We start from the raw sequence: 72,089 nt of genomic DNA, 5'->3' as shown, positions 1-72,089 counted from the left end.
AGCAACTTTGAATGTAAAAGATGTGTAGAAAACTTAAATGTCAGCGAGCGTAAAGGAAAGAAGTCTCGTTACCATGATTAAAAAACAATTAATAAAATTAATTTGAATTAAAATTATAAATTACCAAATTAAAGTCGACAAAAGAAAAAAGAAAAAAAAATCAAACATGAAGAATGGTTAATTAATGTTCGATATACATATATAGTACCTAGCTCTGTAGCTCATAAGTATTTATATTGCGATATGGGATTATTTTTGGGCAGACACATTGAATATTTATATATAATATGTTGTCCAATTATTTTCGTGTGATCCATTTAAGTATTTTGTTATTATATGCAAAATTTCCAAGCATAGAAACCCAACACACCTGAGCTCATCTGTCTCTGCCCAAAAAAGACCCTGATCTCATCCGCTCATTTTTGTTTATTTTTCTGTGTTGATTTAAATTTCTCTGTTAATGATATTTAGAACATTATCTTAAAAGTGAAATTGTAGTATTATTATGTCCCCTACTTTGTGTCCCTAACATTTCACAGTATACGTGTGAGCAAACTGTAAACATACACCGACAGCTATGTACACATGGTGAAAATCAAGTGGATTGTGAGGGGCCCAAAGGTATTAAAAAGTAGCCGAGGGAAAGCAATGGAATGGACAACGTAGCGCTATGTCATTTTCTTGGCTGAAGGTTTTTAATGGCTTGTTTTATTATAGATAACAAAATTAAAAAAAAAAAAAAACAATTACTCTATCCTCGCTATAAGATGCTTTTTGGACATCAATCACACCGATCAATATAAATAATTAATTTTATTAATTTTTTAAAAAAGTGTTACTAATATTTCATTTTAAATTATATGATATTTAAATTTTGAGTAAAGGAACTAAATAATGTAATTATTTAATTGAATTTTAAAAAAAATATTACATAACTTTCTAACATATATTTTCATCTAAAAATAAGTGTTGTTTTAAGTTATTTTATAAAAAAAATAATAAATAAATAAAATAGAATAATAATTTTACAAAATTAATCTTATTAAATAAATAAAAGAGAGTAATATTAATATTGGATTCAAAACTAAAATAATATTTATCATGACTACATTCATGAAAAGGAGTAATTTATGTTATATTGAAAGGTTAAATACAATACTTATTTTCGGATAATTTTTCTCATTTTGGGAGGAAGAGAGTGTCATTTATCTCTCTAATGACTCATTTACTTTTCATATACTTGCACTGGGTATTGATTAAATGTAATCTTAAAAGAAAAGTATTTTAAATATTAATTTTGTAAAATTACATATATTTTAGAACAAATATTACTCTAAAACACCATATAATTTGGAATGGCAAGATTATTAATTATACCCTTATTAATAATGATTAAGTTGTTATAGGTGATGTAAGAATATTAAAGTACAAAAATATTATGCAAAATTATTGATAAAAACACAAATACTTAAAATATTTAATAAACAAACAAAAAGATTAAATATTTCATAAAAATTCTAAAATATTTTATAAAAAAATTATTAATTCTTATAAATTACGTCTTATAATAAGCATTAAAGGAAGTAATACATTTTATTTACATGCAATTATTTTTATTTTGCTTAATTTTATGTTTTATGTGTGTAGGGTGTATATCAAAAAACCTGCTGGGTCGACTTAGTGGTGAAGTTAGGATAGATGCATGAAATTTTAGGTTTAATTCTTATTGTGTTATTGTATATCAAATAAAGGATGTGCATCAAAAGTTGGATTTTTTTTCTTATTAATTATGAGACAAAGAAATATAAATTTAAATCATACAATCAAGAGAATTTGTTTTTTATTATCAGAGTGAGAAATATAAAATTAAATCATATGTTCGATTAAGATAAAAAGTTGTTGACAGTGAACAAATCACATGCATTTTCTTTTAATCTTAATAATCCAAATATAATTTAATTATCTATATTTACAATCCATTTCTCACTCTAAAAAATTCTCATTTGATATGCATTCGCTCTCTCTATATATGCACGTTAAAAATACATTGCTAATATCAAAGAGATAATAGTGTAGTGTCCGGCCACTAGCTTTTTTTTTTAGAATCGTCCACTTCTACCGTTAAAGAAAATTTCCTGGGTTATGTGTGGCGTGAATCATACGAAAAAGGTTAGAGAATACTTGCAATTAAAATAAATAAATCTTTTAGTTTAGTTGCAAGTCTAGATATTGCTAGGTAGGGTATAATTTCATAGCAGATCGAGTTGTTATATAATACAAAAATTAGTGTAGAATTTGTTACGGAATGGTGACATTTTTTTTCTCAAAATAAATTATCTTCATAATCAAGAATTATGAGATTAATATTTGAGACATAAAGATCATCAAAATAAATTTTATCTCCCTCAACAAGATTTTTTCCATAACCAAAAAGTCATGTAAATTAAATTTTGTTACGAAAAGGCGTCATTGTTGAGAATTACATCAAGAAATTAAAACTAATTCGTACTTACTCTTTAATAATTTTCTTTCATGATGATTAATTAATTTTCGTTAAGCTCATCTTATATCATTTTAAAAATAAAAATTTAATTAGTTTAAGTAATAATTTAAAGTTTTAATATAAGTTGCTTTTAATTTATTTATAAAAATTAACTTAATAAATATTTAATATTTTCAAAATATAATTATAAAATAAATGAAATATAAATTAACGGAACACTTCGAATAAATTTTTGCCTGAATAATTGGCTATATATTGGATAAATTATTTTGGGAGAAAATTATTCATTAATTTTTATTAACAATTTGAAAGTTCTTTTCTAAAAGAAGAAGAATCACTTCAATAAAACTTGTTTTAAAAAAAATCATTTCTATAAATAATTGGTTTTTGAATAAGCATTCAATCAGCTTGGATACACATAAGGCGCATTTAGATAAATAATTTAATTAAGTATTTATTCAATACTCTTTTTTATTAAATGAGAGATTATTTATAAATGAGAAGTTATTTGATGGTCTTAAATTATCGCCCTGACTTATGGATTTGATTAATCTTTACATAATACACAATACATAATTAAGTATTATTAATTTTTTTTTAAAATTAAAAATTTAAATAGTGTCACATAAAGATTGATGGAAACTATGTGAATAGATATAATAATTTAGGATCGCTTGATATTTTCCCTTCATAAACTTACTGAAATAAATTAAAAGAAACTTATTTTTAGTAAAGTTTATTCTAATAAGTTAAGTAGAGAAAATCGAAAAGTTTCATAAGCCATTTTCACATAATACTACTAATTACAGGCTGACTTGCATTAGGCCAACCTCTTACTATTTAGCTTGAATAGACATAACCTTACACGATTGACAACCCTAAAATAGACCATCAAACGAGAATCGTCCACAAAATTTCATACATTATATTATAAATTAATTATTTAATTAATACAAAATTTCATGTGCAACGGATTAAATATATTTTTAGTTTATGTAATTTAATATATTTTTATTTTCTTGTTCGTATAAAAAAATCATTTTAATTTTTAAAAAAAATATATATATATATATATATTATTTTTTATCTTTTTTTAGATAGAATTTTAAACAATAAAAAAATATTATTTGAAATATTTTAAGAAAAAACAAAACAAACAAAAGATTAAAAGAAAAATAATTACAAAATAAAAAGTTTAAAAAATTAAATAATAAAAAAATATATTTAAATCTTTATTTATTTGATGTGAAATTATGACACGTCATTATTTCTACAAGTACAAAAAGTTCTCCTTTTTTTATTAGAGAGAGAAAGTTCTCCTTTTTGTTATAGCTTCAACCCACTCACTATAAGTAGATAACTTCATTCTCTCAAATTTGTCAAATAAGGGATATTCTTTAATCAGAATGATGGATAAAATCCACCATTGTTGTTCTTTTCTTAATAGGGGAATGAGAACACAAGAATTGGTGGTAACCTTTTTAGTATTGGGATGTGCACTGACGTGGGTCTCCATGTCTGATGGACTTGTTGGTGGTCATCAAGAGCATGCTCACAATGAATGCAATCTTACAAGATATCCCAATCTATGTGCTGAAACCTTGATGGAATTGGGTTTAGGGAATCAAAATGTTGACAACAATATTGAGGCTCTTGTTAACAAAACCATATTTGAAACCAGCTTGCCAAGTTCATATTTTGCTGAATTCAAGACTGGGGAAGCTCAACCAGCTCATTCAGTTGTTGCAGGTAACCAATAGTATCTCTTTAAACATTTTCATTTGAGAATAATTTAATATTATAGCGCATTTTTTATTTATGGTAATATAAAAATTATATTAAATTAAACTTATTTTTGCTATCATGCATGTTCATTCAGGACCATGATTTTAAATTGCTGTTCATAGTTAATGTAAAAAAAAACTATAATCTCAATAGCATTGCTATCATAATTGCGATCACATCAATAACATTTTCCTGCAATTATCCACAATGTCAAAGATTGCAATGAATTGAAACTCCAACCACAATTACAATTTAGAGCCATGATGATTTGGACATTCATGAAAACAGAATACCGTATTCTCCATAGCATAGCATGAGTTATTGAGGAAATATTGTTTCTATTTACAACAGAATTCAACCCAAATTTCTACCTTAGAACTGTCCCTTAACCCAAGTGGCAGCTAGGGAATTGTTGGAACTACATATATTTTCATGTAAGTCAATATTGTTAAATGGTAACTAATTACAATGTGTTGTGTTAATTTTGATCCTTCCATCATACACAGACTATTGTGAAGAGCTAATGAGCATGTCACTGAAAAGGCTAGACCAATCCCTGAGAGCACTGAAATCCCCTAAAAGAAACACCAATGACATCCAAACATGGCTAAGTGCTTCTCTAACTTTCCAACAATCTTGCAAAGACCATGTTCATGCACACACCTCAACACTCTCTACAGATGATCACCTTATGGAAAGGATGTCCAACAAAATGGACTATCTCTCACAATTGGGAAGCAACTCATTAGCCCTTGTTAACCAAATGAGCACAACAACAAGCCACAATATTGGTGATAATAATAATGAAAAGGAACATGAATTTCCCATTTGGGTATCATCCAAAGGACGAAAACTGCTTCAAGGAGCAACCATAAAGGCAAATGCAATAGTTGCGCAAGATGGTTCAGGAAACTACAAAACAGTTTCTGAAGCCATCGAGGCAGCTTCAGGAACAACAAGGTTTGTGATTTATGTTAAGGAAGGGGTTTATAAGGAGAAGATTAACACCAACAAGGATGGTATCACCTTGATTGGAGATGGAAAATACTCTACTCTTATTGTTGGAGATGACAGTGTTGCCAAGGGTGCTATCTTACCTGACTCCGCCACATTTAGTTAGTTCTCTTTTCTTCAACTTCATGCACTTTTTCAACGCATTGCATTGCGCATCAGAAGCTTGAAGTTGCAATTTGTGATTGTAACTTCAGTTGTTGCAATCTATAATTGCATATTTGTTGTCTGATTTGACATGCTTTGACTTGCAAATCACATTCTCAATTAGCTTACTTTTTTAATAAAAAAATTACATGCTACTAAAATCACTAATCAAAATTACAGTTTGACTTGGTCTACAGTTAATTAAAAACAGATTCATCATGTTAATAATAAGTTTTGTAAATAATTCATTTTGAAAAAAATGTGTGCAAAAGTGACTCATATGAGTCAATCAGCCCATATATACACACACATATAAAGAGTTTGTAAATATAAAACCTCTAGGACCCAAACTAAACCATGACTGCTGTAACCTTTTAGATAAACTTTTTTTCCTGAACATGTAAGATAAAAAAAGATTAAATTAAATTTTTCTAAATTTTTATAAAAATTCATTTTCTTATTGAATCCTTCTCCAAAATTTAAGGTTAATATAAGTTTATTTTCGTTTATGAAGAAGTTTAAAAATATTTTATCTTTTTCTTTCTATAATTTCTTATGAAAAAATTTAATTAACTACATATATAAACATTGATTTTCATCATACAAAGATACATATTGGTTATTTGTTGGTCCTCAGTTTAAAACATAGATTGAATTGATCCTTTAAACATATATAAATACTCTCTTAGTGTGCGTCTATATATATAAAATTGTGTAAAGGGTAGTTAACCTATGCAAGTAATTTTGATACTAAGTTTTAGTTGTAAATTTTCCTCCAATTATTTACTATAAATGCTCTAAAACAACATAAAGAATTTTATATACAGAATAACCCGACAATACTCGTTAAAGAATTTAGAAAAATAAAAGATTTATTTCATACACACATAATGTTTCATATGCTACGAACTTAAGAGAAAAAATATTTAAGTTTAATCTTTTTTTCATATTCTTATCATGAGTCCAAGAAGTTCTGGTTGACGTTCACTTAACGTAAAGTGCCTAGAAAAAAAAAAAAAAAAAAGGTATACAAGTCATAATAGAATGATTAGTGACATGCATCGACAGGGGGGTCTAGAAAATTTAGGGCTATCAACATTTGATTGAGCTGAATTCATTGCGATGATGCTAAGTGCCGAAACGTTGATAGCTACTGCTCGATCAATCAAATAACTAAGATATTATCACAATACAGTTTTAAGTATAAGTCTTGCTTGCGTTTAAGTCAATGACTCACATGAATAGACTTTTTCAGCGATATGCATGAACATTTGGTTCATATAATTAAAACAAATTCATAAGATGAACAGCATGGATAAAAGAAGTCAATTATTTTACAGGGAAAGAAATCTACCATTAAAAAAGGAGGTAATAATGTTAACCACGAAATGAAAGGCATTATACTTTAAATTTTCTTTTCTCATCACTGTCAGTTTCAACCCTTGAGCGCTGGGAGGAGACAAAATAACTCTAGTAATAATTGATATACATAATTTAAATTCTCTTTCAAAGATATATATTAAAAGATTTTAATATATTTCTACTTACTTTTTATTTAACAACTCTTTTTTTTCACAAAATATTAAAAATATACGCAGGAGAATGAAATCTTAAATAAATACAATTTTTTTACATAATAGGTATACTTTTTTTTAACACACTTTATTATATAATTTAAATTTATTATTAAAAATTACAATTTTATAAGTTGTTTTCATTTCTTATTAAAAGAAATTAACTCATGATTTTATAAATTTCTTGTAATTTTATAATTTTTAATAAATTAATTTTACTTAATAGCAATAAAGAAAATAATATATATATATATATATATATATATATATATATATATATATATATATATATATATATATAATAGTGTGTTACTTATTGATCAAACATTAGTCTTGATTTAATTAGTTTACACATCAATATTCAAGGCTCAAACCAATATATAACATTACTGAAATCTAACTTCTTTTTTCAATTTACTTTTACTATTTTTTTTCTCTCTTTCAACCATCCACCTATACACCCAAAAAATAGGGTATACCTTTTGGTTATTTCTATGTTTCATAACCCTTCCCCCATGTCATATTCACTATTGCTGATAACCGAGTAACACCAACTTTGCTTCCTTTCCCAGCAATCACAGGCGATGGCTTCATTGCGCGAGACATCGGCTTCCACAACAATGCGGGCCCCGAGGGCCAGCAGGCCGTAGCCCTAAACATAGCCTCCGACCGCTCCGTCTTTTACAGATGCAGTATAGCAGGCTACCAGGACACCCTCTACGCCCACGTCCTCCGCCAGTTCTACCGAGAATGTGATATCTATGGCACAATCGACTTCATCTTTGGAAACGCTGCCGCGGTCTTCCAGCGCTGCAGCCTCGTCCTCCGCCGCCCCCACGGCCACGCCAGCTACAACGCCGTCCTGGCCAACGGCCGAACCGACCCGGGCCAGAACACCGGCTTCTCCGTCCACAAGTGCACTATATCGCCGAGCTCCGAACTCTCCTCGGTGAAGGGCTCTTATCTTTCTTTTCTTGGGAGGCCCTGGAAGGAGTATTCTAGGGCTGTGGTGATGGAGAGCAGCATAGACGACGCCGTTGCTGCTAGTGGCTGGATCGAGTGGCCTGGGTATGGAGGGTCTGTGTTGAGGACTTTGTATTTTGCCGAGTATGGGAATGAAGGTGCCGGCGCTGGAACTAGCAAGAGGGTGCATTGGCCTGGGTTTCGTGTTCTTGAGGCTGAAGAAGCTCTTAAGTTCACTGTTGCTGGTTTTATCGGTGGAAACTCGTGGATTCCCTCCACTGGAGTTGCTTTCATTTCGGGGCTTAATTAATTGAGTGTGTAGCTATATTAGGAAAATAAATAAAGTATTAAAGAATTTGTTTTTATTAGTAGTTGTATTATTATTTTTTATCATTAATAGTTGCATTTATGTAAACAGAAATAAAGTACAAGCTAGAAAGTAATATACTTGTCTCCAATAAAGGGTTGTACTTGTCGTATACTTCCTCCATTTTAAATTGATTGATATTTTAGCATTTAAATAAAAGATCAAGAATGCTTTCTTACTATTTGCATTTTTTTTCTGTGAAAAAAAAGAAGTAGTTCCATTTTTTTATCATTAATAGTTGTGTTAAAAGAAATAAAGAACAGGAAAGTAGCGTTTGTCTCCAATAAAAGATTATATTTGTCACATACTTTTTCCATTACAAAATGATCGATGATTTAAGTTTTAACGTTGAAAAAATAATTATATATTAATTGCTGTTTTTCAGTTTTTAATAAGATATTAAAATATTTTTTCAAATATATCCTGTAATAAATATTGTTATTTTAAAGACTTAATAATGCATTTATTAAATTTAAGATAGAGAGTAAATATATTTTAATAAATTAAATTAGTCTCTAATGAATACTATTATCTTAAAATACTTATTTTTTTAACCTGTTAGTGTTTTTTTTTTTTTGAGTTTTTAATCTGTTGTATGAAAAACTTAAATATCAGCCATTTTAGAATGGAAGGAGTGGCATTTAATTTAGTTGAAAGGATGTGTATGCATTCCTGAATAAGCACGTGTGTTAATAATATACGGGTAAATCACTGTTCTTAAGAATTAGAGATATAAGAGAGTTTATAATATTATTTAACCAATTGGACTAGACTTTCTTAGTATTGTTTTTTTTAAGTATTAAGCTTTGTTATATTAATGTTTAAAATTGAGGAAAATTTTAAGTAAGTTTTTAAAATTTTCAGTTATTTATTAAATGTCTCTGAATTTAATTATTTTCTGTTAATATGATTTCTAAAAATATATATGTTGATATTATCCATTAAATATACTCTTATTTATTTTATAAAAAAATATTTTAATTCTAAAGATTAATTAATATGTTAATGTTATATATTTTTAAGAAACAAAAATGACAATTTACTCGTTATTATATATATTCTGTAAATTCTTGAAGAAACAAATTGGTACATATGTGTATAAATAATTAAATTTCATAAGGATAGAACTTAACTCTTTACATAATTCATAGAATCAACATGAATCCTTTCATTAGTGGCTCATATTTTCTTTCAATTATTGGGTTAGTTTGTTTAAGTTTTTTTTAAAATAAGTATTTTTTGAATAAAATAAATAGTTTTATGATTTTCTGATGTGTTTGTCTAAATTATTTTTATTTAACTTAACATTTTTCTATTTTTTTTAAAAAAATTCAGTCTGTTTTTTATATAAGCGTTTATATAAAAATTATTTATTTAAAAATTATTATTTTTTAATTTAAATAAACTGATCCCTTAGAAGTAATTCACTGTGACTCTCATAATAACTAACAAATTATATTCTGGTGGAGCTAATTAGTTGACTTTTGCTATTCCATTAAATCTAATAAAAGTGATGCAATAAGTGCAAATGTTCATGAAAAAAAGATAATTAAAGTGCTACCATATTTAGTTACCTAAAATTTAATTCTTGCTCTTGTTGTTATGTTGACTTTTGGCATTTACGGAATAGTCACACTTATTAGCTGCTAGTAAGCTTTTCGTAGGAAGTTTGAAGAAGTCTTTTACTTGCAAGTTACAATAAAATTAAAATATACAAGTATAATGTATGTACATAATTTTATATGAAGTGATTGTATATAGAAAAATCATAAAAAAAAAGAGTTCGAATTGTTAATTTTTATAATTTTTTTGCCTGACTAGCACAATTGATATTCTTATGATATTTTAAATTTTTAATTTGCACAATTTCTGAAAATATATTTCCTCTTATAGATTGTGTGGTTGGGTTGGGACTAAACAACCGTCTGAAAAAACTGGGATACACATAATTGGACCAATTGTAGGGTTTTGGTAGGTAGCCCATGAATTTTGATCATATATGATGGACATTGATTTTTTACACTATTATTATTGCATCATGCACATCTCATTGTATTTCAAAAAGTAATTTTACATTCTAGAATGAATTTTTTATAATACAATTGGAGTTACATAATGCAATAATAGGAGTATAGGAAACAATAGCTTATATGATGGTATCTTTTTTTCTTGTGTCTGGAAATAGGATGACATCTCTAATGACAAACATGGAACTATTAACCCTATGTATGTCATCATTGACATAAGAAAGCCATTATTTTAAGGATTTTGGTTTTCGGCTACAACTTGTGAACGGTTGTAAAACAATTGTCTACAAGCATGATAGGCAACAATAATTGAATCTTTGATAATTAACTTCTCAATATACTTATATACACTTTTATTATTCCTCTTTAATTATCATATGTGAGACTATATACCTATCAAGTGGATCTAGCTCAATTTAAACAGAATGTATGAATGTTCTAAACTCTCTAGTGTTGCCTTTAATTACTACGGATAAAAATATGGAAGACTATCTACTTTTCCAATCACTACAAGAAAATTAACTTTTAGCTAATAACATAATCTGTTACTATAATTAAGTCAATAATTCGAAGTAAAAACATAATAGACATTTACCTATGGACACTTTCTCCATTAGCTTTGTGGGATCGCATTGTGACTATTATTGATCTGTATGTATGTAAAGACTAATATTATAAGAAAGAGAGTTGAATTATGATTTTAGAAAATTTAAAACTTTTTTCCTTTTAAAAACAAAGCCCTCATCCGATGGTTCTTTGTTAAAAACAAATAAATGATTTTTCTGAAAAATCTATTAGATGAAGTAAATGTTTTTAGAAACACAAGATATCTAAACAAATTCACATCTTTTGCCCAAGTTTAAAACTTTAAGGAAGACAAAAAGATTAGGCACAAGAAGTTTTATATTGGTCTATCTCTTCAACTGAAATTATGTCGTTTAATTCTTGGTAAACTGTCAAATTCAACTAATTAACTTCACATAAGTTATAACTATTGTTCATTGTCACTTCTTTCTCTTACACAATTAAGCTCTACACCAAGCTTGATAAAATCCACTACTATTTGTTCTATCAAGTCACTGTTGGCTCTAACAAATTAAAGGATTTGTTGATAAAAATTGTTCACTTACTAAGCTATGAACATCTTACTGACAAATATACAATTGACTCTTTAGTCTTTTCTCTCAATATGTTCAAGGTATTTTGAGGGCTTTTTAAACTTTACAACAATAGGCAAAAAGCTTTTTACATAAAGGATGAAAGAATAAGAGCACGTAAAATTCATATCCTTTTTCAAAGCTTTTGGTATTCGTAGTCTTCACCTTCAAATGTATGTTGTCTCTCAACGGTTGAATTCTTCACTTGATCTTTATTTGATGAAAGTGGCCATTTGGAAGCATTTAATGCATGTCCCTTCTTCATACAAAAAGTTCATTCTTATAGGTTATTGTGTTGAGTACTTCAACAAAAAGTAATTTCACATTTGTTAAAGCAGGTCTCACATCAAAGCACATCTTTTGACAATGATCAACACTTTCAAATCTTGAACTTCATTTATTTTTTATAGGACTCCGTTAGATCTTAAGAGAATGTTTTTGCAAATAAAATATCAGATATAGAGAAATAAATGATCTTCTTAAATGCTTCTCGTAAATGTCTTATCAGATTATAACTTATGTTTATTGTCGTATGGAGTATCGGATGCACAATACTAGGATATGATCAAATGATGGATTTGACGTTATTTTTACTATTTGTATTTATTTATATCTAATTAAAGTAATTAGAAGTCATAATTCGTCTTAAGTGATAATTTAACTTTTGACTTAACAATGTATAAGTTTTACTTATTGACGTACATTTATCTATGATTGTAATTGTATGACATTATAAGTAATATCTACAATTTGTTATAAGTGTAAGTAAAAGTCATTAATTTATATTTATAGTCAGACAATTATAGGTAAAAGTCATTAACTTGTACTTACAATATCCAATGGTAGGTAAAGGTATATGATAATAAAAATTATTAAATTAAATATATTTTATTTTCTTATTTTTAATTTGAAAAAAATTATAATATAATTAAAGGAAAGATTATTGAACAACTTAAAGACAATTCATATATATGAAACTTAACAATCTTGACATTTTAAACCAAGTCAGGTAAATTCATAATATATTCACGCACATGCATTCTACAAGAATGGTTGGTATACAACTGAAAAACTGATAATAAAGAGCTGTATCTTTCAAGCTGATAATAATAAAGCATTAAAAAGAAAGGGAAAAATGACAAATAAAAATTGTAATTGGAAATGAAAACAAAGAAAAACAATAGTGTGCATCCACTATAAAAAGGAAAAAAAATTACACGTAATTATGGAGGGATTTTGTCTTCTAAACCAGAAGCAATGCCAATACTGATAGATGATGCAGAAACACCTTGATACTGCATAGAATTAGGAATACATACATAAGCCAAATGAAGTCTAACATGTTTGATAAAATAACCATACCAGAAACTTCAAATGATTGATGACTTGTATATAAGGCCGAATAATCATATGTAAACACATACTTTTGTAGCTTGGCTCGTTAACTTAACTTGAATAATTGAACATATTAGATCAATTGCTTTCTTCTTATATGATGAACTACAATCACATGCACTGGATACTCATAACGTGGAATAAGAAATGAAGCATGAGGTCTACATATGATTTTAAAGTTGAGTTTTGATTATATATATATATATATATATATATATATATATATATATATATATATATATATATATATATATATCCTATGTACCCTAGCTGCCAGGTATAAAATTTTTGAAACGAAACCAAGTTGATGTTGCAAAAAATTTTGCCACCTCATATCAATACCTATTTAGCTAATTAAAAATGTTTAGAACTACATATAATATAATACAAGTGTGACAACTCAATAAAATATATGGTTGTGTTTTAATGCTAAAGAATACGTAAAACTAATTCACAAGAATTTAACACGTAGCATAAACTCAGAATTTGTGTCCCTTGCTCTTTATTTATATACAAACACACAAAAAAAAAAAAATTACTGCACAAACACAAGAATTTTATGAATCTAAAATTACACTTTTCTTGTGCTCACATGGAACAAGAATTACATAATTAACCCTATACGCAAATTCCAAACACACTCCGATCCCCAAAAACAAAAGCTATACTGAATAATGATGAAACAATTACAAGGGTAGTGCAGGAATAGGAGTTGGCCACCAAGGAATCACAATTGGGATCACAGGATAAAAAAGCAAGGAGAGACCACCGTATTTGGAAACCTTAAACCTACGAGTTAGCAAATTGCAACAAATGATGTTATCGCCAAACTTCAAAAACACGGTGTCCCTAACATATGGATGAAAAGCAAGAATCCTACTACACCCTTTCACATTTTCGCTCTCATTAGCCTTCAACTCTTCAAAGCCTGGCCCAACAACCTCAGGGAGACAAAACTCATGCACCAATTCCCACGTTGTTGTTGTTGTTGTTGTTTCTTCTCCTTTCCCACAATGTTTCAATTCCCAAACTCTCCCACTATACGCTTCAAAGGCACTAGAGGGTGAAATAGGAAACTCAGATAATTGCAATGTTCCACAAGAAACCCCAAGGCACCCTCTATACGCTTCACCAAAGCCACGGGGAAGTTCAATCACCGAAGCCACACGCTCATTTTCATAAGGGTCGTAAACAAGAACCCTCCCTCCACCCATGAAGTACAACTTCCCCTCGTGTTCAACGCTCGACGCCGTGAGAAAGAACCCACACGCAAACCCTTTGGGACACGACACGAGGAAGTTCTTCCATTTTCCTGTCTCGGAGTAAAAAACCTCAACGTCGAATGCAGACCTCGTGTCGCTGAACGCGGGAATGCGAACAACCCTAAACCTTCGCTGAGAAGCAGAAAATATAGATACCTTTGCGTTTTTCGTCTTATCAGTTTCAAGATGGTAATAAGGGTCGCACGTGAAACCCACGAGAACCCCAGCGTGATCACAAAGAGTTAAAGCACAAGGGAGTTCCAATGAATCCTTTGTGAGTGGGTTACGTATGTGGTATATGCATCTGTGACGTGGACGAGGGTTTCCATACACTAGTAAACCATTGGAACATGCAAAAACAAATTTTAAGACCGAACGTAATTGAGGTACGATGTTGGTGGGTTCGAAATTCGGGCCTAGGAAAGATAGAGATAGGTGGTTTTCGAGAGGCCCAAGTTGGAGAGAGGGTGAATTTGGTGTTATGACTAAGGCATTGTATGGTTTTAGAATGAAGCTGGGTTGATCAAGGTCTTCTCCTAAGGCTTGCGTTTTTTGGAAGAGGGTGTGTTGGTGAGTGAGGAATAAGGAATGGAAATTGGGGTTGGAAATGAGGGTGAGCCATCGCTTTGAGACGCTCTTGCATGTGAAGAGGGATTTGCATGGGAGCTTGCAGAAGATTTCGGTGAGGGAATCATCAAAGAGGTTGTTGATGGTGGTGTTGGATATGGAGGCATGGTAATTAGGTGATGATGGGGATATGGTAGCAGCCATGGATTGATATCGAGGGAAGAGAATGGGTTGAGCTGTATTAAATGATATGAGGATTTAATTGGTTCATATTTTGAGACTTTGAAATTTTGCTAATTTTGTTACTGATTTGTAAGGGGTAATTATTTATGGGTGGTGATTTGTGGGGGAAATGATGGTTTTGAAAAAAAAAAGGTGTTTTTTTTAGAAGTGTAGTTATTGGATTTACCTAATTATTAGGGTGAAATGATGGCTTTAAAAAGGTTTGTGTGGAGTTCAGAAATATGCACGTTGTCTTGGATACTTGTATTTGATCTCAGTTACGAGATTTATGTGTGTAGAAAAATAATTAGTAATACTTATAAGAGAAATATTACATTTATTTTTCATAACTTGAAATATCAAATTAATATTTTTCTTCTCAATGTAAAAATTAAAGGTGTTTATGATCTGATCAATTTCTTTAACTCATTCTAGTACAATTCTTTTTAACAAATATAAAATTTAAAATATAAACTATATTTTTTTAACGAAGTCATCAAATTATTCCAACATGACCTTTATCATATATTCTCTTAAGGGACAAGTATAAATGTCCAACTTTTTTCTTCTCTAACTTTTTTTTTGGGTAATTGTATTTACTTCCATCACCTTTTATCCCCCAAGGATGGCTGTGTATGATACAAGACGACCAGCTTGTAGCGTTACCTTAGCTACAACCAAATTGAGAGAGTTTTTTTAACGAAGTCATCAAATTATTCCAACAAGACGGCTGTGTAAAGATGAGTAAATCATAGTGTTGTCTTTTAGAATGTTTTTCCTTACTTTATCTCATAATTATTTTTTAGAATATGTATTATTCTTGTTATGTAAAATTTGATTAAGTTATGAAAATTAAATTTTGATGGAATCGCTTGAAAACAAATGAAGAAAATCCTTCAAAAACAAGCAAAATAGATTTTTTTTTTTTTTAAACTTGATTGTGCAATTGAAGGAACTTATTTTGATTGAAATTGTCCATTTCGATAATTTCATTCACGCGTGCGAGATTGAAAACTACTGAAGAGCAAATTACTTTTTGAAAAATCAAAGTACCAGTTAGCACGATTGTAGAGAAGTTATGCGAAGAAAGTTACCAATATTAGATCAGTGTATATAAGAATATCTTTGTATACATATCGAAATCACGTAATTCGACCATTAGTATTGTAAATCTATAAATAAAACTAATGACTGCCAATTTCCAGGGTTGATACATAATCATTTAATTCCTCAAAATACCGACACACCTACCATCGAAATTGACAAAAGTTCAGCCGGTTATCATATATGTATTTAATTCCCCAACTTTTATGAATTCATGTTTGTCTATTTTACACTACACATTTCTAACCCATTGACTTTTTTCAATCTCCATTTTTCTCAAAATTTTACTTTTCCAATCCCTATTTCTTATTATTATCAAAATTACTTGCAGACCAATTATTAAATCGAAAATACTTTTATCAAAAGTTATTCTATTATCTGTGAATTACAACCTTATTATAATTCAAATGGACATATTTATCAAAATTATTATCGTAATTTGCATTAAATATTAAACAATTCTCTATTAAATTGAAAACTAAGAACTTGCTTGTTTGACTAAAAAGAACTCATAATCGAAAATGAATTTTATTTCTCACTTTTAAACATTTATTTATTAAAAGAATCATTTAGTGAAAATTCCTTTACTATCTTGAAAATATTTTCCTTTAGAGGAATAGATACAATTTTTACGATTAACAAATTGGCATGCTTGATGGGACTTGTTTGCCAAAAATTTGATCTTAAGAACAAGTCTTAATGAGAATTGTATGTTGTTAAGAAGTGGTAGAATGACAAGCAATAGTCAAAGAAACCGATGTAATAACAACAATACTAACAATAACCTTACAAACACTTCTACCAATAATTGTGGCAGCAATGAACAAAATCAAACCAATTTACCCTATGAGTGAATAATGAAATGGTTGTGGGTACTAGTCATACAAACAATGACCCTACAAATGTAAATGGTGAAGATGTAATGTGCTCACAAGTTCAAACAAGCATTATCAAAACTTTGTTGCCACAAAATAGTATAATCTCAACTACAAACACCCCACCATTTTCTACCACAAAACCATGGGGTATGCCATCAGTGTCTAATGAGATGAACCTATCACAATCGAATCTGCCTATGCCTCAAAGTCAAAACTCAACTCCACATATTGTGGTTAGTAGACAAACTAACAAGCATTTATAACTTGGGGAAATAATCATTCCCATGATGCTGATCACTTAAGAAATATAAGAGTTCCTATCGAGAATAGGATAACAAGAGAAAGTAGCATGATCTCTATAGGTGTTTCTAATGAAACATTAGCATGTCTTTAGACAACAAATAGACCATAGTAATCATGAAATGGTTAACACTCTAACAAATCACATGGCTACGTTTTTAAATCCTATGTTGAGAACTACCAACGAAAGTTATCAACAAATGAATGGTATCTTAGCTCGAATAGAAGATGTGTGACACTCACTACCTCGATATACATATTTATATAATAAAATACATGGAAATGCGAAATTACATAAAATAAATTTTATGTTCTAAGCATAAAAGAGTTCGTGTGGGTAAAAGATTCATGTCCACATTAATCATCAAATTTATCAAATAAGGGTATGAAAACATCTTCGGCCCAAAATAAGGTCGTCCAATTTTTTTTTTTACAAAAGAAAAATAAGTTAAACGGTGGAACAACATAAGCTAACATGTTCAGAACATTATGCAAATAATACAGAAACTCATGCCCCAATCTCACATACTATTAGAACATTATGAACCGATTCCTCCAGCAGGAGATTCCTTATAGAAATTCACCTAGCCATTTGCTACCAAGAACAAGGTTCGAGATCATCACAGGATCCAAACACAAACAACACATGAGGAGTGAGTCATCACATTCCTCGACGAATAAATGAAAACACACAAGTATGATATAATTATGACAATAATATAATTATAACAATAATATAGGTATAATGAGACTCAACTTTGGCATAGTTCGCATCATTTAAACACTCATCATGTAACATCACTTGTCCTAGTTTTTAATCACAAATCACATTCCATGCCTTCACGATTAATCACATATTCAAGACAACAAATTTCAAATACGTACAGTACCACATCTCACACCTACATAATTCATTACCCACCATCACGTAACAAGTCACAATGATCATTACACATGCGTTATGCAACATATACACTAAGACTCAATCCTATATGCAATGTGGTATCATGTTAGTGAAAAACCTCGTAGGGAACCTAGGAGTAAATAACAAGACAGGTCACACACTCGTAAGTCAGATCACTTTCACTAGGTAAAATCATAGGGAGACCGTCACACTATTTTGTGAGAATGCTTTAACCATGTGAGATCAACACATGCTTAAAAGAGCACTCAAATCGGGTGTATTTACCCCCAAGGCCTAGACTTTGAAGAGTTTGTCAGGGTCTCTTTCTCCTGATTCAAGTATAACCCAAAAAACATTTTAATACACAGACTCTATCTATGAATTATACAAAACACACAACTCCTCAATTGTTCTCAAAATAATTTTAACTCGTTGCGCCTTAAAGTAATTCAACTTGTTGGGTTCCCACAGTGAATCCCATCACAATACTTACCGCGCATTAATTCGTCGCCCTTAAAGGGTCTTACAATCATGTGATTTTACGATTCATAACTCAACTAAATGTATACAAAATCTCAATACACATATGATCTCACAATTCAACACATACTCAACTTGTGACTTACACACAAATAATCACACTTTCATAATCCCAAGACATCATGTTATCACGCCTCATTCATCATATACATATCACACAAAAATAATATTAATATGTTATGTTCATATGATTAATCATCTCATTAAAACAGACATTTAACATCATATATATGCCACTAGAGTTTGAATTATGCAATACACACAACTACTCAATTATTTTCAAAATTTTTTTAACTCGTCGTGCCTCAAAGTGATTCAACTTGTCAGATTTTCATAATGAATCTCATCACAATACTCGTCGCACATTAACTCGTCACCCTTAAAAGGTCTTACAATTGTGTGATTATACAGTTCATAGCTCACAACTCAATGCGTACAAAATCTCAATACACATGTATCTTACAATTCAACACACACTCAATTTATCACATACACCCAATCTCAATCACAATGTTATAATCCCAATGCAACATGTTATCACACCTCATAAATCATATAAACATCACACAATATTAATATTTACATGGCACAAAACATGTATATATTAAATTGAACTATATTATTTTCAATTAAAAAGAGTTAATAAATAATTAAACTAAAAATGCATTGTGTGTGTGTGTGTGTGCACTATAACCATCAACATGTAATAAGTTAATGAGACCAAAACATGACAACCCAAGTTATGCCTATAGGGGTTCTCCCTTATAGAATTCATGATTCACAACTGGTCAAACAATTGTTCTTTCGACAACCAAGCCATACAAAATATTTAGAAAAATTAATCAAGTATCAAATAATATAGTTGAAAACCAATGAAGATGTGTTAAAGGTGTTAATAGAATCCAACTACTGGAAATGTCTTTGTCCAATGAAAATTTTAGCTATTTTTAACAATCCAATAATCCAACTATTGGAAGAAGACATTTTTTTTTTTGCATAACACCTTCCAAACTATGATTAGTTTTGTCATTTTCATGTTGAATTATTATTGTTTGCACATTCCGTTATTTTAGTTTTATTATGTTCCTTTTATTATGTTTCAATTTCATTTTACTATTTTCAATTGCTATTGATAGTACTTTTCGTTAGTTGAGAATTTTAATTTCTTCATAGAATATAACTAACATGTGATAACTGTATATTCATTGTGTTCTTTATAATACATATTTAAAAAAAAAAATCAAAAGATCAAAAGTCTTGAATAAATTAATTATTATCAATCCAAACATATTATTATCAACATTTAAAAATTAAATAATATAAGCAAAAAAAATTATATTTAAGAACAACATCATTTTTTTTAAAATTAAATATTATTTTAAAAAATTTATATTTAATAAAATAATACTATGAAAATATTTAATTTTTTTATGACTGCAAAAATAATATTTAAAAAAATAATATTTTAAAATAATTAAAATATTAACTAAAAAATTTAAAACTTATTTTTAAAGATACTATAATTTAAAAAGAAAATTATCATTGAGAAGTTGGGTTAGCAGCTCCTGACTTCTTAGAGCCTTAACAACCTGGTGTTTTTTGGGAATTAGATTTAAAAGAGGTGTAGTTTAAGGATTTTAGAGAGAAAACATGTGCAAGAACAAGGATTCCTTTTTTCATGTATACACATTCTCACTTCTATATTTTCTTAAAATACACTAGTTTTTGAAAAAATTCCTTATACACCTCTTTGATGCAGCTTTAGGAAGTCGGGTTTGGCCACCCCGACTTCCATACATTGATTTTTTTTGTTTATTATTATAATTTAAATTATTAAAATGATATAAATATTATATTATATAAATATATTTTTAATTGATTTTAAAAATACTTTTTTATTAAAATATTTTTTTAATTTTTTATAATTTTTTAAGAGATATATACATATAAAGAAAAATATAAAAATTGGAGAAAATTATAGTATATTTTTTTAGTTACAATGTATGTATTTTTTTAGTTAAATTTATGTGTCATTGATGTTTTTGTTTTGTTATGTTCGTTAATTAAAAAATGAGAAAATTTGTTAGTAGTATTAAAACAAATTAAAAAACACAGTGAAAAATAATTGATACATCTTTTTTATATAGTAGACATAAACTTTCAAAGTGTGATAACTGAGATGACAGTCGAGAATAACGAAACATATCAAAAAATACAATTGCAATGCAAATTTGACAAAACTAATGATAATATGAAATATGTTGTGCAGGAGACATGTCTTCTTCTATTTCGGTTACTCATTTGTTAAAAATAGCTAAAATTTATATTGGGTAGAATCGTTTCCAATAGTTGGATTGTACTAACACCTTTAACACGTCTTCATTATTTTTCAATTCTGTTATTTCATATTCGATTAAATTTTCTCAATACTTAGCATGACCTGGTTGTCGAATGAACAATCGTCTGACCATTCGTGACTCATGAATTCCATAAGGGGGGACTCCCATAGGTGCAACTTGCTTGATTAAATCCTTGAGTTTGGCCATGCTACATCCCAAAGGAATGTCAAATCTTATTGGATTTGTTTCAATGAAGGAGTAACCCAAAAACCCACCTTGGCGTGGTATGTTCTACTTCCCGTTGTAATACATAATTACATCATGAGTAGGAGTGATAGTGGATTGAAGCAGGTTGAGTATACCATCCGGTGTTCTATTGATGTTACTTCCTTCGGGCCCGGAAGAGGAGTCAATATCACTACCAATAAGTCTCGTATTCATCTAATAAGTCCTCAAGATTGGAGGTTAAGCCATGTTGGTTGCTTGGTGGGTTATTATTGTCACAGATTATGGCAAATAACTCCACAAATGGCAGTGATGGGTTGTTGTAAAAAATGTTGAACATTTGTCGAACATCAGCATCATCTCGCAGAATAAAAGATGTGTACATATAACGTTGTCCCGACTCAAATATAGGGCACCGAAAGTGGAGATGTTGGATAAGTTGTTGTGGTTCAATGTCTAGTTTTTGGTGAACAAGTTCAAGCTATTATGTACAGGTTATGACCTTCTTGACCATGAAAGTTTTTGTGTTGTTACTAGCGAAGGTGGTGCCCTCATTAGTGTTAGAGATTTGGCCGTTGTAGTAAACATAAACATATACAGTTGGGTGACACATTGTGGTAGGGATTGAGATAAAAATTTGAAAGTGCTGCGAATGCCTTTAGCTGTAGTGGTATTTATAGAATTTGTTTATAGTTGGGTGAGTCACTAGTTAACTGTGCATCTAGATGAACGAGTAAATAAGCACTTAAACATATTTGCAAAGGTCCACAATGTGCAAATTGCAGGGTGTTGCTAGTGAGACATTTAATTTTTTAGAAACATGTGCAAATTACAGAGTGTTGTCAATTTGGATTGTAATTTATCCCTGGTAACTAATGCAACAAATGTCCATTATAATTTTCAGAGTGAAAAAAGAAATTTTGAGTTGTCCATCTCATGTCAGTTTTGCTGGTGAGATAATTAATTTTTTAGAGACCTGTGCAAATTGCAGAGTGTTGTCAATTTTAACTTTGATTTTCCCTGGTAACTGATGCAGCAGACGTCCATTATAATTTTCAGATTGTCCAAATAATAGTTTTTTCGATTTTGTGCTCCTATTTTGAGGTAGTTGTCCATGTAACTGGTGCATGATATATTTGTTTTTGGATTCTTTGACGTTCAAACTATGGAAAAAGTGTGTCACGAATATCATTAATGTGTTCGACATAATTTAAAAAAAAAATGCAGAACATGGACACTTAAGCATAATTGCAATGGTCCAAATCATAGTTTTTTGATTTTGAGATCCAATTTTGAAGTGGTTGTCCATGGAACTAATGTACGATATATTTTTTTTTGGATTCTTTGACATTAAAAAATTTCATAAGACGACCACTTAAACATTGTGTTAAGGGTGACAAACATACTTTGTTTTTTTACTCTTCATTTGAGGTCTTGCTTTCTCACCCTTAATATAATTTCACCATTTGACAACATATCACACACGATAACATTCTCACAAAACAAAACTCTATTTGTAACTCTCACAATATTTCCACTCATATCCCACAAGCACCCATGGCTCCACCTAAAGAAATTGTGACCGTCATTTACCACAATGGTCACATTACAGACGACTCAGTTCAAGGATTGGTGTACACATATGCGAACCCCATATTTATCTACATAAGTTGTTCTATTACGATAACGCAATTGATTCGGAAAATTAACAACCATCTCCCCACTCGAGCAATTGAAAAAGTTGCTCAATTGTTATTTCATGTCCCTATTTCATCAGGGTTAGACACGTTATATTTCAGCACAACTACTCGACAATGACGATCTTAGAGGCGCGGTGGAAATAATTCTCCAGAATACACAATTGAATTTTGTCAAATTCTATGCTGTTACTGACCTTATTCCTCAACCACAACCATCGTCTCCACAACATTCATGTCCACAACTACAACTACCGCCTCCACAATACTTCATACACACAACTATTATCTAAAAATGATTATTTTTTTGATGCCCAACAAATCTCCTTTGACCAAAAAAACCATTCTTCATCCCCCTTTATGTCACAACAACCAGAAACACAAACATCAAACCAAAATGAACATGCCATCGCTAACGAAGATCTTATTATACTATTTCATAAGGAAAACATGGATATTTTAGTGAGAATGAGGATTAACAGTTCTTTGATCACATCAATCACCAAAGCGATGATCAAAGTGATAACCAAAGCGATGACGAGGGTGTTGGCAGACCAACAACACTTCCGTCACCTCTCTTGCAATATCACTAACCTAGGTGTTCAGTCGACTTGAACCTTGACCACTTACCACACTTCGTTGATCGACACGATTTCATTCATCAACAATATAATGTACAACCACCAACCAGTGCACTCGAGGTTGACATGGCCTTCGATGAAAAAGCACAATGTATTTGAGCAGTCAAAGAATACAACATCATAAATCATTTTGATTGAAGAACAATTTATTGTGACCAGAGAAAGCTAAACTTCATGTGTAAATCACATGAAAATGGTTGTACATGGAGCTTAGGCATGTGCAATTCAAAGAGGCATAAGAAATAGATTATCAAGAGTATCAAAGGTCATCACACTTATCTCGCGCCAATGCTGAGACAAGATCATCGACAACTCGACAAACACGTCATAACACAGATCATCCAATCAATTGTCAAAACAAACCTAACCGTCTCCATCAAGACGTTGATTGCAGATATCAAAATGTTCATGAATTATACCCCATCCTACAAAAAGACATGGTTAGCAAAGCAAAGAGCATTGGAGATGATTCATGGAAATGGGGAAGAATCATATGCCAAGCTGCCAAAACTTTTGGGAGCTTTGCAATCTTGTGTTCTCGGGACTGTGGTCGTTGCTCAAACAGAATCGTGTTTGGGGAAGAGATATCTTACCAGGCAAAAGAATGCTTAAACATGTCCTTTGGTCATTTGTTCCATGCGTTAATGCGTTTGCATATTACAAACTCATAGTACAAGTAGATGGTACATGGCTTTACGAGAAGTATATTGTCACATTATTGATAGCCACAGTTAACCATATCTTCCCGATTTCCTACACCCATTGTAGAAGGGGAGCCAACTTCAGCTTGGGGTTTTTCCTAGAGAATTTGAGAAGACATGTTACTCTGCAAATTAACATTTCTCTCATTTCAGATAGACACCCCTCGATTATAAGTGCCTACAACAACCTAAGTAACTTATGGGTTCAAGACACATACCATTTCTTCCGCCTGTGCCACATTGCACAAAATTTTCTTCGCAGTAACTCAACCTGCAGACATTTAAAGAAACCACTCATTCTGCGGGTGAGAATCTATTTTATTTCTTTGTTAAACTTTAATTTCAATCAAATTTCATAACGTAATAGGTTGATTGAATATTTATAGGTTACATATACATGGAGAAGATGCACTGGCGACATCTTGGGAATATCCGTGCGAATAAGCCAAGTGTAGCTAAATGGCTTGATCAGTTACCCAACAAAAATTAGGTACAATGCTTCGATGAGGGGGAAACGTTGGGGACCTATGACTATAAATTTGTCTAAGTATGTTAATTCCATGTTCAAAAACACAAGACATTTGTCGGTATCATCGTTGGTTGAGGAGACGTACTTCAAGACCACACAACTCTTTGTTATTAGAGGTCGGCAAACTTAGGCAATGATCAACTTCGACACACAATATTCTGAAGTCGTCTCTGAGGCAATGAATAATGGTCAATAAGAATCAAATACACACATGGTAAACGAATTCGACAGACACAATCACACATTTATTGTAACAGAGACCCAATCCCCACTTTAAACACCTAGACCACCTACCTGGAAGGTTTAGAGTAATGTTACAATCCTAGACGTGTGATTGTGGTGAATATCAGGCTAAATACTTACCTTGTTCTCACCTCATGTCTGCCTATAAATCTGTCAATGTTAATCTCATGAACTATGTGTCGCCGTTATTCACTTTACAACACATTTTTTGTACACTATGATAACTCCTTTGGTTCACTGCCACACGAATTAATGTGGCAAGAATATGAAGGAGATCAATGAGATCCTGATCCAAGGAGAAAGAGAACCGCAAAGTGACAACATGACCATAACAGAAATAATTGTTCCAACATACCTTCATCTTAATTTTTTACTTAGCCAAATGTAATTGTTTAAGTATTTTATCTATAATGTAGTATAATGTTCTTCTATAAATAAATTGTTAAACAAAAGTATTATCATTTTTAAAAAAAATCTAATGACATAAACAAAAATTATATTTAGTAAAATAATAATATTAAAAGTTTTAATTTTTTACTAAAGCAAATATATTATTAGACAAAATTCAAATTTTAAAAAAAATGTTCACCTAAAAAATGTTTTATATAAATTAAATAATATAAGAAAAGTAATTATATTTAATAATATTATTTTCTTATTAAAAAATTATTTTAATAAAAAATTATTTTTTAAATCGATTAAAAATATATTTATATAATATAATATTTATATTATTTTAGTAATTTAAATAATAATAAAAAACAAAAAAATCAACTTACTTACGGAAGTTGAAGTGGTCAAACCTAACTTCTCAAATCAAGGAAATTTTTTCAAAAACTAATGTATTTTAAGAAAATATAGGAGTGAGAACATGTATATATGAAAAAAAAACCACATGTGCAGTACGAGAAAAATTCTCCCCTCCAAATCATAATATACTCTCGTTGAGTAGTTGACCGACTCCACACACATCATAGTGCAATTCACCTAGTTCTCATGGAAGTCCACCTTTAACATAATGGTTCCCAAATAACTCTAATCAACTCGATCATAGTCTTTGCTAACATTCACTTTTAACGTCATATCACCAACTCTACCCCTCCTTTTACAATTCATGTAGTGAATAATAAAAGAAGCCATTAACACATTGTCCATAATGGATACCAGCCACAAAAACAGATTGCTCCTTAGGTAATTTTAGGCAACACTCTTTTCAGTCTATTTACCATGCCAACACCTTTGATAAAAATTTGTAAATGACATTACACAAAGATATAGGCTGTAAATCTTTCATGCATAAAGGAACGACACATTTAGGAATAAGGACAATAGTTGTATCATTAACATTTGGAGGAAAAACACCATCCTTAATCCTAGAGCTACAAGCAAGAGTAAGCTCATCCCCACACAAATGCCAAAATCTTCTATAAAAGGGTAGATTCAACCCATCAAGAGCAGGAGATTTATCCGGATGCATATGGAAGAGAGCCTCACGAAACACGTCTTTGGCAAAAGGCGCCATCAACCTCTCGTTATCAAATTTAAATTCATCAACAGAAGGTTGAACCACTTCCAACACTATACCTCATAATAGCTGACAGAATGAGCAACGAGATCAAGGAAATAATTTTTGCAACATCACAAAGACCCCTTTATTCGTATTAGTTAAACATCTAATATATAGTGTACAACTCCAACACAAAGGAACGGGTTGTATTTATATGAAAAAAAAGCAAGGGATTGTATTCCAGTGTTAGACGATCTACGTACTAAATTGATGGATAAAGAACGAAAAATAGATGGCAACGTACGTATTTTAGTTGATAGAATGCATTTAGTACCAGGTTTGAATGTTTGATAAAGTCGGTAGAATAGATGAAGATTGGGTAGAGTAGATGAAGATTTTAAGTTTTAGTTTTAAAATTAATTAAATTCGAAACTGAACTAAAAACTTATATAAAAAGTAATATTTTATTTTTTGCTGAATATAGTATTTTACTTATACGGTATAAATATTTAAATTTAAGCACAAATTTCTTATTCATTTTATAGTTTAAATATTTAATTTTTTTCTCTTTATTTCCTTTTTTATTATAAATTTTAAAAAGATTTAAATAAAAACAACAAAGAAATTTCGTAACTTACGCTCACTCTTTAGAAGAAATACATTAACAAGTTATATTTTCAGTACATTAAAAAAAATTAAAAGTAAAGTTTACCATTACATTCATTAAGTAACAAGTTCTCACTATTATAAATTATGTTTTTTACATCGTTAAATCTACATCGGTTATTGGAAAACCGGTGTAGTAAATCACGCGGTGGCATTTTCGAAATTTTATTTAACTTTATGAAAGACTTTACGTCGGTTTTGTAAAACCGCCTTTGATGTTAATGTTACAAAGGCGGTTTTATAAAAACCGCCTTGGTATGTTAAAAGATTACTACGGTTTATTTTAAGCACCGTAGTTGAAATTTTAATATTTTAATTCGCCATTTTACGCTTTTTTTGCACGCTTGTAGACTCATCTTCCTGCTAGGGTTCTTACTAGAGGAGGTCATACTAGGTCCTTCACTCCACCGCAACCTTGCCGTTGTCTGTGTAGGTCTCGATAGCCAGCCATAACCTTGTTGGTCTTCACTCCGACGGTCGTGCGATAAGTACATTATTTGCAAACTAATAGTTTCAAATACTAACTCTGAACTCTCTGTGATGGATACGAACGACCCTTTGGATTTCGAGGTAGAAGATGACCTTCTGAAATGCCCTCCAATTAACAATAAAAGGTATCCCTCCACCCCCTTCCCCAAACTCGCTACTTTTTGCCCCCCAAATTCTGCAAAGTTTCAATTTTTACCCTGTTTTTCCTCGGGTTTAGGGTTTTATAGTTTCCCTCTTGCAATTTTTATAATAATCAATGTTTTGCGTCATCTGGGTGTTCCTTGGTTTCTTCAAACTATGGGTGATAACAAATAACTGAAATTTGAAATCCAACCAGGAAGAAAATTATTGGGTTGGATGATCTTGTTAAAGATCATTACATAAAACAGGACAAGCTTTTAGAGAAGAGGAATAAGCAGAAAAAGAAGGCTAAGACTAAGGCATAGAAGATTGAAAGTTCCTATGATGATGAAGATAGCAAGGAAGCTAGGTTGACTAAGATTGTTGAGAAATGTCACAATCAGGCAACATCTTTTTACCTGTTCTTATCTCTCTTTGACTAAGTCTTTGTATACTTGTCATTGTCTGTTACTGACTACTTCGGCTTTTTCGTCCAGTTGACAGCTTTTGGTGAAGAACAATAAATTCCATCTTGGGGAGTAAAAGTTTTTGGAGATAAGGTTATTATTCTAAGACAAAGTTTCTCAGTCATTCTCTATACATGGTTTGCTGCTTTTATCTCTTAATTGTTTGGATGCTGGAAGTTATTAATGTTTTCATTTTGTGAATTGCAGAAAGCCTTTCCCCCTCTAGAGTCTCCTGATCTTGGAAGTTGTAACCTTTTACCGTCCTTTTTGAACAAGCTAAATTCCATGGTGGAATTGACTGCGGGCAAAGGTTGCTCCAGTGTCTTTGTTTGTTAAGGCTATCATGTTGCATCAGTGGATTTCATAGTATGGAACTTAGTTAATGAGAATAAGGTACTTTGACAACCTTTTTCTATTTATTCTGCTAAGTCAATATTTATATTCGCAAATAAAATTAATGGAATCCTATCATCCAACAGGATTGACCTGATATAATGGCAAAATATACAGTTCGCATCGAGGCAGATAAATCACTGTATCCAGTGTTGTTGTCTAATGGAAACCTAGCTCTGACTTAGAGGTAATGTTTTCTTGAAATGCATAGTAGTAGTGAAGACTATCTAGATGGTTACTATACTGTTCATGGATGTTATTTATGTTTTACTGCAGGATGGCAGGCATTATGCTGTTTGGGAGGACCCCTTCAAGAACTGGTTAGTAACTATTACTTTCTACCTTATCCTTTCGTTTGAAAACAGTGTTTGATTATTAGAATTGTGCATAATTTTCTAAAAAGAAAAAAAGTATCTTTAGTCAATAATAGTCTTTAAACAAGACATATGAGTTGCTATAAACTTTTGATATTTATCTTTCATTTTTATGAATAAATAAAAATATATTTGAAATCTATGCATGACCTGGAAATTTTACTTGGGGTAGACCGTAGACCTGGTAGTTGTAATATGAGGTAGATATTTAAATTTTCTATTTCCAAATTACTTTATATATCTTAAATAAATAATTTTGTCACCAACTTTTTATAAAATATTCTATCAACGAATAATTATTCTTATTACTTAACACTCACAGTAATAATAGCATAGAAGTACCTGTCTCAAAAATTGTAACCTAAAAACAAAACTAAAAAAAATAAAAGTATAAAAAAAAAATACCATATCAGTATATTGACAGCTGTACGAGACATAAGGAAAATCAACATCCCCGTGTCGATGACATAATTGTTTTGGCCCATCACTGCCAAATTGTTTTGGCCCGTCACTGCTAATTAGCTTATTTTGTATTTTTTTTAAAAAAGTCTGACATAAAAGATCTTATAGACTAAATTATAGGATTTTGTCAAGTGATCTCACCTATATTTTCATCCATACAAGTAAATACATTAATTGTACTACGTGTATTTATAATTTATAAATGTAAATTATATGTAAAAATATAAATTTTAGAATTATTTTAAAAAAAATTTATTAATAAAGATAGAAGTGATTGAGATTTTTAATTTAAAATTTAAATAAATTAGTTTTATTGATATCTCATTATATTTGATTTTAATTAAAGAAAATCAAGTATTTCAAATCCACTATCAATATTCTTTTTCAAATCCACTATCAAGAAGAGTACGTAAGGCTTTCCAAATTTGATATGATTAATTTTTTTTCTCTGGTACATTAATAAAATATTTGTCATAGTTGTTCAAGATTTTGATATTAATTAATTATATATCTGAACTTGGGTGCAGGTCAAGACTCAAGATCTTGGTTTTAGATGAAGTTCTGGAATGAATTTGGCGTACGTGGCCATCTTGTAAAGATGTTGTATGTGTTTCTTCAATTATGGAATTTTTGTACTATAATTGGAACATATATAACTTACAAAATAAATCGTGCTTTCTGGCCTTTCTTGTATCACTTAAAGATGGTTATAAAAATTTAAGGTAAAGAATAATAAACTTTGTTAATTAATTGCGTAAGTACTGCACACTTCTCCTTGTTCCATTGACTGAATTATTTTTATTCTTACTTGTTATCACTTTTAATCGTAACATTTTATGGTTGATCATGTGTTGCCCCGACCTTTTCGGACCTTCTATTTATGGTTAGTTTTGTTTATGATTTTTTAGTAAATATTAAAATGAAAGTCTACTTGTTTTACCGAGATAAATAGATGTTTTGCATGGTTGAATTTTATTAATTAGTGTGAGCTTGAAGATGTATGCTAAAATGACTATGTTACTAGTTAAAGTTGGCAAAAAAAAAAAAAAAATCAGCATTCTACATCTACATCGGTTGTAGATCAAAAACGATGTAGAAACTCTACATTTTACATCGGTTGAACCTCACAAATGATGTAGAAACTTCACAATTCTACATCGGTTGGACCTCACAAACGATGTAGAAACCTCACATTCTACATCGGTTGCACCTCAGAACTGATGTAGAAACCTCACATTCTACATCGGTTGCATCTCAGAACCGATGTAGAAATCTCATGATTCTAAAACGGGTCTGACACCATGCCCGTCTTCGTAACCATGCCCTTTTAAGACGGTCTTTCAACCGATGTTATAGGGCCTAACATTTTCAACGACTCCTATCTACAACCACGCGTCAAAACCAATGTAGAAAGACTCTCAGAACCGATGTAAAAGGCCTATTTTCTAGTAGTGTGTACATCAACAAATTATAAAAGCATTAATACCTAACAAGATTCTAAGAACTTTTATTAACGTATCTTCATTTTTTAAAAGTTATCTTAACAATCTACACTTTAAATATATCCTAAAATAATCATAATTATAATTTATTAATTTATTTCTTTTTGAAAAAACTAAGAGAAATCAACTACGTACCTGGAAATTATAATCTACTAATTTGTTCCTTCTAAAATACTACACTCTAAAAACATGTTTAGAAATCAAATAAAAAATAATTTTTGAGACAAAAATACTTTCATAATAATTTCAACTCCAACCAAACATGCACTAAATCAGCAAATCTATGAAATGTAAATCTCTTGAATAAAATAACCTTTGACATGTCATTTGTTAAGGAGTGTGCAAAATGGCAATTCCCGAAACCATACACGTGTCACATATTATGCTACCCTCAAAGAGAAACGCCAATTAGTTAATTCTATTACTCTCTTGTCTTTATTTCCTTCTCTTCTCTTCTCTTGTCTTCACTCTTTGAAGTAACTTCCTCCCAACCCATACTCCTCCATTATCCCTCTGTCGCCATCCTTCGCCGACCATGGTGAAAACCACCGCTTTCCCCTGGAGGAAATCAACGGCTTAAGCAATGGTCACACCAAAATGTCCGCTCCTTCGATAGTCTCGTCATCTGCGATGCGCTGCATCGTGGACGCAATTCCGTCGAAGGAGTGGGAGAAGCTCCAGAGAATCCTTTTCGTCTCGGCAAAAGATTTCTCGATCGGAGCTGGCCTCAAGGGTGGCCTCACTCTCTTCGCGATCTTGGCACGATTACATGTAAAAAGCCGCCAAGGTAAGAAAAATAAATAAATAAATAATGTCTTTGTTTCATCTTTCAAGTGTTTTATCACGTTTACGATAACTGATGTCATTCGTTCATTTAGGAAGGAAATTGTTGTTTCTAACGACGAAGCAATTCTGGCGGCTCTGAAGGAAACACTAAGATACGGTTTGTTTCTCGAAACCTTCGTTGGAACGTTCGTTTCCACCGACGAAGTTATCGGTTCTATCGTTGATCACCACAGGCATGTTCTCTTTCTCTCCTGCTAAAATGCGCGTTGCACTCTGTGACTATAATAGGTCTTGTAGAAGTTAGAACTAATTCAAAACTCAAAGTTTTGAATCCTGCATGTAGTGGCTGCTAATTGTGATTTTGAGTCCCATGATTTAATTAAGCTCCGTTTGGATAAATTTTTAATAAGCAGTTACTTGCAATAGAAGAAAATGAAAAGTATAACAAATTGAATTTTCTGTATGTTGAAATTAAGTTATGTACATTTGCTTTTAGAAAAGTTAGATGAGAGAATTTTTATAAAGTTGAAGTCGATAAATTGATTTTAGTTAATGGAAAAAAGTTTAATTTGTTTTTCCTTCTTTTATAAGTACTTATTAGTTATTGATAAGTTCATCCAAGCAGGGTCTTGGTGTCTTGGGATTTAGAGTTGTTGTTGTCAAGGTTATCAAATTCGAGAGTTTACAGAGACTAGTGAGAGTTCCATAGACTCGACTCATAGACTCAACTCGTAGACTCATAAGAGTCTACTTCATATAAAAATAATAACAAAATATCTATAAATAACATACTAATTAAACATTTCAACAATATAATAAAGCAAAATAGTAAATCATAAAGTTCAGAATATTTAAATAACCAAGTCTAGTAATAATACATCACTACTAGACAATAACTTGTAAAGGTTATAATAGTGGTAGATCATTCTCATCGAGATTTTGATGTTATTAGACAATAAGGGTTTCATATTATTAAAGGTGAGAATTTTGTATTTGAGAATAACATGCTAAATGAAGGTATGTTGAATGTTTAACACACAGAAAAAAATAAAAAATGGCTTACATTTTGGTTTGCTAACTCATTGACTCGATGGTAAACTCGAGAGTCTACCGAGTTTAGAGTTTATAGAGTTTATCCAGAGTCTACTAAAAAAAGAGTTTACTCAAGAGTCAACTCGCAGAGGACAAGTGGACTCGTAAACTCGTAAGAGTTAGCGAGTTAACTAGAGAGTTTGATAACCATGGTTGTTGTTGTTGTTGTTTGGTTTTGTGGGGTGGAAATGGTGGTGGTGATTGAGATTTTTATGTTGTGGTTGTTCAAGACAACGAAGTGGAGGGCTCTGGTAGCAGGGGCGGTTGCAGGGTCGTCGATGCTACTAATAGGGTTAGAGGATCAGCACACGAGTTTGGCCATTTACATTCTCATGCGTGCAACTGTTTTGGCATCCCGTTGTGGGATTAAGAGCAAATGATTTGGGAAAATCTGCAAGCCTCTCATGTGGAAGCATGGTGACATTTTCCTCATGTGTCTATCCTTCTCACAAATATTGTATGTGATCATGTTACATACCCTTTCTCTCTCTCTCTCTCTCTCTCTCTCTCTCTCTCTCTCTCTCTCTCTCTCTCCTTTGGTTAGTTAATTTTTAATGAGGAAATTGTTATATTATTACTTTTTTTACATGAATCTTGGACTGTCCCTGTTTTTTTTAGCTTAGCATCTCTTTCGAATAAGTTATTTTGTCTTTTAAATTTTATGGCCAGGTCTTGTGATTTTACAAACATAGTTTTTGTCTGATTTGATCGCCTCACACAATTTAAAGTTGTTGGATGATATGGAATTGTGCATCCTAGTTGTTTTGTTCAGTTCATGGATAAAGCATGCATGTACTTGATATAAATAGCTACCAACTGAGGCATTGTTATATGAAAATGCTTATATGTACACTACTAGAAAAGTCTGAGTAATTTTTTTAATTGTATATATATATATATATTTGCTCAATGTTTGTGATAGAAATACCACACAGAGGGGTGCAGATAGCAGTCATAGGCCCAGAAGAGTGTAGAAGCCACCCATTTACCTTCAAGACTACATCTGATATCAGCAACAAAATTAGACCAGCTTTGTCGTGCTATTGTCATGTCGGGAGTTTGTTATAGCTAATAGGATAATTTCACAAATTCTGTTAGTGATATTTCCATTTTGTTATATTCTTGTCCCCCCCTTTATCAAGTGTATATGCCCTTATAAATACCATGAATGAATGAAATAAAGCAAGGAAAAAGTTTATCAGTATATTCTTATAGCAGTAGTGGTAGAATTAGCTAAGTATAGAAGCTCACCCTAACAATTGGTCCGACCTGCCGCGCATGGTTGCCTCCCATGGCTGCCTCTACCTCTACTCCGGCCATGCCATACCATACCACCCGCTAGACCACTTCTTTTGGTTGCAACCTCTTCACACAGCCATCCATCCACAACCACCCTTGCAGGAGCCATCCCTTCTATCTCAGCACCCACATTCTCTTTATGTACATCCAACTCAATCCTTTGGGATTGATTTTGAGAGTACCCGGATCCGCTTGCTAGCCTTGTGCGGTACCACGACTCTGCAAACTGTGCGGACCATGCCGACTTCGCCTTCCATGGATTTTACAGTGACGCTGGAACACCAAAACACAGGCACTTCCTCCATTGTCCACCTACTCGCCAACAGCAAGCCCCACACGCCAATGCCCAGTAAAGAAGATGATCCTCCTAGTAGTGTCATTGTGCAAACGACGTACCCTAGCGTCGACATCTAGCAACACGATTATGTTGAAACATGGCCAACAATCAGGGTCACTGAACTACCCCACCCGACGTGCCTTTCCTCGACACAAAATAGCTAATCAACATTGCGGTGAAGGACCAAGCCGCTAAGCACTCAACTATTCTTATGAAGATGACGGAGATTGCAGAGGTATATCCAGAAACCACCATAAGGAATGTGGTTGTCCCTGTGCCTGTTTACCTCAATGACCCACAACGTCAAACCACCAAGGATGTTAGTGTCATTTCTGGGCTCAACATGATGCAAACTATCCACGTGTCTACCACGGCTACCATTTTTTATGGGCTCGGCAAGAAGGCCATTAGTTATGCTGAGAGGAACATTTTCATTTTTGATCCCGGTGGTAGGATTCATGGGTTGACATACCTCTTTGCTCTGTGTAGCATAAATTTAGCTGCTGGTGTGACTACTAGGTTTGTTTCTTTACTCTGCAGCGCAAGCCACAACCCCACCCTCTCGACCTTCATGTGTTGCAAACCCTCGAGGTTATAATTGGCAGGGCCCAAACCAGCAATTTCACTCACGTACCTATTTTTTTCTACACCCACCCCCTGTATCTGCTTGTTTTTATTGCCCAACCTTGAGGATAAGGTTGGTTTTCCAGCGGTGGGTAATGATAGCAATACCACACAAAGGGGTGCAGATAGCAACCATAGGCCCAGAAAAGTGCAGAAGCCACCCACTTATCTTCAAGATTACGCCTGATATCAGTAACAGAATCAGACCAGCTTTGCCTTGCTATTATCTTGTCGGGAGTTTGTTATAGCTAATAGGATAATTTCACATTTAGTTTCTCCTCAACAGTCAATGTGATAGGATCAGTAAGTTGTGGGGCGACAACCCAAGACTCAGAGTGTTTTGGCTGAACATCTTCAAGAATGACCTCACCTTTTGCTTTCAATGATTCTAAAAACTAGTTCTTCCTTTGAGACTTACCTAGCTTCATTCCAAGACCTTTAGGTGGAGCAGTGGCTGATGAAGTTGGATGACCTTTAGGCTTGGTTGCAAAGGAATCGACATCAGAAGTCAATCCAAAACCAGAGCCACTTTCAAAACCAGTTCCGCTGCTAGATATGCTCAAATCACTAAAGCTATTTTCAATTCTTCCAGAGCCCATTAACTGTAATGGACCAAATCCTCCTTTATCACCTCTGCTCTTTTCAATCTTGCTTTTATCAATCTCACTAGCTTTTCGCTTCATAACATCCTTAGTTTCATTAATCTTGCTCTGCAAAACCAACTTGTGCTGCTTTTGTTAGTGATATTTCCATTCTGTTATATTCTTGTCCCCCCCCCCATTTATCAAGTGTATAAGCCTTTATAAATACCATGAATGAATAAAATAAAGCAAGGAAAAAGTTTATCAGTATATTCTTATAGCAGTAATAGTAGAATTAGCTAAGTATAGAAGCTCACCCTAACAATTTGTTACAGACAACATAATACAATGTGGTCCTATAGCAGTACGGTCAATAAAATGCTATTGGATAAATAAGAAGGTTATATGAAAAGGAAGAGAAAATAACTCATACTAATAATCCTGTTGCCACCTCTATTTTTTTCTTGATAACCCTTTAGATTTACCTCATGGAAAATGTTGCATTTATTTTGATATAGGAAGAAAACTTTGTACAGCCATAATAGTATTGTCCACATAGGTTCACCCTTGATAGTTTCTTTTTTCGGCTATGTTTCTGGAACTGCGACACTTTATGTCCCTCTTGCCCTATCCTTCCTTTTTCCTTTTAATAATGATTGCCTTTTCTTTCTTTTTTTTTCTTTCAAAGAATGATGAATGATAATGGAGAATATTTTTGGTTTCAAGTCTGCTTATATATTAAAGCAAGACAGTTTGCCAACTTCATATAAATCCTTTCTCAATAAACATGGTGGAAAGGATCCAGTTATCTTACAAGGTGTAAAAGATATAGCCAGTGGCAAGCCTTTCACTAATTTGGGTGCAATTGAGAAATACTACAAGACCATGGGTATCGATGTGAAATTAAACTGAAATATGAAAGTCCCATGCTCAGTATGAAATAAGGATTTATGTGATTGTTTTCCTTTTTTCGCTATGTTGTAATTAACCTATAAGAAATAAATAAAGTAAACTTGGTTATCTTACCTAGCATTTTGCAGATTGTACATGGGAATAAATCATGCAGAGGACACATTCTTTCGTTTCTTGTTCAAGCTTACCAAAGAGCACTATCTGTTTATCTTCCAGTTTACCTAATAGCTGCACTTATAGTTCACAGAAATGGACTTTTAAAAAGGTGATCATCTAATAGGAATGCATACCAACCAATTTACCCTTCACCTGATCCTATGTGGGACTTTTACAAAATACATGTTGTTAGTGCTTAGCTCTACTGAGCTTTAAAAGATTGGCTAAGATTTTGTTAAAACATAAGCACTTAGACAATGAAGGAAAGCTGGAGTTGCTGCACATGATGTCCAACGTTATGTCAAGGAATAAGATCGGGCTGCACAATGCACAAGGCAAGATAAAATGTCAAATGAAGAATTGAAGTTGCAGGATCCACGATGTCGGATACAATGTCCTGACATCCTGCCCGAGAATACTGAAGTTGCTGTACAATGCAAGATAAAAGTCAAGTGCAGAAGTGAAGCTGCAGGATCCACGATGTCGGATACAATGTCCTGACATCCTGCCCGAGAATACTGGAGTTGCTGTACAATGCAAGATAAAAGTCAAGTGCAGAAGTGAAGCTGCAGGATCCACGATGTCGGACACGATGTCCTGACATCTTGCCCGAAAATACTGGACACATAAATCTGTTATATCTTTAACAGATTATTGTGCAGTTAGCAAGAGATAAGAAGATCTATCTTCTGGAACGAATTAAAAAGATAATTAAAGTTCGAATTTCAAAGTAGAAGAGTTCGTTCAGGGATTAAAGATTAAAGATTAAAGATTCAAACTAAAAGATCAAAAGTTATCTTTTAGTTCTTTAACTGCAGATTTTTTCAGAAGAAGATAGATCTCCTCCAGCACAAGCCGTTGCAGTCCAGAAACGCAAATTGCTATATAATCATGAAGGCTGCACGAGTTCTGTACCAAGTCCGGGATTGAAGAGTTATTTTGTGAGCTTTGGGACTTGAGTCTTTTGTGAGCCACCTTGATGGTACCCTAACATCAAGTGTTGGACCTATGTGTGTAGAGTTGATCTCTAGTGTGTAGAGTTGATCTCTAGTGTGTAGAGTTGATCTCTTTTGTTCAGAGTTGATCTCTGGTGTGTCTTTGACTTAATTGTAAACACGGGAGTGTGAGTGAGAGGGAGTGAGCGGAGGTTCTCATATCTAAGAGTGGTTCTTAGGTAGAGATCGCACGGGTAGTGGTTAGGTGAGAAGGTTGTAAACAGGGGCTGTTAGACCTTGAACTAACACTATTGAGAGTGGATTTCCTCCCTGGCTTGGTAGCCCCCAGATGTAGGTGAGGTTGCACCGAACTGGGTTAACAATTCTCTTGTGTTATTTACTTGTTTAATCTGTTCATACGGACGCATATAATCTGCATGTTCTGAAGCGTGATGTCGTGACATCCGGTACGACATCTGTCCCCTGGTATCAGAATTTCAATTGGTATCAGAGCAGGCACTCGAAATCACTGAGTGAGATCTAGGGAGACAAATTCTGATGAACATGGAGAAAGAAGGAGGACCAGTGAACAGACCACCGATTCTTGATGGAACCAACTATGAATACTGGAAAGCAAGAATGGTGGCCTTCCTCAAATCACTGGATAGCAGAACCTGGAAAGCTGTCATCAAAGGCTGGGAACATCCCAAGATGCTGGACACAGAAGGAAAGCCCACTGATGAATTGAAGCCAGAAGAAGACTGGTCTAAAGAAGAAGACGAATTGGCACTTGGAAACTCCAAAGCTTTGAATGCTCTATTCAATGGAGTTGACAAGAATATCTTCAGACTGATCAACACTTGCACAGTGGCCAAAGATGCATGGGAGATCCTGAAAACCACTCATGAAGGAACCTCCAAAGTGAAGATGTCCAGATTGCAACTCTTGGCTACAAAATTCGAAAATCTGAAGATGACGGAGGAAGAATGTATTCATGACTTCCACATGAACATTCTTGAAATTGCCAATGCTTGCACAGCCTTGGGAGAGAGAATGACAGATGAAAAGCTGGTGAGAAAGATCCTTAGATCCTTGCCTAAGAGATTTGACATGAAAGTCACTGCAATAGAGGAGGCCCAAGACATTTGCAACATGAGAGTAGATGAACTCATTGGTTCCCTTCAAACCTTTGAGCTAGGACTCTCGGATAGGGCTGAAAAGAAGAGTAAGAACTTGGCTTTCGTGTCCAATGATGAAGGAGAAGAAGATGAGTATGACCTGGATACTGATGAAGGTCTGACTAAGGCAGTTGTGCTCCTTGGAAAGCAGTTCAACAAAGTGCTGAACAGAATGGACAAGAGGCAGAAACCACATGTCCAGAACATCCCTTTCGACATCAGGAAAGGCAGTAAATACCAGAAAAGATCAGATGTAAAGCCCAGTCACAGCAAAGGAATTCAATGCCATGGGTGTGAAGGCTATGGACACATCATAGCTGAATGTCCCACTCATCTCAAGAAGCAGAGGAAAGGACTTTCTGTATGTCGATCTGATACAGAGAGTGAACAAGAAAGTGATTCTGACAGAGATGTGAATGCACTCACTGGGAGATTTGAAACTGCTGAAGATTCAAGTGATACAGACAGTGAAATCACTTTTGATGAGCTTGCTGCATCCTATAGAGAACTATGCATCAGAAGTGAGAAGATTCTTCAGCAAGAAGCACAACTGAAGAAGGTCATTGCAGATCTGGAGGCTGAGAAGGAGACACATGAAGAGGAAATCTCTGAACTTAAAGGAGAAATTGGCTTTCTGAATTCTAAACTGGAAAATATGACAAAGTCAATAAAGATGCTGAATAAAGGCTCAGATACGCTTGATGAGGTGCTACAGCTTGGGAAGAATGTTGGAGACCAGAGAGGACTTGGGCTTAATCATAAATCTGCTGGCAGAATAACCATGACAGAATTTGTTCCTGTCAAAAGCAACACTGGAGCCACGATGTCACAACATCAGTCTCGACATCATGGAACGCAGCAGAAAAGGAGCAAAAGAAAGAAGTGGAGGTGTCACTACTGTGGCAAGTATGGTCACATAAAGCCCTTTTGCTATCATCTACATGGCCATCCACATCATGGAACTCAAAGTAGCAGCAGCAGAAAGAAGATGATGTGGGTTCCAAAACACAAGATTGTCAGTCTTGTTGTTCATACTTCACTTAGAGCATCAGCTAAGGAAGATTGGTACCTAGATAGCGGCTGTTCCAGACACATGACAGGAGTTAAAGAATTCCTGGTGAACATTGAGCCCTGCTCCACTAGCTATGTGACATTTGGAGATGGCTCTAAAGGAAAGATCATTGGAATGGGAAAGCTAGTTCATGATGGACTTCCTAGTCTGAACAAAGTACTGCTGGTGAAGGGACTGACTGCAAACTTGATCAGCATCAGTCAGTTGTGTGATGAAGGATTCAATGTAAACTTCACAAAGTCAGAATGCATGGTGACAAATGAGAAGAGTGAAGTTCTAATGAAGGGCAGCAGATCAAAGGACAACTGTTACCTATGGACACCCCAAGAAACCAGCTACTCCTCCACATGTCTATCCTCCAAAGAAGATGAAGTCAGAATATGGCATCAAAGATTTGGACATCTGCACTTAAGAGGCATGAAGAAAATCATTGACAAAGGTGCTGTTAGAGGCATCCCCAATCTGAAAATAGAAGAAGGCAGAATCTGTGGTGAATGTCAGATTGGAAAGCAAGTCAAGATGTCCCACCAGAAGCTTCAACATCAGACCACTTCCAGGGTGCTGGAACTACTGCACATGGATTTGATGGGGCCTATGCAGGTTGAAAGCCTTGGAGGAAAGAAGTATGCCTATGTTGTTGTGGATGATTTCTCCAGATTTACCTGGGTCAACTTTATCAGAGAGAAATCAGAAACCTTTGAAGTATTCAAGGAGTTGAGTCTAAGACTTCAAAGAGAAAAGGACTGTGTCATCAAGAGAATCAGGAGTGACCATGGCAGAGAGTTTGAAAACAGCAGGTTCACTGAATTCTGCACATCTGAAGGCATCACTCATGAGTTCTCTGCAGCCATTACACCACAACAGAATGGCATAGTTGAAAGGAAAAACAGGACTTTGCAAGAGGCTGCTCGGGTCATGCTTCATGCCAAAGAACTTCCCTATAATCTCTGGGCTAAAGCCATGAACACAGCATGCTACATCCACAACAGAGTCACACTTAGAAGAGGGACTCCAACCACTCTGTATGAAATCTGGAAAGGGAGGAAGCCAACTGTCAAGCACTTCCACATCTTTGGAAGTCCATGTTACATTTTGGCAGATAGAGAGCAAAGGAGAAAGATGGATCCCAAGAGTGATGCAGGAATATTCCTGGGATACTCTACAAACAGCAGAGCATATAGAGTATTCAATTCCAGAACCAGAACTGTGATGGAATCCATCAATGTGGTTGTTGATGATCTATCTCCAGCAAGAAAGAAGGATGTCGAAGAAGATGTCAGAACATCGGGAGACAATGTAGCAGATGCAGCTCAAAGTGGAGAAAATGCAGAAAACTCTGATTCTGCTACAGATGATTCAAACATCAACCAACCTGACAAGAGACCCTCCATTAGAATCCAGAAGATGCACCCCAAGGAGCTGATTATAGGAGATCCAAACAGAGGAGTCACTACAAGATCAAGGGAGATTGAGATCGTCTCCAATTCATGCTTTGTCTCCAGAATTGAGCCCAAGAATGTGAAAGAGGCACTGACTGATGAGTTCTGGATCAATGCTATGCAAGAAGAATTGGAGCAATTCAAAAGGAATGAAGTTTGGGAGCTAGTTCCTAGGCCCGAGGGAACTAATGTGATTGGCACCAAGTGGATCTTCAAGAACAAAACCAATGAAGAAGGTGTCATAACCAGAAACAAGGCCAGACTGGTTGCTCAAGGCTACACTCAGATTGAAGGTGTAGACTTTGATGAGACTTTTGCCCCAGTTGCTAGACTTGAGTCCATCAGATTATTACTTGGTGTAGCTTGCATCCTCAAATTCAAGCTGTACCAGATGGATGTGAAGAGCGCATTTCTGAATGGATACCTGAATGAAGAAGTCTATGTGGAGCAGCCAAGGGGATTTGTAGACCCAACTCATCCAGATCATGTATACAGGCTCAAGAAGGCTCTCTATGGATTGAAGCAAGCTCCAAGAGCTTGGTATGAAAGGCTAACAGAGTTCCTTACTCAGCAAGGGTATAGGAAGGGAGGAATTGACAAGACCCTCTTTGTCAAACAAGATGCTGAAAACTTGATGATTGCACAGATATATGTTGATGACATTGTGTTTGGAGGGATGTCGAATGAGATGCTTCGACATTTTGTCCAACAGATGCAATCTGAATTTGAGATGAGTCTTGTTGGAGAGCTGACTTATTTTCTGGGACTCCAAGTGAAGCAGATGGAAGACTCCATATTCCTCTCTCAAAGCAAGTATGCAAAGAACATTGTCAAGAAGTTTGGGATGGAGAATGCCAGTCATAAAAGGACACCTGCACCTACTCACTTGAAGCTGTCAAAGGATGAAGCAGGCACCAGTGTTGATCAAAGTCTGTACAGAAGCATGATAGGGAGCTTACTATATTTAACAGCTAGCAGACCCGACATCACCTATGCAATAGGTGTTTGTGCAAGATATCAAGCCAATCCTAAGATAAGTCACTTGACTCAAGTAAAGAGAATTCTGAAATATGTAAATGGCACCAGTGACTATGGGATTATGTACTGTCATTGTTCAGATTCAATGCTGGTTGGGTATTGCGATGCTGATTGGGCTGGAAGTGCAGATGACAGAAGAAGCACTTCTGGTGGATGCTTCTATTTGGGAAACAACCTTATTTCATGGTTCAGCAAGAAGCAGAACTGTGTGTCCCTATCTACTGCAGAAGCCGAGTATATTGCAGCAGGAAGCAGCTGTTCACAACTAGTTTGGATGAAGCAGATGCTGAAGGAGTACAATGTCGAACAAGATGTCATGACATTGTACTGTGACAACATGAGTGCTATTAATATTTCTAAAAATCCTGTTCAACACAGCAGAACCAAGCACATTGACATTAGACATCACTATATCAGAGATCTTGTGGATGATAAAGTGATCACACTGAAGCATGTTGACACTGAGGAACAAATAGCAGATATTTTCACAAAGGCTTTGGATGCAAATCAGTTTGAAAAACTGAGGGGCAAGCTGGGCATTTGTTTGCTAGAGGAATTATAGCAACTACAGCAATCTGAACGTGCCCAAACGAATCACTTAACATTAATAGCACGTTCACTATTAAGCCAAAACGAATTCGACCGTTGCTTCACACGCCCCTCTACATTCTTCATTCAAATTTATATCTGCTTGGCATTCGTGTTTTCTCCAGCATTTCCCAATAGTTTTCTGAGATTTACGAAATCATTCCAAACGCTCTGCTTTTCCATGGCTACCTCACCAAAAGAAACTTCCGCTCCTGGTTCACCCGCTGTACCATCATCTCCGCACCAGGAACAACCAGAATTCAACATCCAACCCATACAAATAATTCCTGGTCAAGCTTCAGTCCCTGAGAAACTGATTCCCAGAAGACAACAGGGAGTGAAGATTGCTGAAAACCCTAGCCCTGCAACAAGTCCTAGGGAAGTAGACACAGAGATGGACAAGAAAATCCGCGGTATTGTGAGTAGCATTCTGAAAGATGCTTCTGTGCCTGATGCTGAGAAAGATGTTCCAACATCTTCCACCCCAGATGTTTCTGTGCCTGATGTCAATAAAGATGTTCCAACATCCTCCGCTCCAAATGCTGAAGCCCTCCCTTCACCCAGTGAAGAGGAATCAACAGAAGAAGAGGATCAAGCCTCAGAGGAGACCCCTGCACCAAGGGCACCAGAACCTGCTCCAGGTAACCTCATTGACTTGGAAGAAGTCGAATCTGATGAAGAACCCATTGCCAACAGGTTGGCACCTGGCATTGCGGAAAGACTTCAAAACAGAAAGGGAAAAACCCCCCTTAAGAGGTCTGGACGAATCAAGACTATGGCACAGAAGAAGAGTACTCCAGTCACTCCTGCCACATCCAGAAGAAGCAAGGCTGCTATCCCCTCCAAGAAGAGGAAAGAAATTTCCTCATCCGATTCTGATGATGATGTCGAACTAGATGTCTCGACATCTAAGAGGGCCAAGAAATCTGGAAGAAAGGTGCCTGGAAATGTTCCTGATGCACCATTGGACAACATCTCTTTCCACTCCATTGGCAATGTTGAAAAGTGGAAATATGTGTATCAACGCAGACTTGCGGTTGAAAGAGAGCTGGGAAGAAATGCCTTGGATTGCAAGGAGATCATGGACCTCATCAAGGCTGCTGGACTGCTGAAGACTGTCAGCAAGTTAGGAGATTGCTATGAAGGCTTAGTCAGGGAATTCATTGTCAACATTCCCTCTGACATATCAAACAGAAAAAGTGATGATTATCAAAGAGTGTTTGTCAGAGGAAAGTGTGTTAGATTCTCCCCTGCTGTGATCAACAAATATCTGGGCAGACCTACTGATGGAGTAATAGATATTGATGTTTCTGAGCATCAAATTGCCAAGGAAATCACTGCCAAACGAGTCCAGCATTGGCCAAAGAAAGGGAAGCTTTCAGCAGGGAAGCTAAGTGTGAAGTATGCAATTCTGCACAGGATTGGAGCTGCAAACTGGGTTCCCACCAATCATACTTCCACTGTTGCCACAGGTTTGGGTAAATTTCTGTATGCTGTTGGAACCAAGTCCAAATTTAATTTTGGAAACTATATTTTTGATCAAACTGTTAAGCATTCAGAATCTTTTGCTGTCAAATTACCCATTGCCTTCCCTACTGTATTGTGTGGCATTATGTTGAGTCAACATCCAAATATTTTAAACAATATTGACTCTGTAATGAAGAGAGAATCTCCTCTATCCCTGCATTACAAATTGTTTGAGGGGACACATGTCCCAGACATTGTCTCAACATCAGGGAAAGCTGCTTCAGGTGCTGTGTCCAAGGATGCCTTGATTGCTGAACTCAAGGACACATGCAAGGTGCTGGAAGCAACCATCAAAGCCACCACAGAGAAGAAGATGGAGCTAGAACGGCTGATCAAAAGGCTCTCAGAAAGTGGCATTGATGATGGTGAAGCAGCGGAGGAAGAAGAAGAAGCTGAAGAAGAGGAAGAAGCAGCCGAGGAAGAAGAAGAAGCTGCTGAGGAAGAGGAAGATGCAGCAGAAGAAACAGAATCCGATGATGAGGATTCTGAAGCCACCCCATGATCATCAGACCTTTATTTTTACTTTTACTAGCTAAAGGGGCATGTCCCTTTGAACAGTTGATTACTATTGGTCTGTAATATTTGCACTTTAATTTCATGCATCCTACTTTTGCCAAATTTATGTCTAAAAAGGGGGAGTAATAGTATTATGCTTGCTATTATGCATGATTTTGAGTAGTAGAATACTATGTATGCAATAGTCGTATTATGCATGCTTGATACGATGTATGGCAGTAGGAAACGATGTATGCATGATTCATGATTTTGAGGGGGAGTTGTATGAATATGATCTTGAGGGGGAGACTGCTGCTGCTGAGGATGACTGATGTAAGCTACTAGAAGCTGCTAGAAGATGCTGCAGTAAGAGCATGAAGACAGGGGGAGCAGATAGCGGATGTCACATGAGATGTCTCGACATCCTGGAAAAGACTAGTAGCTGATAGAAGATGCTGCAGTAAGCATGGAGACAGGGGGAGCAGTAGCAGAAAGCTGATGTCACGAGAGATGTCTTGACATCCTGGAGAAGACTTGTAGATTTGCAACTTGAAGAATTTCCGCTGTGCTTGATTACTCTGATAATGGAAGTTGCTGATCCTACTTGCATAACTGCTCGTACCTGCTCAGGAAGTGTCTAAGTATGTTTTAGACAAAATTTGCCAAAGGGGGAGATTGTTAGTGCTTAGCTCTACTGAGCTTTAAAAGATTGGCTAAGATTTTGTTAAAACATAAGCACTTAGACAATGAAGGAAAGCTGGAGTTGCTGCACATGATGTCCAACGTTATGTCAAGGAATAAGATCGGGCTGCACAATGCACAAGGCAAGATAAAATGTCAAATGAAGAATTGAAGTTGCAGGATCCACGATGTCGGATACAATGTCCTGACATCCTGCCCGAGAATACTGAAGTTGCTGTACAATGCAAGATAAAAGTCAAGTGCAGAAGTGAAGCTGCAGGATCCACGATGTCGAATACAATGTCCTGACATCCTGCCCGAGAATACTGGAGTTGCTGTACAATGCAAGATAAAAGTCAAGTGCAGAAGTGAAGCTGCAGGATCCACGATGTCGGACACGATGTCCTGACATCTTGCCCGAAAATACTGGACACATAAATCTGTTATATCTTTAACAGATTATTGTGCAGTTAGCAAGAGATAAGAAGATCTATCTTCTGGAACGAATTAAAAAGATAATTAAAGTTCGAATTTCAAAGTAGAAGAGTTCGTTCAGGGATTAAAGATTAAAGATTAAAGATTCAAACTAAAAGATCAAAAGTTATCTTTTAGTTCTTTAACTGCAGATTTTTTCAGAAGAAGATAGATCTCCTCCAGCACAAGCCGTTGCAGTCCAGAAACGCAAATTGCTATATAATCATGAAGGCTGCACGAGTTCTGTACCAAGTCCGGGATTGAAGAGTTATTTTGTGAGCTTTGGGACTTGAGTCTTTTGTGAGCCACCTTGATGGTACCCTAACATCAAGTGTTGGACCTATGTGTGTAGAGTTGATCTCTAGTGTGTAGAGTTGATCTCTAGTGTGTAGAGTTGATCTCTTTTGTTCAGAGTTGATCTCTGGTGTGTCTTTGACTTAATTGTAAACACGGGAGTGTGAGTGAGAGGGAGTGAGCGGAGGTTCTCATATCTAAGAGTGGTTCTTAGGTAGAGATCGCACGGGTAGTGGTTAGGTGAGAAGGTTGTAAACAGGGGCTGTTAGACCTTGAACTAACACTATTGAGAGTGGATTTCCTCCCTGGCTTGGTAGCCCCCAGATGTAGGTGAGGTTGCACCGAACTGGGTTAACAATTCTCTTGTGTTATTTACTTGTTTAATCTGTTCATACGGACGCATATAATCTGCATGTTCTGAAGCGTGATGTCGTGACATCCGGTACGACATCTGTCCCCTGGTATCAGAATTTCACATGTTATATCAAGATTTAATTTCTTTGTAAACCTTGATAAATGTTATTATTGATTGTAGTTTTTCAAAGCAAATACATTATCAGTGGCGCATGTGAACATGAGCTTTAGTTGTGAATAAGTGTGTGGTTAACACTTGATGTGACATTACTTGTGTTGTGAGCTGTGAATTGTACAATAACCTGACCAGTGTTTATCTTGAGAAAAATGTTGATGCGTAGTGTTAAAGGAAAAATGTAGGTTTCCTATTTAGGAACCAGTGTTAAATTATAGCGCAATATGTTGAACGTGTTTAAAACACAAGTGTGAGGTCATGAGTATTGTATAATTCATGAGTAGTGTCTGCATGCAAAAATTATTTTAGGGGTTGGACTTGAATCAGGAGGGAGAGGCCCTGACGGACTCTTCGGAGTGTAGGCCTTGGGGGTAAATTCACCCGGTTTGAATGCTCCTTTAAGCCTGTGCCAATCCCACGTGGTTGGAGCATTCTTGCAAAACAACGTGACCCTGACTGGTCTCCCTATGATTTTACTTAGTGAGAGTGACCTGACACACCCCATTTTGTGGTGTGTCTTGTTATGTACTCCTAAGCGCCCAGGGTGGTTTTTCACTGACATGGTACCACATTGCATATAGGCTTGAGTCTTAACATAACTGTTGCATAACGCTTTCTAATTGTTTATTATGAAATTGATGAGTGTTATTATGTCTTGATCGAAGTGTCTGATTCATGTGTAATATGATTGATGATTGAAAAGTGAATTTTAAATGACAAAGTGGTGGAATTACGTGAGTTATGTTTAAGTAAGTCGTATATGATTTATATGATATGTATATCTAGTTTTCTTGTTTCTCTATTAGTTAGAAATGTGATAACTCACTCCTCGTGTGTTGTTTGTATTTCGATCCTGTGATGATCTTGAACTTTGTGTTCGGGGGAGCAGATGACTAGGTGAATTGCTTTAAGGAACCTTGTGCTGAAGGATGTTGGGACACAATGCTCTGATAGGATGTGACATTGGGGCATAAGTTTATATATTAATTACATGAAGTCTTGAATGGCCTTGTTTTAAGCCAAGATAATTTTAGTATTTATTGGACAAGTCATTTTATGATGTTAGAAATGTGAATGAGAGCCTTTTGCCATTTTGAAATGATTTGATTTAAGTGTGTTTTAAAAACTTTTAATTAATTCTAAATTCTTATTCCTTTTATTATCAGTACATATATGTATGGGGTAGAGGGTGTCACACAAATGATATGATATGGACTAAGATGCAACATTCAATATAACAACCAATACAAATGTCACTCAAAGGAGTTGGACATGTAAAAAGCAAAACATCTTCAAGCTCTTCTCCAAGCTTTAAGCTTTAGTCTTCATGTTGCTCCCCTTATCTCTTACAAGCAATATAGAACATCAAATACTCAACTTAAGAAAAAGGAAAAATAAAAAGGAAGAGGAAAGAAACAAATAAGACTACTACAAGAGACACACTTTTGAAGTCTGTCAAGGACAAACAACAAGAGTTTTTTGTCTGGCAAAGGCACAGTGGGACCGGACTCTCCCTGCAAACTTGTCAACACATAATATAAGAATCACCATTAATATTTCCCCACTATGTATGCCATTGCATTTGCACCACCATTCACAAAAAAAACTCTTCATTTCATACCATGTTGTTTACTGTTAGTCGCTTTTGAAACTTTCCTATCCTTGCAAGCAAAAATCACCCTCATCATCAATACCATAAAAAGGCATGTGTGTCTGATTTTATAACACACAAAATCCACTTTTAATCTATAGTCCTCAAAAAAGAGAATCAAATTTTATAACACACCTTCACATTATGACTCTTACAAATTAGTATTTTACAAATTTTGCACACAATGAGCAGATCTCGTGTTGGAGAAGTCCAATTCGTGAACCTGGACCTGAGTTCCAAATTAAATGAATACAAGGGTGTTATTGCAAACCTTGCAACCTCACCACGTTAAAACTAAGGACAATAATACACAAGGCAAAAAATTTGCAATCACAAGACACAAATCAAAATAAAACCCTAATAATAAAAGTTCAAAACCTCATCATCATCGGGCTTGCAAACGGTCTCGTTGAGTTCCCTTGTGTTCTTGATGGTGCAAGGAACCTTCTTCTTCGGAGGCTGCAGAAAAACACGAAGAATCATCACCAATATGTAGCCAATAACCTTCTTCTCCGAAAGGAAGCTTCAACGGCGGCACTGGGCACCTTCCACGGTAGCAATAGACACCTTCGATAGCGGCGCGAGTGAGAAAGGGCGCAAAGAAACTCTAAGAGGGTGCGAGCTAATGAGACAGAGTGAGATGCTAAAATAGGACACGAGTATAAAAGCCAAAACAATTCACCTTCAAAGACGGTTTTTGAAAACCGTCTTTGAATTAGCGAGTTCAACAATGGTTCTCCAAAGAACCGTCCTCGATTTCAGGCTTTGACTTCATTTTTTAAAATCTATTATTATAATTTTACTGATATTTACAAAAATATCATTGATTTCGTAACGATGACGTCGTCGATTCACTATCGTAGTTACTTGTGTTTTTAGTAGTGTCAGTTAACATGGTTTTAGATAAATTCACATGTTTGATCCCATGTTGAGAAATTGATTATGACTCTAAAATTTATTGAAAGTTAAAACAATTTTAAGTAACTTTTATCTTAGATCAAGAATTTTATACTCACTTTTACAAATAATTTGTTTATTTAATAAAATCATTAATTCAAACATAAATCACATTACTCAAAATATTTTATTCAAAATTATTTTTTTCAACATTGATCTAAAAGTACTCAAATGCTACAATGTGTTAATAATTCTCCATGGTCAATAGCCATTCATGCCATGCATGATAGTTTTAGTTTTTTCTCGCAAAGTATCCTAGAATTACCACTAATTATAACTACAAGTATACAGTTTTCTTCATGAAGACATGATAGCCATCATTGAAGTCAAGCTCCAGCTCTGGTTGCCACTCTACAATATGCATATTATGGATGGATTCCAACTGCAATGGCTTCTAAAGAATAAATGGAAAAGATATACAAAAGAAAAAGGAATTGATGAAAATCAATGATAAGGCAATCCTGCTATGTATGATAACAAAATTTTAGAATCACCAAATAAAAAGTTGAACAAAAAAAATTCATGATCACTAGAATAAGTAATTGAGTGTAAGAAGATCTGTGAATCAAATGACAAACTTAAGTTAACTTATTTCATGGAATCCATAACTATTTTCTTCCATTATATGGGTACAACAACAACAACAACAACAACGCCTTATCCCACTAGGTGGGGTCGGCTACATGGATCAACTTCCGCCATAATGTTCTATCAAGTACCATACTTCTATCCAAACCATTAATTTCGAGATCCTTTTTTATAACCTCTCTTATAGTCTTTTTGGGTCTTCCTCTGCCTCGAATTGTTTGTCTTCTCTCCATCTGGTCTACTCTCCTCACTACAGAGTCTACCGGTCTTCTCTCTACATGCCCAAACCACCTAAGTCTATTTTCCACCATCTTCTCTACAATAGGCGCTACTCCAACCCTCTCTCTAATAGCTTCGTTTCTAATTTTATCCTGTCGAGTCTTACCACACATCCACCGCAACATCCTCATCTCCGCTACACCTACTTTATTCTCATGTTGGCTCTTGACCGCCCAACATTCTGTTCCGTACAAAATCGCCGGTCTTACCGCAGTCCGATAAAACTTTCCCTTTAATGTAAGATTCCCTAACATAAGTTATAGGGATGTCAAGTGGCCTGAGTTGATTGTATTCCACAGGTTAGCATGTGATACGTTTTGTTTAGTCTTGCATTATTTACAGTATAAAGATTGGCAGCAGTTTCTTAGTGCGAGTACCTGTAGCTTGGCTTAAGCATCTTGATCCTTAGAATTAAACTTGTTCAAGTTACGGTTTTAGCTGCTAATTGGGGTGTCATCCAATGGAATTTGAGCATGATTGTCTCATGATATTTGGGCCACACATAATTGAAGACAATGATAATATTGTGGTGGTTTCATGTTGGTGTGGAGTTAATCAGGATTATTTTTGTGACCTTTATTATTTAATAAACCTTGCTTATAAGTTAGAACCTCATAATTGTAAGGTGCATCAAATTGCTACAGATGTTTCTGTCTCCATTCTTGATATTTCAAAATTAAGATTTCAGATTCATCCGCAAATTTGGGATTTTTTTTTAAATAACATCATCACCCATCATAAAGGAGGAAGGTACATAACATGCATTTAACAGATAACTCAAGGGACTGAACTCCATGAGCATCTATTCTACTAAGACAATATACAAAGACTAGCACAATTCTCATACACATACTTTCAAAAACTTTTAGGTGAAAAAATTTGAATTTGTGGCTGCAGACTGAGCGTTAAAACTATTGTACCTTGGTGCCAAAAGGTTCCTCGCCATGCAAAGGTATGGGGGTGGATCATTGTACGCAACTTTACTTTTGCATATACAAAGAAGTTGTTTCCAGATTTGAACCCATGACCAATCGGTCACCAAGGCGCAACTTAACTACTGTACCAGGGCTCGCCCTACAACTACAGATTATTGCCCATTATCCTTCTCTGCACTAGTAGCTGCAAGAATTTGCCAATGGTCTCTTCAGCAAGTAAAGCCATATTCTAAATTTACTGTTAACCTGATTGATCCTCTGGAATGGCTCTGGATGGTGCAGCACAACCTTCATGTGTTAGAGCTTGTATGCATCATGCCCTTTGAAGAAATTGAGAACTGATGGGTAGTATGAGTTTGGATGCCTCAGATCAGTCTTCTGCTAAATCTTTCTACCAGATCATATCATATGATCTACTTTTACTGCCAATCTCAAAAATAATAATGATAAGATGAACATATAAATCAACATCTTTGGAAATGAAATTTAATTTATGTACAAAAAGTTATATTATACAATAGATTCTCTCCTCTACTAGCAAGACTGGACAAATCTCCATCAGATTAGTGAATGTTTTCATCTGAAGTGTGTTTCTGTTTGGAATATATAATACCGGGATAAGTCAGAGAGAAAACAAAAATAGACAACTAATGTGGAAAGTTACCTGTCTAATTATTGTACATATATAATCTTCTCCTATCATCATATTTTTGTGATAAATTTTTCTTAATGCACAACATAGAAAGACATATAAGTAAAAAACCTCTAGGCAATATCTTGACACTAGTTTCTGAAAACAATAATTATTTTTTCCTCTTCTGTCATGTGGGATTGAGGAAATAAAGGTAGGGGAGCACTTGTCTTTCCTAGATATTTTTATGACGTATATGAGAATGAGAAGTTATGACATGGAAACACATTAACTATACGGGGTAATGTATGGATCAATATTCAAAAGAAATCCAGAGCCAAGGGATATTGCCACAGCTTAAGCAATTTTATGTGTTTCAGTAAGTGATATAGAAGGTTGTGCTGCAGGATCAATATTAAAAAATCCAGAGCCAAGGGAAATTTCCACAGCTTGAGCAATTCTATGTGTTTTAGTAAGTGGTAAAGAAGGTGGTGCTGAAGGATCAATATTCAAAAATCTAGATAATAGCAGCATAAGATCAAAACTTTCAGTTTCAAAATATATATCTAACCCTATAAATTTACAATGCAGATTGACAATAGTAATGTGCATTACTTTTTCCTTAAAATTACGACAATCATTTCTTGGACTAAGGTCATATTACTTACTAATAACAATACATGCATACCAGTATCTTCCTTGGTAGTTTTGAGCATGCTTGCACTTGTCTTTACATTTAGTTGTTTGTTTTAAGAAAAAAACAGGTCCATAAGAACTCATGTCAATAACTTGAATGTCTTAACCAATTAAATTATTATAACATGAAACAATACTCCTAAATCAAGGATTTTTGACATAAACCACAGGAAGGAAATACCTGGGAATGACGATATGAAGCACAACTCAATTCCATTTGTTTAATGAAACTGAGATATTGAATTACGCAATTTCATTTGTTGAATGAAACTCTCATAAGCCGAGGTGCTTATTGGACTGACACCGAATCTCACACCTCTATTATAACCTTGTGGCAGTGCATAATCTGGCACCCCCATTGTAACCTTGATTTTTAACCTTGTTTGATTTTTGACCTTGCTACTTAGGAAGCTGGAACATCTTTGGTCATACACCACACACACATGATCTGATTCAATTTTCCTACCTTCAAAATCTATGTACATTCTGACACTATCCTGATTGCCTTCACTCTCATCATCACTTATAGTGATGCTAACTTCAAGTCTGCCCTTGGTGTCTGTGTGTAGGTACTCACCAATGACAAAGCTGAAAATGAAGCCAAGGAAGGGGAAAGGTGGACCAGAAGAGAGATCAATAATTATATAAGCATTTGTTGTCTTATACTCCAACCACTCTGGAACATTGCTTCCTGGATACACGTAAACCACTTGATAAGAGCGATGATTGGCATCATAATCATCGTAATTTTGAACAAGATCTTGACTTGGTGGAGATAAGTGTTGGTTTGCAAATTTCATCACATCGATTTGTGCATTCAACGCAATAGCCACTAGAGAATCTTTATTCAAGTTCAAGCAATTCCAGAACCGAACCTGTCTCCTATTTTTCTTTAATTGTTCGACAGCCGATGAAAGAAATACAGTCTCCAATGATTTGCAGTCTATGGCACTTAGAGTTTTAATGGACAAGGAAATCTCTGGTAGAGTCAGAAGTGAGGTGCAGGATTGTGCATTTAGAGTTTTAAGGAGCGGCGGAAGCTCTGGTATTGTTTGAAGATTGCTGCAATTGCTTACCTCTAGATGTAGCAGTTGTGTAAGGTTGTTGAAGGATGAAGGTAACCTCTCAATGGCACTTCCTTTTAGATGTAGCAATTTAAGCTTGCTTTGCTGTTCAAATGATGAGGGAAGTTCTTTGACCTTGGTCCATCCTAATCTCAGGTCTTTCATATTCATCGACATCACTGAGAATTCCCTAAGGTTCACGCAACGTTCAAGGTTGAGATAACTAAGGCTGCATATAGAATGGCTTGAGAGAATGGTAAGGGAGCCACAGCCATAAAGGTCCAATTTCTCAAGTTTTATCAGAGAGAAAACAGATGGATGCACACTAGTCAACATAGAACAACCACGGAGAAGCAGTACTTCAAGATTTGTGGCTTTTGATAAATCTGGCAGCTCCTTTAACTTCTCAGAGCCACTGAGGTTAATTTCTTTTAAATTCACCAAATTCTGAAATAAAATGAAGATAGCACATGAGCTACATTAGTTTATTTTGTATTCCTTGAATTAACAGAAAATTATAACAGCGAGAGACATATATTTACCTGAACTCCATCCCAAAGTTTTTCTATTTTGCTGCGTAGCAATTTCAACATTACAAGTTTTTCCTTAGAAAAACTTTTTGGTAAGGATTTTAGAGGGCAATGATCCCAACAAAGAAATCTTAGTTCACTTGCCGAAAATTGAAGCTCTTCAGCAAGAATAAGTTGATCGTTACCATAATTATCTTCGCCAGAAATTTTCAGAAATTTTAGACTGCTCATCTTAGCAAATATGTGATGCGTTAACTTTTGCTCCTTAATTTTTGGCAAGTTAATTTGTATACTTCTAATGGCCTCAGTAACCTGCCATCAAAAAGAAAAATAAATAAATATCATCAAATGCCACATTTTTCACAAAAAAAAAAAAAAAACAAATCAAATGTTATTCACAAGATATCATTTGTGGTTAGGCTTTGACCTTGTCATTTTTCATTTCTCCATGAATGTCATCAAGATCCCACAACCGACTGTGGCTTCCAGTATTGCTAGACTTTCGACGAACAATCTCCTGAGCCATAACTTGTAAACTATCATGCATAGATATAAAATTATCTTTAGAGGAAGTTATGAGAGCTTTATCTTTCATCCTTTCTAACACAATAAACACTGAATCTCCACTTTCACCATCTTTTTTCAATAAAGATTTCAGATAGTCCACCTTTATCTCTGTATGTGATCTACCAAAGAAAAACGCAAGATCTAGAAAAATTTGTTGCTCTTTGGGATCTAGATCATCATAGCTCAGTTTCATTCTATCATAAACTTCTGGAAGAGGTATTTTTTCAAGCTTGTCTAACTCACTTCCCCACTCTTCCTTATTTCTTGCACGAAGAAGATAAGCCAACTCATTAAGAACTAATGGAATGCCTTTGGCATAATTGACCACCCTTTTTGATAAGTTGTCATACTCCCTTTGATCATCACATTGGTTAAAGAAATTCAAATTGAAAAGTTCAAGTGCTTGATTTAAACTGAATTCTCTAAGCGGGTATACCTCATCAGCTTTGTTAGCTTTAAGAACTTGCATATCTCTAGTTGTTACAATGATTCTACTACCTGATCCAAAATTACCAAGAGGTCCAAGTAATTTTTCTAAGTGATTTGAATCATTCACATCATCAAGAACAATAAGAACTTTCATTCGACCAATTCTCCTAACAATATCATCAGGCAACGAATTTGGCGTGTCAATTTTAACACCATTTCCTAGTAGTTCAGAAAAAACTTTTTCCTTCAAAGAAAGCATCCCATGTTTCCTTGATTGTTCTCTTTCATTGGCTAAAAATAAACAACCTCCATATCCAGACCGTAGTTTAATAAATACTTGTTCTGCAAGGATTGTCTTGCCAATACCGCCCATACCCCATAATCCAATAAGACGGATGTCTTCTGGTTCTTTGCGTATCAACAATTCCACATCTGCAATTTTTTTGCCAATTCCAACAAGTCTTTTCAAGTTAACATGGGTTTTATGCAGCCTCATCTGCACAACATTGGTAATTTTTTTAACCAACTCAGCATCAGTTCTGGATGACACACAGAGAAATTCTGTTAAAACTAATGTCTCTTTTATTTTGTGGGAGAAGGGGGGCTATATTTTTTGTCCTTCTTAATGGGTATTCCTTTAGAGTTCAAATACTGAATGAATAATAATAAGGGCTTTGTTAGATGTATCTAAAAATCTTTCAAAACAATTATCATTTACATGGTTATAACTGAACCACTAAATTTAATGGACAAAGCATGGTTGGCCCCATCAGAATTCTAGCATAGTGACAATGGCTGAAATTATATATGCGGAAGTAAGAACTAATAAGCATGTATTTTGGCATATGCAATGTTATGTATTAGTTTAAGCAACCACGTTGTTAAAATATGCATATAACTATAACAACTAGAAAACATTGAAAATTTATAAGGAAAAAAGAGCTTACTTAAAGTTTGATGACTCGATTCCTGATAAATCAGCAGATTTCTTCAAAATATCTCTCCATTGTTGCACCTTGCTCTCATATTTTTTTCCATGCTTAGCAAATGCTTTTTCGAATGCATCAGATGATTGATATCGTACATGTGTGGGTTCTAAATGGTAGAAAACGGGGATTATAATTTGTCCATATTTCTCTTTGCATTCATGTATTTTCTCAAGTTCTTCTAAACACCAATGAGAAGAAGCATAGCCTTGTGAAAATATGATCAATGAAATCAATGATCCTTCAATTGCTTCAACAAGTGATTTCCATATCTTTTCCCCTTTCTCAAGTTTATTATCTACAAAGGCATATATTCTCTTCATGTCAAAAGCCTCAACCAAATGGCTAAGAAAGTCCTGGCGGATGTCCTTGCCCCTGAAGCTAACAAAAACATCATACTTTATTTGAGGAGTAGTGTTATTGTCTGACATGGTTTTTTCCTCTACACCCTTCAGTTTTCAAAATAACCAAGAAAAAATAATACCAAAAGAAATAAACAAGACAAAGAAATACGATATGGTGTTGGATCGGAACAACTGCACACAGGATCTTTCTGTCTCTACACGGAAATTATGTATGTGCCACAAGGTAAACTGCGAAGAAAAAGAAAGTTAGAAATGAAGTGAAAAATCATAGTAAAGAAGGAAGAAATACAATACCAAAAGCTTGATATCGACAACAACTTGAAATGATGAGGAAGGAAGAGGATGTGGCATGAGAAATACAATACCAGCTTCTTCCTTTTCTTTGGCCAAAAACTAATGATTGATGGAGATCACTGTAAAGAAGTCATTAGCCTTGAATATTATATACCAAAGTGATGCTTTGAGTGTTAGGGGTGCATCTTATGGCTATTTATACCCAACCACACACTTTTTACTACTACTACTATTGGCCAGAAAAATGGAACTGTTGGATGGATGACTTAGAATACGTAGACCAATTCTTCTGCTTCAGTCTTTAATTCTTCCCAAAGGAAGGGAGAGGTGTGGGTTTGCATCTCTCTCACTAACCTTCTAACAAAACTAACAAGTAATATTTATTGACAAAAAAGAAATCTTCAATTCCAAATATCAGAGTCCCGATCATATCAATCAAAATAAGATAAATAACCTTAAAAGTCCTGTTTTAGTGCATCAGAATCTTGGCATGATGTGGCATCAATAAATTATTTTACTGTCCCTATTTCCCCTTTCTTGTGAGCAGGGGATAGAATGGGTTGTATATGGATAATTTTTTGTTAATAAATGTAAAATTCTTCTGTAATGATTATGATTGATTTGTTCATCTTATCATGGTAATAAATAGCCAGTAGGTGCACATGGTAGGGTCCTAACACTCCTTAAATTCTTATGGGACCGAGTCAAACAACGTGTTCGGACTCCTTAAATTCTTATGACTGTGTGCACTTTACACACGTATTTTCTAAAAGAATTGTACATTTCACATCGTCGGCATAGGTTGGTGCTTATTGTAAATTTGTGTATTGGATATATCTATTTACATCCCTTCCTTTTAGTGACCCCCAACCCCCTCCCCTAAGCAAAAAGATTAACATTGATGCTTAGTAGCCAAAATTTCACACGATGAGTTAAGAGATGGCTACGAGAAAGAAGAATACAGAAAGATACTATACTGCGCAGCTCAGAACACCTAAAATAAAAATACCAAAGAAACATATCAACCACAGGATGAATAAGGAAAAAACCACTCCGTACCACTGGTATTACAGAGGCATTGGATTAAAGTTTGTATTTAGTTGAACCAATAGGAGTCGACCCATGGAGAGTTGCGTTAATATATGTGAAGTCATAGATTTGGACCATTGTAACCAAAAAAAGTTTGTATTAAGAGTAATATTAGCTTGCCAAAAATAAGCTATATATAGAACACTTACCTACTATCAATCTACTTTTATCAAATTTTAATCAAATACTTTACTCTTCTTTGAGCTCTATGATGTGTGGTCACATCAATTAGGTGTTACTTGAGTCTCTTCTCACTTTTTGATAGTTTAGAAAATGCTTTTACAAATTTCAATGCCAAATAACAAATTTTAGTGCACCAAAAAGGAAAAACTGTTAAAATACTTTTAATCTCTCCTAACTGTTAAGATATTTGAGTCTCTTCTCACTTTCAACAATCAAAGATGATGAACCGTCATATGGCACCTCCTCCATGGTGATCTCCAGCCAACGGTGTGATTTGTAGGTAATTTTCAACTCTCTTCATAAACATGTTTATCTTTGACTCTCTTTATTAGTGGTTTGGTTCAACACTATTTGTCGACAATTTGGATCCCCAAAAGAGAATGTGGAGATGATTGCCAGAGATCAAAACTCTAGTGAGAAAGGTTCATTAGAGAGAAGCAAATGACAAATGAACGATGGAGGGTTAGGATTTTATTTAGGTGAAAATAAAGAAATGGGGACAAAGACTAGAATTTCACAAATTTCACCTATTTTAGTGGAATTTCAAATTCTTAATTTTACAAATAATTGAAATGCTGAGAATTCCCCAAATTCTAATGTATCTTTAGTAATAAAAGAGCGTCCACCAGCTCCACGTGTCATGCTCTCGAACATTTCGACTTATTTTATAACTCCCGCTTGCACATGCATCGACTTCGTTCCTCTGCTTCTTCATTTTGAAATCAATAGCCCAGGCTATGCCAACACTAGGTTCCTTCATTTCGCAGTTTATTTCAAATTTCAATTTCTAAACTCGCAACATTCTTCTCACTAGCTTCCAGACTTACAAGGTGACCTAAGTCAGCTATCTTGATTATGCAATTCATAGCAAAAATCCCAACTAGATATTAGTTGTTGTGTTTCCGTTTCAACCTTTGTGCTTAGCTTCCTATTAGTTTTCTTTCAACCTCATTTCTCGATTCCAGTTGGATGTTCGGCAACCTAAACAGGATCCTACATTTTGATTATCCATTGTACAAAGGTTGTTCAACTATGTTTATTCAACAAGCTAATGTCAATTGGTAAGGGTCATGTTCTATTAGTTTGTGTTTTTACTATATTACTACGATTTTATTTGCAGTAACATTTGCTCTATTTTGCGTTTTCATTTTATGTTGCAGGAAGCTTCTGCAGGTGTCGCCTTAACAACCTCACCCTGCTTCGTAAGTTTGTTTCACTTTATATATGGACTCATTTAGATTAATCGATCTTTAATGAGTTTTTCACAATCATGTTTTGGATATTTTCAAATTTTGGCAGTTGGTGTTGAAAGTTTAATGCCAGCTTGTATGGATTTAAGGCATTCCTTTCATTTGTGGTGCTTCTATTGAAAATAACTGGCACATGTAGTGGTTCTATTTGCAATAACTTTAATTTTTTTATTTGTGTAGCATTATTTCATAGGTTGAACTCCATAGCCGAAATAGATGACCAAAAGGAAACTTGGAAGGTTGTTGTTCGAGTGATAAACATGTGGACTATACCAAGATCGCCTAAGTCTATTGTTGAGCTAATTTAAGTTGACAAGAAGGTCAGGTTAACTAATTTTTACTGGCTATGTTGTATGCATTGGTTGTTCATAGTTGTTTATAGCAAATCTTTTGAAAACTATCACTTGACATGTTGATTGTCCAGGAAATTCTAGCTCAAATGAAGAATGTTGATGTTCAACTCAACAATGTAATTTTTGATGTTGGTCACACTTATGGTATTCAAAAATTTGAAGTAGAAAAGAATATTGGTCACTATAAAGCAACACGCCATGGATTTAAAATTAATTTTGTGAAGGAAACTAAAGTCACACCTCACGAAATACCTAAAACAATGTACAACTTCACAATGTTTGATGACATTGTAAGTGGCTCAGCTTACACTAACTTTTTAATAGGTACAACTTTTGAATATTTGATAAATGAACAACTTTATATGTTAGTGTCGTTATTCTCTCTAATGTTGGTTTTTCTTTAAAGATGTTATTGGTAAGGTTGTTGAGATTGGGTCGTGGTATTTACAATGAAAGATGGATGGTATTCATTATTTTTATTTTAACATAAACCTGATTCAAATTTATGAATAATTCATTTTTAATGTGACACAGTGGAAGTATCATGAGTTGTCCTTTATGGGAGTCACTGGCTATGGAGTTTAAGGATTGTTTCGATAGGCATGTTTATGGTCTTGTGGTGTTGTTGTTGAGACTGGCTAAAATCAAAGAAGCAAGAGGTTATTGTTTCATTGTAAATGCATTTTCTAAATATACATTTCATTTTGAACTAATGTAAACTTTTTTTTGTTTTCTATGGGCACTTATCCTATAGCAATCCAAAATTCAATGTATGGTTCTCAAATTTTTGTGAATAGCGACATGAAAGAAATTCTGGAATTCAAGGATTGGTTGGCCACTTCATTCATGACACTTCCATCTATGTTGTGATTTAGTTACGAATAGTTAAAATTTATTTATCAATACATATGTTTACTTATTTCATAATTGATCCGACATGGCTAACAACGTTCCGTGTACCCAAATAGGCAGTCAAATTTTGGGATATTCAGTGTATTCTTTTGCAAATTGCTTTCTGCATAATGCACATGTGAAATGCTTTGATGAACTTAGCCAATTGAAAAAGGTTTGAGATAATATTTGATACATTCCTTGGGTTTCAAATATTGTAATTCATTTTTATAATGAATTTATTTTTGTTGTAGGAGTGTATATGTGTCACTGTGGCTACTATATGCAAGTTAGTGGTAGCCAATAGGTGGATTTATGATGGGTGTCCCAAATATAACAAAAGTGCTGATGAAGTGGGTTCGCCGTTTGTTTGTGTTGGGTGTGGTAATAACTTATTAGGTTTCGTGTGTTGCAAAGTAAGTTGCATGTTGTGACATGCTCAAATAACAATTTTCAGCAATTTGTGTCATAGGTTTCGCGTGGATTAGGGTTCGAATGAATTTTGTTATTTATGTGCGTCATTGTTGATTCATCAATTTGTGTCATAGGTTTCGTGTGGATGTCAGAGTTGGTCAACCTCATGAGTCTGCAATTTTTACACTATAGGAACGTGAATGTTATGCTTTGATAAAGGAGACTGCAACTAAGATTAAGCAGAAAATGATTGATGAGATAAGAATATTGATATTGCGTCTCTGTATTCATCTTGCATGGATAGTATTGTAGTGGTATATTAAAAATTAATGGCTCTATAAATCTAATTACATAGGATGGAGTATTTGATGCAAGAGATATACCGGAAAAACTTGATCGTGTTCTAGGCAAAAATATTAGCATTCAGATTTAAGGTTGTCCTCGACAATACACATCATTCTATGTCTTGACAATACACTCTGGCTAAGTGCATTTTCTCACTGTCTCATAGTCAACTGGATGGAATACCATTCGAAGATTTATCATCCATACAACTATCCTCAACTAGGCTGGGCAAAAAGCATATCAAGACTGAATGATCACCATGAACCACTGTTGAAATTGCAGACCTTCCTTTTTTTGTTAATTTGAACTAATGTAATCAGTTATATGGTTATTTTGAGCACATTATCACACATGTGTTGTGGTAAAATGTGTAAAACATGGACAAAACATTTGTGGGTTGTAATATTAATTTAATGTAGTGGACAATATTGTATGTTATATTTTGTGATTTTGTAATTTGAGTTTATTATGTTATATAATTATTTACTAGAGTTTTTAATACATTGAAAATGTAAATCAAGCGTGAAACTTTTTTTGTTATTTGGTCCATATAGTTAACAAGACCATGACAAATAAATTGGTAAGTGTTTGGTGATTTTAAAAACATTAATATAATCTAACCAAACATAATATATTTCAATTTGTAATTGATAAGTTAAGATGTGATCACTTGGTAGATAGTCATAATTGACAACAACTAGCCAATATTCACGATAAGCATTTTTCCTTACTTCAACTACACAGTCATATTGACAGTGACATACGTGATGAATTAAAGCACAGTTGTCATCAAAGCAATATTGACTTGTGCACTATACAGTTAACTTTTGTGCTTATGAAATGACTAGTTAACACTCTTGGGATTACAAACATTGTGAATTAAGAAATTGCAATGTAGAAAGCACACAACAAAGGTGCATTTGTCTGATTGTCAACAATTTGATTTCAAAAGAACACAACACAACTCCCTTCGAAACACCCTTGTGCTAAGGTGATGGAAATTTTAGGATACATGTTAATCCCAATGAAGGCTATTACTCCTTCTATTACCTGCTAGATTGTGAAGGCTCAAGTCAATAAGCTATGAAAAATAGTTGACCACATTAATGGAAATCCAATTGTGAGGTTCAAAATGATTTTGTTTGATAGCCAGGTATGAATTTTTTGTGTGTATAGGTTATTTATTTCTTAATTAATATAAGACAAAAAAAAATTATGCCTTACACCAAGTTTCATTTTAATATGGAATAAAGGTGATCAAATTGAAACATCTATAAGAAAAGATATTTGGAATCTACTGAGTTAAAATATGGAAGAAGCAAAGTTCTATATTTTGCATAATGTTAGTGTACTGAGGAACAATCCTGAATTTCGCTTAGCAAATCATGAATATAAGCTTGAAATAACAAGATTCTCCGTTGTTACATCAATGGTATGTGAATTTGCCTGAAACAAGTTTCATTAGGAGCCTTTTACTGAGGCTTTTCAAATTCCTGCATATTGCATAGGTATAGTAGTTGTCTTATTGTAATAGGATTTAGTTATAATGTTATGATCAAGTTGGTGATTTAATTTGTTTAATATTTTATGTAATGAAGACATGGCTGGGTGGATTTCAGCAATATCGTTAGTGGAAAACTTTGTAAAAAGAATGGCACCACTATTCAAAGGATATTTGCTCATGTTACTGATGGAGAGTATGGTTCACTTTTTTTGAAGTTACATTATGTATAATACCCAATGTCTGATAGTCAATTGTATGTATTATTGTGTAGGAACACTATTGAGTGTGTTTTTTGTGATGAATATGTCAAAGTTGTAATAGAATTAGTAAGAGATAGTAATATTCCTGATCCTTTTTTGGCAATTCAACATAGTAGATTGCAAAGATGTAATGCATTGATTCGTGGTAGGCATTAATATTAATTTTGGGAGTCGTTGTCGGTTGATGATACAACATACATTTGTAAGTGTCGATTAACTAAATACATGTCAATGAAACACGTGAAATGTATGTCGAAACTGTGGCTAACGTCAGCAACATATTATTGAACCCAAGCTTACCTACCATGCCTAATTCTGGAATAAGGTATCCATTGATTTGCTGTGTAGCTATTGTAGTTGTGATTTTGGCCAAATGTGTATTTTGTTTGTCAAGTCTTTTATGCTTTCATTGAACATTAATGTTACATGTGTTATAACAGAGTCAAACCTGAGAAAGTATATGTATTAATCTTGGACCAATTGCAAAAGACATGTATTTCAAATTCCTGATTATTAATGGCCATAAAAGGATTATAGACTTGCATTTATTTGGATCGGTTAGTATTTTTACTCCTTGATATACAACCGCTTAGTTGGATTGTTGAAGTTGGTAATATGGTCTTCACTAATATCTACATATGGTGTTGTTCAATGTGAAGGATAATTTGTGTGTAGTTTGGGCCAAAATTGTTGGATTCATGGATAATAAACCTTGGTGGGAGTTAGAAAATGGCCAACGATTAGTAGAATATGATGACACCAGACATTACCACACTGAACTCAGTGTTCCACTTATTCCCTTGTAAGCAAATTTAATTGATACATTTTGTTTTGCATCCATGTTGAACCTGTGAACAATGACATGTCAATAAGTTCCAGCTACTCATTAATAGCTCAAGTTTATGATGAATTTGGAACTACATGATTAAAATTACCATATTCTGATGTAGCAAAGTTATTCAATGAGGAATGTCATAATATTATTTTGACAACTGAGGTAGTTACAAATTTGTCATTGACATGTGATGGTTTTAATAGTATAACCAATGTTGCCTAAAGTTGCTTTGCTAACTTATTCATGCAGAATCTTGATACAAGAGTGTATTCAGCACAGGTAATGTCGCTAATGTGCCATTATTTTCTCCTATTTCTTAACCCTTTTTGCACCATTTTAAGTACTAATTAATCTTAATTGTCAAATTAATTAGGCAGTTTTATTATTTGGGCCCATTCAGCTAATTTGATGTTTTTAATCTAATTTCAGGAATTAATGAAACATTGGGCTTGAATCCAGAATTGGGCTTGGACTTGAAGAGGGCACACTATTTTATTCTACAAAATTTTATCTTATCTAGATATTATTTTCATTTGATCTCATCTAGATATTATTTCATCTAGATCTTATCTTATCTTATTTTGTCTAGATTTGATTTTATTTTATTTATGGGCTTGGATTTAAAACAGATTTGTAAGCTTTGGGGCTGAAAAAACTATATAACAGCACCAAGGTTCTAGTTTAGGCCTTCTCTCTTTTTCCCTCTCCTATTTTCGTTTTTAGTTTTAGGCCTCTCTTCTCTTTCTCCTTTTTTTCGTTTTTGCAATTCCAGTTCTGACTTTTTGTTTTAAGTAATAAAATTTCGTTCTTCAATCTATAATTTCGTTCTCTATTGATTAATGGAAGGCTAAGTCCCCAGCGTTGTTTTCTCTTGAGGATCAAGCATGGTTCTCTTTGAGGTTCTATTATTACTGTTAAATTCTATTCAGTTTTTCCTCTTCACTAATTACTCTGAATTTGTTGCTATTAATTCATGCATGCTTAGTGCCTGATTAATTGTCTCTGCGCTTAATTTACGTTCATGCTTAATGATCATTTATGAGTAATTGGTGTATGTGTTGCTTAATCACATAATGAGTGCCTTATGTTAAATTTCACTTAGTAATTTAATTTAGGGTTGGATTAAGTGGTTGAACTGAATAAGGATAAACTCTCGTAACCTAGGATAAGAGACTTGCTTGTGAATCAAGGGGAAGCAACGTGTTTTAATTCTAATATTTTCTAATTCACATCTATTCGTTGTTTAATTTACAAAAGCAAACACCCCCCCAATTTGTTACTATTTCCTACTATCTGTTATGAACATTTGGTTTATCATTGCTCGTTGGGAAACGACCTAGGATCACTTCCTAGTTACTGCATTTTAATGTTTATTTGATTCGGGTATGACCTCGATCAAATTTGGCACCGTTGTCGAGGAGCAGTGTCCAAAGGTTCATAATAGCTAGTAATTCATGTTTTTTGTTTAGTTGTTTTATGCTTTCGTGTGCTGTGTTGGTGTTGTGTTAGTGTTGTGTTAGTGTGTTTAGAGTCTAGCTATTTTGTTTAGTGTGGTGTTTTGTTTTAGTTTTTCTATTCAGCGCTTCCCTTGTTTCAGTTTTTGTGTTTTGCTGTGAATAGTACTTTGCGATGGATTTAGCGACCACTTTTGTTGAACTGGAAAACAGGGTAGTAGTAGAAATCCTGTAGCGACAGATTTTAGAGACCACACTTGCTGAATTAATTGGGATTTTTTGTTTTGGTAGCTATAGTTGTTATTTTTGGCTGAATTTTTTTGTGGTCACTTCTTTTGATCCATATTTTGTGGGAAAAATAGTTGGAGCCCTTAGTTTGGTCAAATTTGAAAGTTTCAAAAAAGTAGCAAATTTGATTTTTGTCAAAACTTCAAACGGCCATAACTTTTGCTCCGGTTATTAGAATCACTATTATTATATATGTATTTCGGGTAGAAAAAAATTTCCTATGTCGTGACAGCCCGCCTATGCTGGGCTAAGGTCTCCTTCTTCCAAAAATTGTGATTCTGTCAAAAGTTTTTTTATTTTCCAAGTATTATTCTCCTATTTTTCTTAACTTACTATTTTTAGCTTCTATAGTTAGACTTTGAATTTTAGTTTAAAATTTTTTGTGCTATCTTCTCATCATTTTATAAGGTTGCTCACAAAATTTCAAGTCATTTGGATATCATTTAATGGTAGTTGTAGTTCAAATCTACACTGTTACTTGCATAAGAAGGCAACTAGTTGTGCATGTTGAATATAGTGTATGACCAGAGGCAATTCATCTAACTTACAACCCTTTGATCCTGAGATAGATAGGACATTTCATAGATTAGTTAGACATCATTTAGTACCTTTTGAGCATCTTGAGTATTTTGTTATTGATGATTTTGAACATTATTGTTTTGAGCATTCTGAGAACATGGCACAACCTCCACCCCGTGAGAGGACTCTAAGGGAAATGACTACACCTGATTTCACCTACGAAAGCATGTACATCCAATACCCTGATGAGGATGTCCCATATGTTCTTAAAACTGGACTGATCCATTTGCTTCCAAAGTTTCATGGCCTTGCAGGTGAAGACCCGCACAAACATCTGAAAGAATTCCATATTGTCTGCTCCACCATGAAACCCCCAGATGTTCAGGAGGATCACATATTTCTGAAGGCCTTTCCTCATTCTTTAGAGGGAGTGGCAAAGGACTGGCTTTATTACCTTGCTCCACGGTCCATCACGGGCTGGGATGACCTCAAGAGAGTATTCTTAGAAAAAATTTTCCCTACTTCCAGGACCACGGCCATCAAAAAGGATATTTCAGGCATTAGACAACTCAGTGGAGAGAGCTTATATGAATACTGGGAGAGATTTAAGAAGCTATGTGCCAGTTTCCCTCACCACCAGATTTCTGAGCAGCTTCTCCTCCAATACTTTTATGAAGGACTCAGTAACATGGAGAGAAGTATGATAGATGCTACCAGTGGAGGAGCCCTTGGAGACATGACCCCTGTTGAAGCCAGAAATTTAATTGAGAAGATGGTTTCAAACTCCCAGCAATTTAGTGTCAGAAATGATGCTATTGTCATTAGAGGAGTGCATGAAGTAGCCACGGATTCAACTTCATCAGCTGAGACTAAGAAGCTTGAAGGTAAACTAGATGCCTTGGTTAACCTGGTAACCCAAGTGGTCATGAATCAAAAATCTGCACCTGTTGCCAGACTCTATGGTTTATGCTCCTCTGCCGACCACCACACAGACCTTTGCCCTTCTGTGCAACAATCTGAAGCAATTGAACAGCCTGAAGCTTATGCTGCAAACATCTACAATAGACCTCCTCAACTTCAGCAGCAAAATCAGCCACAACAGAACAATTATGACCTCTCCAACAACAGGTACAACCCCGGGTGGAGGAATCATCCCAACCTTAGATGGTTGAGTCCTTCACAACAGCAGCAACAACAACAGCCTTATTTCCAGAATGTTGCTGGCCCAAGAAGACCATACGTTCCTCCACCAATCCAGCAGCAACAACAGCAACAGCCCCAGAAATAGAAAACAGTTGAGGCTCCTCCGCAACCTTCCCTTGAAGAACTTGTGAGGCAAATGACTATGCAAAACATGCAGTTTCAACAAGAGACCAGAGCTTCCATTCAGAGCTTAACTAATCAGATGGGACAATTGGCTACACAGTTAAATCAACAACAGTCCCAGAATTCTAACAGATTGCCTTCTCAATCTTTCCAAAATCCCAAAAATGTGAGTGTCGTTTCATTAAGGTCGGGAAAGCAGTGTCAAGGACCTCAACCAGTAGCACCTTCCTCGTCCGCAAATGAACCTACCCAACCTCACTCTGCTCCAGAACAAGATGATAACAAAAATTTAAAGAGTAAGTTACCTAACAATTTCTATGCAGGTGAATCTAAAGAGAAGCAGCATATCCCTCTTCCATTCCCTCCAAGAGCAATTCCCAACAAAAAAATGGAAGAGGCAGAGAAGGAGATCTTGGAAACATTTAGAAAAGTAGAGGTAAACATACCTCTGATGGATGCAATAAAGAAAATTCCAAGATATGCTAAATTCTTGAAGGAACTGTGCACTAATAAACGGAAGCTTAAAGGAAGTGAAAGAATTAGTATGGGCAGAAATGTCTCCACATTGATTGGTAAATCTGTTCCCCAAATCCCTAAAAAATGTAAAGATCCAGGTACATTTAGTATACCTTGTATTATAGGGAACAATAAGTTTGACAATGCCATGCTAGATTTAGGAGCTTCTGTTAGTGTGATGCCTCTGTCTATTTTTAATTCTCTATCTCTTGGTCCCTTGCAGTCAACTGATGTGGTAATTCATTTAGCTAATAGAAGTGTTGCCTATCCTGCTGGTTTCATAGAGGATGTCCTAGTTAGAGTTGGTGAACTGATTTTTCCTATTGATTTTTATATTTTGAATATGGAGGAGGGATTTTCTAAAGGATCAGTTCTCATCATTCTAGGCTGACCTTTTATGAAAACTGCTAGAACTAAGATAGATGTATATGCAGGCACACTATCTATGGAGTTTGGTGATATAACTGTTCATTTTAATATTCTTGATGCTATAAAACACCCATCTGAAGATCTTTTTGTATTTCGTGTTGAAATAATTGACCATATTGTTGATGAATACATGACTGATCTTCATTCTAATCTGCATACCTGTCACTCTTCATGCATTGAATCTGAATTTGTACTTGATCATATGTATGAATTTGATGCTGAGAGTGAATATGAATTTGATATTGATTACATGTCTGATGTTTTACCTCTTGAGATTGATTTTATAAAGTCAGATAGAACTAACCATGTTTCAGGAAGTACACATACTTCTGACTTTCTTTATGAGGTACAGGTAGAGAAACCATCTCTTTCTACCACTATCCAGCCGGCCACACCAGAATTGAAGCCTCTACCATCAAATTTAAAATATGCTTACTTGGATTATAGCAAAAGTTTTCCAGTAATTATATCTGCCTCCCTTGCTGATGAGCAAGAGGAGAAGCTGTTATCAGTTCTCAAGAAGCATAAGAAGGCTATAGGCTGGACCCTAGCAGACATTCCTGGTATTAGCCCATCCACATGTATGCATCGGATAAATTTAGAGGATGGGGCTAAACCAGTAAGACAGCCACAGAGAAGACTCAACCCGGTAATTCTTGATGTAGTGAAGAAGGAGGTAACCAAGCTTTTGCAAGCTAGAATCATTTATCCTATCTCTGACAGCCAATTGGTGAGTCTCGTCCAGGTAGTCCCGAAGAAAATTAGCCTCACCGTGATTAAAAATGAGAAGGAGGAGTTGATTCCTACTCGGGTGCAGAATAGTTGGAGAGTCTGCATCAACTATAAGAGGCTGAACCAGGTTACCAAAAAGGACCATTTTCCACTGCCATTCATTGACCAGATGCTTGAACGCCTGGCAGGTAAATCTCACTACTGTTTCCTTGATGGTTTTTCTGGTTATATGCAAATCACTATTGCTCCTAAGGATCAGGAAAAGACCACATTCACATGCCCCTTCGACACTTTTTCCTATAGGAGGATGTCTTTCGGCCTGTGCAATGCCCCTGGTACCTTCCAGCGGTGCATGATTAGTATTTTTAGTGATTTTTTAGAAAATTGCATAGAGGTGTTTATGGATGATTTCACTGTATATGGATCCTCTTTTGATGTTTGTTTGGATAGTCTATAAAAGGTTTTGAATAGATGCAATGAAACTAACCTTGTTCTAAATTTTGAAAAATGTCATTTTATGGTTGACCAAGGTATAGTTTTAGGCCACATTATTTCCAATAAGGGCATTAAAGTAGATCCTGCAAAAATTTCTGTTATTTCACAATTTCCTTACCCCTCTTGCGTGCAAGAGGTGCGATCTTTTCTTGGTCATGCAGGATTCTATAGGCACTTTATAAGAGATTTTAGCAAATTAGTCCTTCCACTATCCAACTTATTGCAAAAGGAGGTGGAGTTTGACTTTAATGATAAATGCAAAGAGGCTTTTCATTGCCTCAAAAGAGCACTGACTACCACCCCCATCATCCAGGCACCCGACTGGACAGTCCCTTTTGAGCTTATGTGTGATGCATCAAATTATGCATTGGGGGCTGTCCTTGCTCAGAAAATTGATAAATTGCCTAGGGTGATATATTATGCTTCTAGGACTTTAGATTCTGCCCAAGAGAATTATACTACTACTGAGACAGAGCTACTAGCCATAGTTTTTGCTCTTGAAAAATTTTGTTCTTATTTGCTTGGTACTCGCATTATTGTTTATACTGATCATGCAGCTTTAAAGTACTTGTTGAAGAAGGCTGATTCAAAGCCTAGGTTGATCCGATGGATGCTCTGGCTCCAAGAGTTTGACTTGGAGATCCGTGATAGGAGCGGAGCACAAAATTCAGTTGTTGATCATTTGAGTCGGATCGAACATGTGTCTGATAAGGATTCACCCATTCGGGATGATTTCCCGGATGATCATTCATATATATTGTATGGTATTTCTGATTCTCTTTCTACTCCCTGGTTTGCTAACATTGTCTATTATTTAGTTGCTTCTGTTTTTCCTCCCTTAGCATCTAAGGCTCAAAAAGATAAAATTAAAAGTGATGCTAAGCATTTTATTTGGGATGACCCCTACTTGTGGAAATTATGCAGTGATCAGGTCATTAGATGATGCATTCCAAATCATGAGACTGACTCAGTCCTGCAGTTCTGTCATTCTTCCGCACCGGGAGGTCATCTGGGTGTTCAAAGGATAGCTCACAAAGTGCTTGACTGTGGCTTTTATTGGCCCACCATCTTTAAAGATGCGTGGAAGATTTATAGCACTTATGAGAAGTGTCAGAGAGCAAGAAGTGCACTTACATGGCGACAACAAATGCCTCAGCAACCTATGCTATTTTGTGAGGTGTTTGATGTATGGGGTATAGATTTCATGGGCCCTTTTCCTGTATCTTTTGGTTATGTTTACATTCTCCTTGCAGTTGATTATGTTTCAAAATGGGTGGAAGCCAAGCCCACTAGAACTAATGATGCTAAGATTGTTGTAGATTTTGTCAGATCTAATCTGTTTTGCAGGTTTGGAGTACTTAAAGCAATCGTTAGTGATCAAGGAACCCATTTTTGCAACAAATCAATGCACGCCTTGCTTAAAAAGTACGGGGTTGTACACAGGGTATCCACACCATACCACTCCCAAACCAATGGACAGGCAGAAATTTCTAACAGGGAGATCAAGAGGATTTTAGAGAAGATTGTGCAGCCAAGCAGAAAAGATTGGAGTACCAGGCTAGATGATGCTCTTTAGGCTCATAGGACTGCCTACAAAGCACCCACAGGAATGTCTCCTTATCGGGTTGTCTTTGGAAAGGCATGTCATCTTCCAGTTGAGATTGAGCACAAAGCATACTGGGCAGTGAAGACCTGCAACTTCTCTATGGATCAAGCTGGTGAGGAAAGAAAGTTGCAACTGAGTGAGTTAGATGAGATCCGCCTAGAAGCGTATGAGAATGCCAAGTTCTACAAAGAAAAGACCAAGAAGTTCCATGATAGCATGATAATTAAGAAAGACTTCATGGTTGGGCAAAAAGTGTTATTGTATAATTCTAAGCTTGGACTCATGAGTGGTAAGTTGAGGTCTAAGTGGATTTGGTCCTTTTGTTGTTACTAATGTTTTTCCTTATGGTACAGTTCAGATCAAAAGTAACTCCACAAACAAGAGCTTCAAGGTCAATGGACACCGACTTAAGTCATTCCTCACAAACCCTTCTTTAGTGGACGTAGTGGTGGAAGAGACTTCCTTACTCCACCCTACTCTTCCTCCACCATGACTTAGGGAGTTTTTCTTTTCCTATCTCCTTCTTTACT

General features: G+C 34.5%; 3 protein-coding genes, 1 long non-coding RNA gene and 1 pseudogene across 6 annotated transcripts; 3 read left to right on the top strand and 2 right to left on the bottom strand.

Annotated features, from left to right (window-relative positions):
- Positions 1-3,850: 3,850 nt before the first annotated feature.
- Positions 3,851-8,531, top strand: LOC100795439 (pectinesterase). Its single transcript, XM_041005425.1, has 3 exons — positions 3,851-4,252; positions 4,795-5,403; positions 7,593-8,531. The coding sequence occupies exons 1-3, from the start codon at positions 3,910-3,912 to the stop codon at positions 8,291-8,293; spliced, it is 1,653 nt and encodes a 550-aa protein (XP_040861359.1). The 5' UTR covers positions 3,851-3,909; the 3' UTR covers positions 8,294-8,531.
- A 5,084-nt stretch (positions 8,532-13,615) lies between these two features.
- LOC102666623 (uncharacterized) lies at positions 13,616-14,962 on the bottom strand. The gene has a single exon (XM_006587977.1). The coding sequence runs from the start codon at positions 14,960-14,962 to the stop codon at positions 13,616-13,618; it is 1,347 nt and encodes a 448-aa protein (XP_006588040.1).
- Positions 14,963-28,360: 13,398 nt separating this feature from the next.
- On the top strand, positions 28,361-30,228 carry LOC102665229 (uncharacterized). The gene is made up of 5 exons (XR_001382617.2): positions 28,361-28,423; positions 28,538-28,723; positions 28,810-28,910; positions 29,000-29,043; positions 30,087-30,228. It is a non-coding gene; the product is annotated as an uncharacterized lncRNA (long non-coding RNA).
- Positions 30,229-31,691: 1,463 nt separating this feature from the next.
- Positions 31,692-36,961, top strand: LOC100794906 (uncharacterized; annotated as a pseudogene).
- A 14,465-nt stretch (positions 36,962-51,426) lies between these two features.
- On the bottom strand, positions 51,427-57,436 carry LOC100794380 (disease resistance protein RPP5). Of its 3 annotated transcripts, XM_026123687.2 has the most exons (7): positions 57,142-57,436; positions 56,925-57,004; positions 56,373-56,792; positions 54,857-55,964; positions 54,442-54,741; positions 53,017-54,346; positions 51,427-51,930 (listed from the first exon to the last, which is right to left on the bottom strand). In XM_026123687.2, exons 3-6 carry the CDS (start codon positions 56,732-56,734, stop codon positions 53,057-53,059), a joined length of 3,060 nt encoding a protein of 1,019 aa, XP_025979472.1. In that variant the 5' UTR covers positions 56,735-56,792; positions 56,925-57,004; positions 57,142-57,436; the 3' UTR covers positions 51,427-51,930; positions 53,017-53,056. The 3 variants fall into 3 exon arrangements, with proteins under 3 accessions (XP_025979472.1, XP_025979471.1, XP_025979473.1); XM_026123686.2 differs by having other exon boundaries at positions 56,373-57,004; XM_026123688.2 differs by lacking the exons at positions 56,925-57,004; positions 57,142-57,436 and having other exon boundaries at positions 54,857-55,921; positions 56,373-56,511.
- Between the last annotated feature and the right edge of the window lie 14,653 nt (positions 57,437-72,089).

The sequence above is a fragment of the Glycine max genome, chromosome 9 (assembly GCF_000004515.6).
Source record: "Glycine max cultivar Williams 82 chromosome 9, Glycine_max_v4.0, whole genome shotgun sequence".
NCBI classification, from domain to species: Eukaryota; Viridiplantae; Streptophyta; class Magnoliopsida; order Fabales; family Fabaceae; genus Glycine; species Glycine max.
The sequence above is the reverse complement of the archived record's forward strand: the minus strand, read 5'-3'. Positions and strand labels throughout refer to the sequence as shown.

Excerpts from the sequence above, each read along its gene's own strand:
- LOC100794380 (XM_026123686.2), bottom strand. The coding sequence starts at position 56,842 with ATGTCAGACAATAACACTACTCCTCAAATAAAGTATGATGTTTTTGTT. Across the intron at positions 55,965-56,372 it reads ATCGAGTCATCAAACTTTAA|AACTGATGCTGAGTTGGTTA; the intron begins GTAAGCTCTTTT and ends TGTGTCATCCAG. Across the intron at positions 54,742-54,856 it reads GAGAAATGAAAAATGACAAG|GTTACTGAGGCCATTAGAAG; the intron begins GTCAAAGCCTAA and ends TTTTGATGGCAG.
- LOC100795439 (XM_041005425.1), top strand. The coding sequence starts at position 3,910 with ATGATGGATAAAATCCACCATTGTTGTTCTTTTCTTAATAGGGGAATG. Across the intron at positions 4,253-4,794 it reads AGCTCATTCAGTTGTTGCAG|ACTATTGTGAAGAGCTAATG; the intron begins GTAACCAATAGT and ends CATCATACACAG. Across the intron at positions 5,404-7,592 it reads ACCTGACTCCGCCACATTTA|CAATCACAGGCGATGGCTTC; the intron begins GTTAGTTCTCTT and ends TTCCTTTCCCAG.
- LOC102666623 (XM_006587977.1), bottom strand. The coding sequence starts at position 14,962 with ATGGCTGCTACCATATCCCCATCATCACCTAATTACCATGCCTCCATA.